The sequence below is a fragment of the Triticum aestivum genome, chromosome 5A, assembly GCF_018294505.1.
Source record: "Triticum aestivum cultivar Chinese Spring chromosome 5A, IWGSC CS RefSeq v2.1, whole genome shotgun sequence".
NCBI lineage: Eukaryota > Viridiplantae > Streptophyta > Magnoliopsida > Poales > Poaceae > Triticum > Triticum aestivum.
In genome coordinates, this window is record NC_057806.1 from 32461599 (window position 1) to 32533687 (window position 72089).

At 46.2% G+C, this 72089-nt stretch overlaps 11 non-coding genes and 2 pseudogenes across 11 annotated transcripts; all 13 read right to left on the minus strand.

Annotated features, from left to right (window-relative positions):
• Positions 1–22922: 22922 nt before the first annotated feature.
• On the minus strand, positions 22923–23018 carry LOC123109205 (uncharacterized; annotated as a pseudogene).
• Positions 23019–23222: 204 nt separating this feature from the next.
• Positions 23223–23297, minus strand: LOC123109208 (uncharacterized; annotated as a pseudogene).
• Positions 23298–23347: 50 nt separating this feature from the next.
• Positions 23348–23419, minus strand: LOC123109213 (small nucleolar RNA R66). Its single transcript, XR_006452507.1, has one exon. It is a non-coding gene; the product is annotated as a small nucleolar RNA R66 (small nucleolar RNA).
• Positions 23420–23652: 233 nt separating this feature from the next.
• Positions 23653–23743, minus strand: LOC123109154 (small nucleolar RNA SNORD96 family). Its single transcript, XR_006452446.1, has one exon. It is a non-coding gene; the product is annotated as a small nucleolar RNA SNORD96 family (small nucleolar RNA).
• A 1218-nt stretch (positions 23744–24961) lies between these two features.
• On the minus strand, positions 24962–25050 carry LOC123109376 (small nucleolar RNA snoR14). Its single transcript, XR_006452610.1, has one exon. It is a non-coding gene; the product is annotated as a small nucleolar RNA snoR14 (small nucleolar RNA).
• An 89-nt stretch (positions 25051–25139) lies between these two features.
• Positions 25140–25218, minus strand: LOC123109354 (small nucleolar RNA U61). Its single transcript, XR_006452588.1, has one exon. It is a non-coding gene; the product is annotated as a small nucleolar RNA U61 (small nucleolar RNA).
• Positions 25219–25402: 184 nt separating this feature from the next.
• On the minus strand, positions 25403–25491 carry LOC123109359 (small nucleolar RNA snoR20a). Its single transcript, XR_006452594.1, has one exon. It is a non-coding gene; the product is annotated as a small nucleolar RNA snoR20a (small nucleolar RNA).
• Positions 25492–25539: 48 nt separating this feature from the next.
• On the minus strand, positions 25540–25628 carry LOC123109229 (small nucleolar RNA R38). Its single transcript, XR_006452513.1, has one exon. It is a non-coding gene; the product is annotated as a small nucleolar RNA R38 (small nucleolar RNA).
• A 496-nt stretch (positions 25629–26124) lies between these two features.
• On the minus strand, positions 26125–26213 carry LOC123109378 (small nucleolar RNA snoR14). The gene has a single exon (XR_006452612.1). It is a non-coding gene; the product is annotated as a small nucleolar RNA snoR14 (small nucleolar RNA).
• A 7432-nt stretch (positions 26214–33645) lies between these two features.
• On the minus strand, positions 33646–33727 carry LOC123109355 (small nucleolar RNA U61). The gene has a single exon (XR_006452589.1). It is a non-coding gene; the product is annotated as a small nucleolar RNA U61 (small nucleolar RNA).
• A 175-nt stretch (positions 33728–33902) lies between these two features.
• LOC123109361 (small nucleolar RNA snoR20a) lies at positions 33903–33992 on the minus strand. Its single transcript, XR_006452596.1, has one exon. It is a non-coding gene; the product is annotated as a small nucleolar RNA snoR20a (small nucleolar RNA).
• A 52-nt stretch (positions 33993–34044) lies between these two features.
• LOC123109227 (small nucleolar RNA R38) lies at positions 34045–34137 on the minus strand. The gene has a single exon (XR_006452511.1). It is a non-coding gene; the product is annotated as a small nucleolar RNA R38 (small nucleolar RNA).
• A 321-nt stretch (positions 34138–34458) lies between these two features.
• On the minus strand, positions 34459–34593 carry LOC123109371 (small nucleolar RNA snoR80). The gene has a single exon (XR_006452605.1). It is a non-coding gene; the product is annotated as a small nucleolar RNA snoR80 (small nucleolar RNA).
• Between the last annotated feature and the right edge of the window lie 37496 nt (positions 34594–72089).

Here is a 72089-nt window from a genome sequence, read left to right on the forward strand (position 1 = left end):
AAACGCACATGAAATGGAGTCCTTCCCAAGGACCTAAAGAGTGAAAACAAGGGACAAGTGGGGCCCCATGGATGAGCTGCTCCCATGAATGTCCCACCCCTTGTGGGCCCCCCCAAAAGGAGTTTCCCACCCTTCCATGTCATCCCTAGATCTTTTGGGCAAGGCCCCAAAAGGTGGCTTTCCATAAAATATCCCAAAAAGCATTTTCACTATTCACGACGACATTTTTCAGCGTCCGTTCGAACTAAAAATATTTATATGGGCTTAGAACATTTCCAGTACCCACCATAATAATTTTCAACGTGTTCTGGAACAACTCCAGTTTAGTGATTTTGATCTGCGAAAAGCATCCGAACCGGTTCCGGCAGCTCCGGAACATTTTCGGTTTTTATTTCTGAAAATTCCAAAAAGTTTCCAGAATGATTCTAGCACCCTCCAAGAATTATCAGGCATGTGCCGAAACCATTTTGACTTAATGGCATACCCCGAAAAAACTTTTTCGGTTTCACCGAAACTCATCCGGTGACCTCTCTCTGCGGAACTTTTCCGCTGTCCAAAACTTTTCGGTGTCCGAAACTTTTTCGATGATTTTCTCTCAGACTCCCTGTCTAGTATTCAGCAGATAGATGACCCTTAAGCGTGTGACCCTATAGGTTCGATGAAGTATAGACATGACTCGGAACCCCTTCCGATCAATGATCAACATCGGAGCCATGGACACCCATATTGACCCCTATACCCACACGAATAAATATTCGAGTGAACCTCCAGTTGTAGTGAGCTATTCTTGTTGCTTCACGATATGTCACAAACACCCGAGGTGAGATTTATTGCATCCCCATGGACGAACAATTTGTCCACCATGCAAGTTACCTTGTTACCGGTTTTGTTCTCTTTTCTCGTTTCCGTGTTCTGGCATCCCAGTGATCAAATCACAAGGAGGCTGGCTAGACGATTATGGATACCGTAACACCAAGAGGGCCCGAGAATATCTCTCCATCATCGGAGGAGCAAATTCCAATCTTGATCTATCAAGTTACTTGACATACTTTTCCATGAACCCGTAAGCCGCCGTAATAGCCATCCATTTATGGATGACGTTTAACAAACCCCAAAGTTCATGAAGCAAGCATGAAGAAACTCGATACTCTCATGGTTTAAGGAATCATGCAAACGTTAACCATCTCTATGTTATTTACCATTAAACTTGTGATGAATGTATCTGATAGCATAACATCAATTCGGGTCTATTCAACACAAATGTTCCTCTAACATTGTGCCCTCAAAGTTGCTGGCATAGACATGCCCATGATCAGGAAAACATAACCATCATGCAACACTTGAGCTAGTCTTAGAGGCCAGACTAGGAATACATTTTATCGTTTATTATTCCACACGTGCATATGAGTCTTCCTCCGAGCCTCATTTTATTTGCAGACTCGAGAACCATAGAAGTTATAGCATGGAACATAAACCTAATTATGAACAGGGAGATAATCAATAACATTTATTATTGCCTCTAGGGCATATCTCCTACACGTGACTGCACCAATGATGTCCGGTGCAGGCGGTGTCTTGTTTCTGGCCACGAATCTCGCGGATGCGACGAGTACCACCGGCGCTCCGGCCGCACCCCGCCCGCCGTCCCCGGGTACGCCGCTCCCCACGAAGCACAACGCTCCCCGCCTCCAACTCTGGCAGTGCCTGTGTGCGCAGCTGAGCCAGCGCGCATCATCACATCGCACTCCATCGAGATGGAGGAGATGAAAGAGGTGCTGAGCCGTGCGATGGTGGCCACCATCACGGGAACGCGGCCCCAAGTGATCGCCGATGAGGTTGCCCAGCTCATGTACTCCACGTTCGGCTTTGAAGACGGAGACTTCACCACCCACCTGCACAAGCCTAAGGATTTCCTCATCATCTTCGGCTCCCGCGCCTCCAAGGACCGCATGAACGGCGGCCACTACATCCGTAGCCCGCGCTTCTCCCTGTCGTTACACCCATGGTGCAAGCTTGCCCATGCCGGCTCCAGCGGGTTTGAATACTGCGTTGAGCTCGAGCTCCGCGGTATCCCCGCTCATGCCTGGCATCTCGCGACGGCGGAGCACATCCTTGGAGCTAGCGTTTGGATTGAGCGCCTCCACCCCCTGACGCGCTCCCATGCAGACCTCGCCACCTTCCACCTCTTCGGTCGAACTCACGACCTGGCCGCTATCCGTCGCGCCGCAATACTGGAGATCGTCTAGGTTACTCCGGGCCACTCTGCCTTATCCCCCCGACTGTCACCACCCTCACATACCCGATTGCCATCGCCCTCGCCCGCTCGGACGTCGACCTCGCCCACGCCCGCATCAACGCTCCACCCGCTAGTGACGAGGGTGGCGATGATGCCGATGCCGACGCCGACCCCGGCCCGGGTCGCGGCCGCCATCGCCGCCGCACTACTGCCGCACCGTACGACGCGCTGACGGCATGGCTATGGACACCGCTGGCTGGACGCGCTCCCGTGGCCAACAGCATGCTGATGGCGTGGCCGTCGCCATTGCCTGGTCCGGAGCCTGCGCCGCCGCGCGTACTCTACTGTCGCCGGCGACTATGCCCCCCTCGGACCTGTGCATGGACGCCTGGCCCGCCAACCGCACTGAGGGCCACCCCCTCGTCAAAAAGACAAAAGAGGAAAGAGGGAAGGAAAGGGAAAGCACGAAAGAAAGGAGGTTGCGCTCGCCAAGGCTGTGGCGACAGTAGATCCTAGGCCGACAAGATCGCCCCAGCGGGTGGCCGTGCATGTCGCTGCCCCAGCCGGCCCCCAGCCGCTGGTGCCAACTCCCCCGACAGGGTCGCCTCAGCGGGTGGACGTGCATGCCGCTGCGCCAGCTGACCCCCAACTGCTAGCGCCAATCCCCACCCTCCCCCTCTGACACCGGGCCCGACGCGACCCCGTCACATGTGTCGCCTAGCGACCTAGAGGGCGCGACTACTGCTAACGAGCCCACCTGCAGCGAGGTCCCAGACTCCCAGCCAATGGTGCCACCCATCACTGCTGTGGATGCTGACCCTTTGTCGGGACAAAGCGTCGCTTTGTCCGCGTCTGCGCCTGCCGCCGCTGCACTACACACTGGCCAACCCGCCCGGATGGACGCGCGCGATCTCCAATCTGATGTCGCCTTGCCGCCACCCCATGACTTGCGGGTTACTTCCTCCACTTCTGCTGAGTCTATTTGCCAGCCCGCAAGCCCTTCGGCGGCCCAAACCCAGGTGCAGATCCTCCAAAGGCCCCAAAGCCAGGCCTCTCCCAGGCCGTCACCCTCTGGCCCTATGGCTGACGGCCCTTCCGATGAGGAAGTGATTCAGACGCCAACACCCACCATCAGAAGTGTGACATGCTTTGCACCCCCCTGTCACGCTCTGCCGCAGCCGCCTGCTTGCTCCCTCGACAAGCTCCTGGACCCTTGGCGACTTCCTTGCCGCGGCCACCAGATAGCTCAACTCGGTCCTCCCCACTCCTAGCCATAAGCAGAGAAGACAGCCGTTGAACTTTGCCCAACCTCGGCATGGGCGCTTGGCCACCGCGGCCAAGACGAAGACCGAGGCACCACCCACGGCCGAACGCCGCGTGATAACCCACAAGTATAGGGGATCGCAACGGTTTTCGAGGGTAAAGTATTCAACCCAAATTTATTGATTCGACACAAGGGGAGCCAAAGAATACTCCCAAGTATTAGCAGCTGAGTTGTCAATTAAACCACACCTGGAAACTTAATATCTGCAGCAAAGTGTTTAGTAGCAAAGTAATATCATAGTAGTGGTAATGGTAGCAAAAGGTAACAATAGTAAAAGTAATGTTTTTTGGTATTTTGTAGTGATGATATCAATAGCAACGGGAAAGTAAATAAGCGAAGAACAATATATGGAAAGCTCGTAGGCAATGGATCAGTGATGGAGAATTATGCCGGATGCGGTTCATCATGTAACAGTCATAACCTAGGGTGACATAAAACTAGCTCCAGTTCATTGATATAATGTAGGCATGTATTCCGAATATAGTCATAACTTGCATCACATCTTTTGTCCTACCCTCCCATGGCAGCGGGGTCCTTATGGAAACTAAGGGATATTAAGGCCTCCTTTTAATAAAGAACAGGAACAAAGCATTAACACATAGTGAATACATGAACTCCTCAAACTACGGTCATCACCAGTAAGTATCCCGATTATTATCACTTCGGGGTTAACGGATCATAACACATAATAGGTGACTATAAACTTGCAAAGGATCAAGAACACTCATATATTGATGAAAACATAATAGGTTCAGATCTGAAATCATGCCACTCGGGCCCTAGTGACAAGCATTAAGCATAGCAAAGTCATAGCAACATCAATCTCAGAACATAGTGGACACTAGGGATCAAACCCTAACAAAACAAACTCGATTACATGATAGATCCCATCCAACCCATCACCGCCCAGCAAGCCTACGATGGAATTACTCACGCATGGCGGTGAGAATCATGAAATTGGTGATGGAGGATGGTTGATGATGACGATGGCGACGGATTCCCCTCTCTGGAGCCCCGAGCGAACTCCAGATCAGCCCTCCCGGGAAGTTTTAGGGCTTGGCGGCGGCTCCGTATCGTAAAATGCGATGATTTCTTCTCTCTGGTTTTTTTCTCCCCGAAACAAACTCAACAGTAGGTTCAATTTCTACATCATTATCATTACTAGGTTGAGCATCATTATGAACATTATCATTAACATTACCACTAGTTTCAGGTTCATTACTAGATTGTGTTTCAACATCAGAAATAGAAATATCATTTGGATTCTCAGGTGTTTCAACAATAGGATCACTAGAAGCATGCAAAGTCCTATCATTTTTCTTTTTCTTCTTTTTAGAAGAACTAGGTACATCTATATTATTTCTCCGAGAATCTTGCGCAATTCTCTTACGGTGGCCTTCACGATACAAAGGTTCCTGAGTCATTCTACCCGTTCTAGTAGCCACTCTAACAACATTATCATTATTCTTACTATTCAATTCATTGAGCAAATCATTTTGAACTTTAAGTACTTGTGCTACTTGAGTGGTAACCATAGAAGCATGTTTACTAATAAGTTTAAGTTCACCTTTGACATTAGCCATATAATCACCCAAGTGTTCAAGCATATTTGAATTGTATTTCAATTGTCTACCAAAATAAGCATTAAAGTCTTCTTGCTTAGCCATAAATTTATCAAACTCATCTAAGCATGGGCTAGCAAATTTAGTAAATGGGATTTTAGCTTTATCATATCTATAAAGAGAATTTACCTTTACTACATGTGTCGGGTTATCAAGACCATGAGTTTCTTCAATAGGTAAAGGATTAAGATCATATGTTTCTTCAACAAGCAGTAAATTAAGACCATGTATTTCTTCAATAGGAGGTAAATTCTTAACATCTTCAGCTTTAATATCTTTTCTTTCATAGATTTCTTTGCCTCTCGCATATCTTCAGGACTGAGAAATAGAATACCCCTCTTCTTCGGAGTTGGTTTAGGAATAGGCTCAGGAATTGGCTCCGGTGGTGTCCAATTATTTTCATTTGCCAACATATTGTTCAATAAAATTTCAGCTTCATCTGGTGTTCTTTCCTTGAAAACAAAACCAGCACAACTATCCAGGTAATCTCTGGAGGCATCGGTTAGTCCATTATAAAAGATATCAAGTATTTCATTTTTCTTAAGAGGATGATCACACAAAGCATTAAGTAATTGGAGAAGTCTCCCCAAGCTTGTGGGAGACTCTCTTCTTTAATTTGCACAAAATTATATATATATCCCTTAAAGCAGCTTGTTTCTTATGAGCAGGGAAATATTTAGCAGAGAAGTAATAAATCATATCCTGGGGATTATGCACACAACCAGGATCAAGAGAATTAAACCATATCTTAGCATCACCCTTTAATGAGAACGGAAATATTTTAAGGATATAAAAGTAGCTAGTTCTCTCATCTTTAATAAACAGGGTAGCTATATCATTCAACTTAGTAAGATGTGCCACAACAGTTTCAGATTCATAACAATGAAAAGGATCAGATTCTACCAAAGTAATTATATCAGGATCAATAGAGAATTCATAATTCTTATCGGTAACACAGATAGGTGAAGTAGCGAAAGCAGGGTCAGGTTTCATTCTAGCACTTAGAGATTGCTTACTCCATTTAGCTAATAACCTTTTTAGTTCAATTCTATTTTTGCAAGCTAGAATAGCGAAAGAAGCTTCTTGATCAAAAACATAACCCTTAGGAATAACACGTGATTCTTAATCATCACTTTCATCAGTATCATCAGATTCAATATTTTCAATTTCTCTAGCCCTAGCAAGTTGTTCATCCATAAATTCACCAAGTGGCACAGTAGTATCAAGCATAGAAGTAGTTTCATCATAAGTATCATGTATAGCAGAAGTGGCATCATCAATAACATGCGACATATCAGAACGAATAGCAGAAGCAGGTTTAGGTGTCGGAAGCTTACTCAAAACAGAAGGTGAATCAAGTGCAGAGCTAGATGGCAGTTCCTTACCTCCCCTCGTAGTTGAGGGATAAATCTTGGTTCTTGGATCTTTCAAGTTCTTCATAATGATAAGCAGATATATATCCCAAGTGACTCAAAGAATAGAGCTATGCTCCCCGGCAATGGCGCCAGAAAATAGTCTTGATAACCCACAAGTATAGGGGATCGCAACAGTTTTCGAGGGTAAAGTATTCAACCCAAATTTATTGATTCGACACAAGGGGAGCCAAAGAATACTCCCAAGTATTAGCAGCTGAGTTGTCAATTCAACCACACCTGGAAACTTAATATCTGCAGCAAAGTGATTAGTAGCAAAGTAATATGATAGTAGTAGTAATGGTAGCAAAAGGTAACAGTAGTGAAAGTAATGTTTTTGGTATTTTGTAGTGATGATATCAATAGCAACGTGAAAGTAAATAAGCGAAGAACAATATATAGAAAGCTCGTAGGCAATGGATCAGTGATGGAGAATTATGTCGGATGTGGTTCATCATGTAACAGTCATAACCTAGGGTGACACAGAACTAGCTCCAGTTCATTGATATAGTGTAGGCATGTATTCCGAATATAGTCATACGTGCTTATGGAAAAGAACTTGCATGGCATCTTTTGTCCTACCCTCCCGTGGCAGGGAGGTCCTTACGGAAACTAAGGGATATTACGGCCTCCTTTTAATAGAGAAGGGGAACAAAGCATTAACACATAGTGAATACATGAACTCCTCAAACTACGATCATTACCGGTAAGTATCCCGATTATTGTCACTTCGGGGTTAATGGATCATAACACATAATAGGTGACTATAGACTTGCAAGATAGGATCAAGAACACTCATATATTGATGAAAACATAATAGGTTCAGATCTGAAATCATGGCACTCGGGCCCTAGTGACAAGCATTAAGCATAGCAAAGTCATAGCAACATCAATCTCAGAACATAGTGGGCACTAGGGATCAAACCATAACAAAACTAACTCGATTACATGATAGATCCCATCCAACTCATCACCGCCCAGCAAGCCTACGATGGAATTACTCACGCACGGCGGTGAGCATCATGAAATTGGTGATGAAGGATGGTTGATGATGACGATGGCGACGGCTTCCCCTCTTTGGAGCCCCGAACGGACTCCGGATCAGCCCTCCCGAGAGGTTTTAGGGCTTGGCGGCGGCTCCGTATCGTAAAACGCGATGATTTCTTTTCTCTGATTTTTTTCTCCCCAAAACTCAATATATGGAGTTGGAGTTGGAGTCGGAGAGGCAACAGGGGCCCACGAGGTAGGGGGCGCGCCCTAGGGGGGCAGGCGTGCCCCCCACCCTCGTGGAGAGGTGGTGGGCCCCCTGGCCTTCATCTTTTGCAGGTATTTTTCTTATTTTTTGAAAAGTGGCTCCGTGAAGTTTCAGGTCATTCCGAGAACGTTTGCTCCTGCACATAAATAACACCATGGTAATTCTGCTGAAAACAGCGTCAGTCCGGGTTAGTTTCATTCAAATCATGCAAGTTAGAGTCCAAAACAAGGGCAAAAGTGGTTGGAGAAGTAGATACGTTGGAGACGTATCACCGCGCGCAGGTGCGGATACTACGCACGCTCGGCATCGTCTGTGTGGATCAGGTGATCACCCCGGAAGCCATGAAAGCATACGATGATGTGTTTGCTACACCGATCCCCAAGACCGTCCTTGCGGCCATTGCGGCGCTGGTTGGATGCGAGCTCCCCGCTGACCCCTCTGTCGCACCGGTTACTACGGTCATCGCTGGTAGGCCGATCGAGGCCTAGCCACGCGGGTGGGCCCCATGTGTCGATCATGCTTCTATGGATCATGGCTTGAAAATTATCGTTTGGAATGTGCGCGGATTGAACACTCGCGCTTGGCGCACCGCCATTCGCTCGTTGATTGTTTCTACGACGCGTCGATCGTTTGCTTCCAAGAAACCAAGATGGAGTTCATCCACATGTATCCTCGAAACACTTGGTTCGGACTTTGATGACTACGTTTACCTGCCGGTGACCGGCACTCGCGGCGGTATACTACTGGCCTGGAAGAGCAGGATGGTGACTGTTGACAATCACATGTTCAGCCCCAACACGCTCACTACCCAGGTCTCGACTCCATCCAACGCTGATGCCCCTTGGTGGCTGACCATTGTATATGGGTCGCAGCAGGATCATGAGAAGATCGCGTTCCTTTAGGAAATACGCGGCGTCCGCGCCAATTGCACCAGTCCATGGATGTTGTGCGGGGACTTCAACTTGATCTATCAAGATGAAGACAAGAACAACGGGAACATCAATAGACGCGTGATGGGGCACTTCCGCCGTGTTATCAATGACCTCGCGCTTAAGGAGGTTTACCTCAATGGTCGGTGATACACATGGTCGAACGAGCAGACCCCGCCCATGCTGGTTCACCTCGACCGTGTCCTATGCACCGCGGATTGGGAGGAGCGGCGCGGAGAATGCCACCTTCGCTGCCTCGCCTCGGTCGTCTCCGATCATAGCCCGCTCTTGCTGGACTGCTAGCCTTTGCCCCCGGTGCACCGGCGCTTTCATTTTGAGGAGTACTGGACGCGCATTACGAGCTTCCAGGACGTGGTTGCGGCTACTTGGATTTCGGTGGACGACCCAAGCCTGTTCCGTTGCATCATGCGGCACATGCATGTTGGAAATATGCCCTAGAGGCAATAATAAAAGTATTATTATATTTCATTGTTCATGATAATTGTCTTTTATTCATGCTATAACTGTATTATCCGGAAATCCTAATACACGTGTGAATACATAGACCACAATATGTCCCTAGTGAGCCTCTAGTTGACTAGCTCGTTGTGATCAACAGATAGTCATGGTTTCCTGGCTATGGACATTGGATGTCGTTGATAACGGGATCACATCATTAGGAGAATGATGTGATGGACAAGACCCAATCCTAAGCATAGCACAAAGATCGTGTAGTTCGTTTGCTAGAGCTTTGCCAATGTCAAGTATCTCTTCCTTCGACCATGAGATCATGTAACTCCTGGATACCGTAGGAGTGCTTTGGGTGTATCAAACGTCACAACGTAACTGGGTGACTATAAAGGTGCACTACAGGTATCTCCGAAAGTGTCTATTGGGTTGACATGGATCGAGACTGGGATTTGTCACTCCGTGTTTTCGGAGAGGTATCACTGGGCCCACTCGGTAGTGCATCATCATAATGAGCTCAAGGTGGCCAAGTGTCTGGTCACGAGATCATGCATTACGGTACGAGTAAAGTGACTTGCCGGTAACGAGACTGAACGAGGTATTGGGATACCGACGATCGAGTCTCGGGCAAGTAACATACCGTCTGACAAAGGGAATTGTATATGGGGTTTGATCGAATCCTCGACATCGTGGTTCAACCGATGAAATCATCGAGGAGCATGTGGGAGCCAACAAGGGTATCCAGACCCCGCTGTTGGTTATTGCCCGAGAGTCGTCTCGGTCATGTCTGCGTGTCTCCCGAACCCGTAGGGTCTACACACTTAAGGTTCGGTGACGCTAGGGTTATTAGGAAGACTTGTATGTGATTACCGAATGTTGTTCGGAGTCCCGGATGAGATCCCGGACGTCACGAGGAGTTCCGAAATAGTCCGGAGGTAAAGATTTATATATGGAAAGTGGTTAAACGGACACCGGAAAGTTTCGGGGGCATTCCGGTATTGTACCGGGGCCACCGGAAGGTTTCCGGGGGTCCACCGGGAGGGGCCACCCCTCCCGGGGGGCCACATGGGCTGCGTGGGAGAGGGAGCGAGCCCCTAGTGGGCTGGGCGCGCCTCCCCACCTATGGCCCATGCGGCTAGGGCTTGGGAGGGGGAAACCCTAAAGGGGGCGCCCCCCTAGCTTGGGGGCAAGCCTCCCTCCCTTGGCCGCCGCCCCCCTAGGGTTTTCCCTAGAGGGCCGGCCCCCCTTGCCCCTTCCTCCTATAAATAGAGGGGTGAGGGGAGGGCTGCAGCACCACAATCCAAGGCGCAGCCCCTCCCCTCCCCAACACCTCTCCTCCTCCGTACGTGCTTGGCGAAGCCCTGTCGGAGTACTGCTGCACCAACTACACCACGCCGTCGTGCTGCCGTTGGAGCAATCTTCCTCAACCTCTCCTTCCCCCTTGCTGGATCAAGAAGGAGGAGACGTCTCTCGTCCCGTACGTGTGTTGAACGCGGAGGTGATGTCCGTTTAGCACTTGGACATCGGTGATCTGAATCACGTCGAGTACGACTCCATCATCACCATCCCCTTGCAAGCTTCCGCACGCGATCTACAAGTGGTATATAGATGAAAACTCTCTCCCTTGACTCGTTGCTTAGATGAACTCATAGATGGATCTTAGTGAAACCGTAGGAAAAATTTTAATTTTCTGCAACGTTCCCCAACAGTGGCATCATGAGCTAGGTCTATGCGTAGTTCTCTTTGCACGAGTAGAACACAATTTTGTTGTGGGCGTAGATCTTGTCAACTTGCTTGCCGCTACTAGTCTTATCTTGCTTCAGCGGTATTGTGGGATGAAGCGGCCCGGACCAACCTTACACGTACGCTTACGTGAGACCGGTTCTACCGACTAACATGCACTAGTTGCATAAGGTGGCTGGCGGGTGTCTGTCTCTCCCACTTTAGTTGGAGCGGATTCGATGAAAAGGGTCCTTATGAAGGGTAAATAGAAGTTGACAAAATCACGTTGTGGTTATTCGTAGGTAAGAAAATGTTCTTGCTAGAACCCAATTGCAGCCACGTAAAAGATGCAACAACAATTAGAGGACGTCTAACTTGTTTTTGCAGCGATTGATCATGTGATGTGATATGGCCAGAAGTTGTGATGAATGATGAATTGTGATGTATGAGATCATGTTCTTTGTAATAGGATTCACGACTTGCATGTCGATGAGTATGACAACCGGCAGGAGCCATAGGAGTTGTCTTTATTTTTTGTATGACCTGCGTGTCATTGAAGAACGCCATGTAACTTACTTTACTTTATTGCTAAACGCGTTAGTCATAGAAGTAGAAGTAGTCGTTGGCGTGACAACTTCATGAAGACACGATGATGGAGATCATGATGATGGAGATCATGGTGTCAAGCCGGTGACAAGATGATCATGGAGCCTCGAAGATGGAGATCAATGGAGCTATATGATATTGGCCATATCATGTCACAACTATATAATTGCATGTGATGTTTATTATGTTTATGCATCTTGTTTACTTAGGACGACGTTAGTAAATAAGATGATCCCTTACAAAAATTTCAAGAAGTGTTCTCCCCTAATTGTGCACTGTTGCTACAGTTCGTCGCTTCTAAGCACCACGTGATGATCGGGTGTGATGGATTCTTACGTTCACATACAACGGGTGTAAGATAGTTTTACACAGCGAAAACACTTAGGGTTAACTTGACGAGCCTAGCATGTGCAGACATGGCCTCGGAACACGGAGACCGAAAGGTCGAACACGAGTCGTATGGAAGATACGATCAACATGAAGATGTTCACCGACGATGACTAGTCCGTCTCACGTGATGATCGGACACGGGCTAGTCGACTCGAATCGTGTAACACTTAGATGACTAGAGGGATGTCTAATCTGAGTGGGAGTTCATAATTTGATTAGAACTTAATTATCATGAACTTAGTCTAAAAACCTTTGCAAATATGTCTTGTAGATCAAATGGCCAACGCTCATGTCAACATGAACTTCAATGCGTTCCTAGAGAAAACCAAGCTGAAAGATGATGGCAGCAACTATACGGACTGGGTCCGGAACCTGAGGATCATCCTCATAGCTGCCAGGAAACAATATGTCCTAGAAGGACCGCTAGGTGACGCTCCCGTCCCAGAGAACCAAGACATTATGAATTCTTGGCAAACTCGTGCTGATGATTACTCCCTCGTTCAGTGCGGCATACTTTACAGCTTAGAACCGGGGCTCCAAAAGCGTTTTGAGCATCACGGAGCATATGAGATGTTCGAAGAGCTAAAACTACTTTTCCAAGCTCATGCCCGGGTCGAGAGATATGACGTCTCCGACAAGTTCTACAGTTGTAAGATGGAGGAAAATAGTTCTGTCAGTGAGCACATACTCAAGATGTCTGGGTTGCACAACCGTATGACCCAGCTGAATATTAACCTCCCTGATGAGGCGGTCATTGACAGAATCCTCCAGTCGCTCCCACCAAGCTACAAGAGCTTTGTGATGAACTACAACATGCAGGGGATGGAAAAGACCATTCATGAAGTGTTTTCTATGCTGAAGTCAGCAGAGGCTGAAATCAAGAAAGAACATCAAGTGTTGATGATCAATAAGACCACTAAGTTCAAGAAGGGCAAGGGCTAGAAGAACTTCAAGAAGGACGGCAAGGATGTTGCCGCGCCCGGTAAGCCAGTTGCCGGGAAGAAGTCAAAGAATGGACCCAAGCCTGAGACTGAGTGCTTTTATTGCAAGGGGAAGGGTCACTGGAAGCGGAACTGCCCCAAATACTTAGCGGATAAGAAGGCCGGCAACACCAAAGGTATATTTGATATACATGTAATTGATGTGTACCTTACCAGTACTCGTAGTAACTCCTGGGTATTTGATACCGGTGCCGTTGCTCATATTTGTAACTCACAGCAGGAGCTGCGGAATAAACGGAGACTGGCGAAGGACGAGGTGACGATGCGCGTCGGGAATGGTTCCAGAGTCGATGTGATCGCCGTCGGCACGCTGCCTCTACATTTACCTACGGGATTAGTTTTGAACCTTAATAATTGTTATTTAGTGCCAAGTTTGAGCATGAACATTGTATCTGGATCTCGTTTAATACGAGATGGCTACTCATTTAAGTCCGAGAATAATGGTTGTTCGATTTATATGAGAGATATGTTTTATGGTCATGCTCCGATGGTCAATGGTTTATTCTTAATGAATCTCGAGCGTAATATTACACATGTTCATAGTGTGGATGCCAAAAGATGTAAAGTTGATAACGATAGTCCCACATACTTGTGGCACTGCCGCCTTGGTCACATTGGTGTCAAGCGCATGAAGAAGCTCCATGCTGATGGACTTTTAGAGTCTCTTGATTATGAATCGTTTGACACATGCGAACCATGCCTCATGGGAAAAATGACCAAGACTCCGTTCTCTGGAACAATGGAGCGAGAAACCAACTTGTTGGAAATCATACATACCGATGTGTGCGGTCCAATGAGCGTTGAGGCTCGCGGAGGATATCGTTATGTTCTCACTCTCACTGATGACTTAAGTAGATATGGGTATGTCTACTTAATGAAACACAAGTCTGAGACTTTTGAAAAGTTCAAGGAATTTCAGAATGAGGTGGAGAATCAACGTGACCGAAAGATTAAGTTCCTACGATCAGATCGTGGAGGAGAATACTTAAGTCACGAATTTGGTACACACTTAAGGAAATGTGGATCATTTCACAACTCACGCCGCCTGGAACACCTCAGTGAAACGGTGTGTCCGAACATCGTAATCGCACTCTATTGGATATGGTGCGGTCTATGATGTCTCTTACCAATTTACCGCTATCATTTATTGGGATACGCTCTAGAGACAGCTACATTCACTTTAAATAGGGCACCGTCTAAATCCGTTGAGACGACACCGTATGAATTATGGTTTGGAAAGAAACCTAAGCTGTCGTTTCTAAAAGTTTGGGGATGCAATGCTTATGTCAAGAAACTTCAACCTGAAAAGCTCGAACCCAAGTCGGAAAAATGCGTCTTCATAGGATACCCTAAGGAAACTGTCGGGTATACCTTCTACTTAAGATCCGAGGGCAAGATCTTTGTTTCCAAGAACAGATGCTTTCTGGAAAAAGAGTTTCTCTCGAAAGAAGTAAGTGGGAGGAAAGTAGAACTCGATGAAGTACTACCTCTCGAACGGGAAAGTGGTGCAGCTCAGGAAAATGTTCCTGTGATGCCCACACCAACCGAAGAGGAAAACAATGATGATGATCAAGGTACTTCGGATCAAGTTGCTACTGAACTTCGTAGGTCCACAAGGACACGTTCCGCACCGGAGTGGTACAGCAACCCTGTCCTGGAAATCATGTTGTTAGACAACGGTGAACCTTCGAACTATGAAGAAGCGATGGCGGGCCCAGATTCCAACAAATGGCTTGAAGCCATGAAATCCGAGATAGAATCCATGTATGAAAACAAAGTATGGACTTTGACAGACTTGCCCGATGATCGGCGAGCGATAGAAAACAAATGGCTCTTTAAGAAGAAGACGGACGCGGATGGCAATGTTAGCATCTATAAAGCTCGACTTGTCGCTAAGGGTTATCGACAAGTTCAAGGGATTGACTACGACGAGACATTCTCTCCCGTAGCGAAGCTAAAGTCCGTCCGAATCATGTTAGCAATTGCCGCATACTATGATTATGAGATATGGCAGATGGACGTCAAAACAGCATTCCTTAACGGGCATCTTAAGGAAGAACTGTATATGATGCAGCCGGAAGGTTTTGTCGATCCTAAGAACGCTAACAAAGTATGCAAGCTCCAGCGATCCATTTATGGACTGGTGCAAGCATCTCGGAGTTGGAATATTCGCTTTGATGAGATGATCAAAGCGTTTGGGTTTATGCAGACTTATGGAGAAGCCTGCGTTTACAAGAAAGTGAGTGGGAGCTCTGTAGCATTTCTCATATTATATGTAGATGATATACTCTTGATGGGAAATGATATAGAATTCTTGGACAGCATTAAGGCCTACTTGAATAAGTGTTTTTCAATGAAGGACCTTGGAGAAGCTGCTTATATATTAGGCATCAAGATCTATAGAGATAGATCGAGACGCCTCATAGGTCTTTCACAAAGCACATACCTTGATAAGATTTTGAAAAGGTTCAAAATGGATCAGTCCAAGAAAGGGTTCTTGCCTATGTTACAAGGTGTGAGATTGAGCTCGGCTCAGTCACCGACCACGGCAAAAGATAAAGAAGAGATGAGTATCATCCCCTATGCTTCAGCCATAGGATCTATTATATATGCCATGCTATGTACCAGACCTGATGTAAACCTTGCCGTGAGTTTGGTAGCAAGATACCAAAGTAATCCCGGCAAGGAACACTGGACAGCGGTCAAGAATATCCTGAAGTACCTGAAAAGGACAAAGGACATGTTTCTCGTTTATGGAGGAGACGAAGAGCTCATCATAAAGGGTTACGTCGACGCTAGCTTTGACTTAGATCCGGATGACTCTAAGTCACAAACCGGATACGTGTATATGTTGAATGGTGGAGCAGTAAGCTGGTGCAGCTGCAAGCAGAGCGTCGTGGCAGGATCTACGTGTGAAGCGGAGTACATGGCAGCCTCGGAGGCAGCGCATGAAGCGATTTGGGTGAAGGAGTTCATCACCGACCTAGGAGTCATACCCAATGCGTCGGGGCCGATCAAACTCTTCTGTGACAACACTGGAGCTATTGCCCTTGCCAAGGAGCCCAGGTTTCACAAGAAGACCAGGCACATCAAGCGTCGTTTCAACTCCATCCGTGAAAATGTTCAACATGGAGACATAGAAATTTGCAAAGTACATACGGATCTGAATGTCGCAGATCCGTTGACTAAACCTCTCTCGCGAGCAAAACATGATCAACACCAGAACTCTATGGGTGTTCAATTCATCACAATGTAACTAGATTGGTGACTCTAGTGCAAGTGGGAGACTGTTGGAAATATGCCCTAGAGGCAATAATAAAAGTATTATTATATTTTATTGTTCATGATAATTGTCTTTTATTCATGCTATAACTGTATTATCCGGAAATCGTAATACACGTGTGAATACATAGACCACAATATGTCCCTAGTGAGCCTCTAGTTGACTAGCTCGTTGTGATCAACAGATAGTCATGGTTTCCTGGCTATGGACATTGGATGTCGTTGATAACGGGATCACATCATTAGGAGAATGATGTGATGGACAAGACCCAATCCTAAGCATAGCACAAAGATCGTGTAGTTCGTTTGCTAGAGCTTTGCCAATGTCAAGTATCTCTTCCTTCGACCATGAGATCATGTAACTCCTGGATACCGTAGGAGTGCTTTGGGTGTATCAAATGTCACAACGTAACTGGGTGACTATAAAGGTGCACTACAGGTATCTCCGAAAGTGTCTATTGGGTTGACATGGATCGAGACTGGGATTTGTCACTCCGTGTTTTCGGAGAGGTATCACTGGGCCCACTTGGTAGTGCATCATCATAATGAGCTCAAGGTGGCCAAGTGTCTGGTCACGGGATCATGCATTACGGTACGAGTAAAGTGACTTGCCGGTAATGAGACTGAACGAGGTATTGGGATACCGACGATCGAGTCTTGGGCAAGTAACATACCGTCTGACAAAGGGAATTGTATATGGGGTTTGATCGAATCCTCGACATCGTGGTTTAACCGATGAAATCATCGAGGAGCATGTGGGAGCCAACAAGGGTATCCAGACCCCGCTGTTGGTTATTGCCCGAGAGTCGTCTCGGTCATGTCTGCGTGTCTCCCGAACCCGTAGGGTCTACACACTTAAGGTTCGGTGACGCTAGGGTTATTAGGAAGACTTGTATGTGATTACCGAATGTTGTTCGGAGTCCCGGATGAGATCCCGGACGTCACGAGGAGTTCCGAAATAGTCCGGAGGTAAAGATTTATATATGGAAAGTGGTTAAACGGACACCGGAAAGTTTCGGGGGCATTCCGGTATTGTACCGGGGCCACCGGAAGGTTTCCGGGGGTCCACCGGGAGGGGCCACCCCTCCCGGGGGCCACATGGGCTGCGTGGGAGAGGGAGCGAGCCCCTAGTGGGCTGGGCGCGCCTCCCCACCTATGGCCCATGCGGCTAGGGCTTGGGAGGGGGAAACCCTAAAGGGGGCGCCCCCCTAGCTTGGGGGCAAGCCTCCCTCCCTTGGCCGCCGCCCCCCTAGGGTTTTCCCTAGAGGGCCGGCCCCCCTTGCCCCTTCCTCCTATAAATAGAGGGGTGAGGGGAGGGCTGCAGCACCACAATCCAAGGCGCAGCCCCTCCCCTCCCCAACACCTCTCCTCCTCCATACGTGCTTGGCGAAGCCCTGTCGGAGTACTGCTGCACCAACTACACCACGCCGTCCTGCTGCCGTTGGAGCAATCTTCTTCAACCTCTCCTTCCCCCTTGCTGGATCAAGAAGGAGGAGACCTCTCCCGTCCCGTACGTGTGTTGAACGCGGAGGTGCTGTCCGTTCAGCACTTGGACATCGGTGATCTGAATCACGTCGAGTACGACTCCATCATCACCATCCCCTTGCAAGCTTCCGCACGCGATCTACAAGTGGTATGTAGATGCAAACTCTCTCCCTTGACTCGTTGCTTAGATGAACTCATAGATGGATCTTGGTGAAACCGTAGGAAAATTTTTAATTTTCTGCAACGTTCCCCAACAGTGGCATCATGAGCTAGGTCTATGCGTAGTTCTCTTTGCACGAGTAGAACACAATTTTGTTGTGGGCGTAGATCTTGTCAACTTGCTTGCCGCTACTAGTCTTATCTTGCTTCAGCGGTATTGTGGGATGAAGCGGCCCGGACCAACCTTACACGTACGCTTACGTGAGACCGGTTCCACCGACTAACATGCACTAGTTGCATAAGGTGGCTGGCGGGTGTCTGTCTCTCCCACTTTAGTTGGAGCGGATTCGATGAAAAGGGTCCTTATGAAGGGTAAATAGAAGTTGACAAAATCACGTTGTGGTTATTCGTAGGTAAGAAAATGTTCTTGCTAGAACCCAATTGCAGCCACGTAAAAGATGCAACAACAATTAGAGGACGTCTAACTTGTTTTTGCAGCGATTGATCATGTGATGTGATATGGCCAGAAGTTGTGATGAATGATGAATTGTGATGTATGAGATCATGTTCTTTGTAATAGGATTCACGACTTGCATGTCGATGAGTATGACAACCGACAGGAGCCATAGGAGTTGTCTTTATTTTTTGTATGACCTGCGTGTCATTGAAGAACGCCATGTAACTTACTTTACTTTATTGCTAAACGCGTTAGTCATAGAAGTAGAAGTAGTCGTTGGCGTGACAACTTCATGAAGACACGATGATGGAGATCATGATGATGGAGATCATGGTGTCAAGCCGGTGACAAGATGATCATGGAGCCTCGAAGATGGAGATCAATGGAGCTATATGATATTGGCCATATCATGTCACAACTATATAATTGCATGTGATGTTTATTATGTTTATGCATCTTGTTTACTTAGGACGACGGTAGTAAATAAGATGATCCCTTACAAAAATTTCAAGAAGTGTTCTCCCCTAACTGTGCACCGTTGCTACAGTTCGTCGCTTCTAAGCACCACGTGATGATCGGGTGTGATGGATTCTTACGTTCACATACAACGGGTGTAAGACAGTTTTACATAGCGAAAACACTTAGGGTTAACTTGACGAGCCTAGCATGTGCAGACATGGCCTCGGAACACGGAGACCGAAAGGTCGAACACGAGTCGTATGGAAGATACGATCAACATGAAGATGTTCACCGACGATGACTAGTCCGTCTCACATGATGATCGGACACGGGCTAGTCGACTTGGATCGTGTAACACTTAGATGACTAGAGGGATGTCTAATCTGAATGGGAGTTCATAATTTGATTAGAACTTAATTATCATGAACTTATTCTAAAAACCTTTGCAAATATGTCTTGTAGATCAAATGGCCAACGCTCAGGTCAACATGAACTTCAACGCGTTCCTAGAGAAAACCAAGCTAAAAGATGATGGCAGCAACTATACGGACTGGGTCCGGAACCTGAGGATCATCCTCATAGCTGCCAGGAAACAATATGTCCTAGAAGGACCGCTAGGTGACGCTCCCGTCCCAGAGAACCAAGACATTATGAATGCTTGGCAAACTCGTGCTGATGATTACTCCCTCGTTCAGTGCGGCATGCTTTACAGCTTAGAACCGGGGCTCCAAAAGCGTTTTGAGCATCACGGAGCATATGAGATGTTCGAAGAGCTGAAACTAGTTTTCCAAGCTCATGCCCGGGTCGAGAGATATGACGTCTCCGACAAGTTCTACAGTTGTAAGATGGAGGAAAATAGTTCTGTCAGTGCTCGCGCCGTGGGCAACATCCGCGACCAGCTCGCGATCTCGCATGAACTGCTCCTGTGTCTTGACTCGGCCCAGGAACTCCGCCAGCTAACACCCCACGAGGATTGGCTCCCTTCGCTGGAGCGAACTTCGAAGCGACAGCGCACGCGCATCTCTTCTCTCAAAGATGGCGACACCAACACATCCTTCTTCCATTGCCAATGCACATATCGCAAGCAAAAGAACATGATCCACTCCCGGACGGTTAATGGCGCCATGCTCACGGATCATGCTGACATGGCCGCGACGGCCCTTGCGCACTTTGACTTCCTGCTCGGGACTGATCGACCTCGAGACTGCGCCCTTGACCTGCAGCACATCATAGAGTCGGCCGCCCTTGACGACCTGGAGGCCCCATTCAGTGGACGAGATTTGGCAAGCCATTGAGCACTTGCCAGCGCGAAGGCGCCCGGCCCAGACGGATCCACCGCAGAGTTCCTTCGATCTTGCTAGCCCGTCGTCAAGCATGACTTCGTCTGCGCCTGCCAGCAGCTCCACGCGCTCCGGGGACAAGGGTTCAACTGCGTGAACCAAGCGCTGATAACACTGATCCCAAAGCGCGCCGACGCTGCCAGCCTGTTCGACTACAGGCCCATCTGCCTAATCCACCTCGTCGTCAAGATCTTCGCAAAGATGTTATCCCCGTGCCTTGCGCCCAAGCTGAACGACTTGATCAGTCCCATCCAGAACGCCTTCATCCCCGGACGCAGCCTCCACGACAACTTCTTGATCGTGCGACAGTCCGCGCGCCTCCTCCACCATCTAGGAGCCCCCCGCATCCTCCTCAAGCTTGACCTCACCCGCGCCTTCGACTCCGTCTTGTGACCCTTTCTCTTCGAGGCCCTGCGTCGATACGGATTCAGCGACCGCTTCCTCGGTTGGATCGCTATCCTGCTATCGTCAGCCAGCACCCGAGTCCTCCTGAATGGCGCGCTTGGACCTGCGATCTGGCACCGATGTGGACTCCGCTAGGGCAACCCGGTGTCACCGCAGCTCTTTGTGCTTGATGTTGATGCGTTGGGGCGCTTGTTTCACCGCGCTGCCGAGCTCAACGTCCTACAACAGCTACACCCTCGTCGTGCAATCCCCATCATCTCGCTTTATGCCGACGACGTCATTCTCTTCTGCCACCCCTCTCCTAGCAACACGATGGCGGTCAGAGAGATCCTGCATCTTTTCGGCCGTGCGTCTGGCCTGCGAGTCAATTTCCAGAAGAGCACGGCCACAATGATCCGTTGCGCGGACGACGAGGTCGCCCCGGCCGTCGCGACCCTAGGATGCCCCCTCGCGGAGTTCCCCATCACCTATATGAGCATCCCCCTCACCTTGCGACGCCCGACGGCCGCTTAGCTACAACCCGTCATCGACAAGACCGCCGGAAAGCTGCCCACTTGGAAGGCGCACCTCATGAACAAGGTTGGACGCCTCGCCTTTTTGTCAAGTCCATGCTCAATGCAATTCCCCTGCATCAGCTCCTTGTGCTCGAAAGTCCTCAAACTCCTTGAGAAGATCCAGAGAGGATTCCTTTGGGTCGGCCGTGGCGATACTCAAGGCGGCAATTGCCACGTGAATTGGCGCCACGTTTGCTGCCCTACCAGCATGGGCGGCCTTGGCATCCACGACCTGGAGCGCGCGGGCCTCTCCTGTTGCGCACCAGATGGCTCTGGTTTGCACGCACTGATGGAAACAGAGCATGGGCTGCCTCAACCTTCAGTTCTCAAGTGAGGAACGTGCATTCTTCTTCGCGTCCACCGTCATGATTCTTGGTGATGGTCAGCGGGCATTGTTCTGGGAAGACCGCTGGATCAACGGGCGATCCATCTCTGAGATCGCTCCTCAGCTGTACGCCCTCATCTCCAAGCGCAGACGCAAAAGCAGAACGGTGGCCGACGGTCTTCAGGCGCACATGTGGGCTTCAGACATTCACGACACCCTTGGCATCTATTCCCTCCGTTCCGAATTACTTGTCTTGAATTTGTCTAGATACGGATATATCTAGACTTATTTTAGTGCTAGATACCTCCGTATCTAGACAAATATAAGACAAGTAATTCGAAACGGAGGGAGTAGGAGATTGGCCAATACTTGCTAACCTGGGGAGCCATCGAACATACCACCCTCTCCGCTGAACCGGACCACCTCCATTGGACGTGGAATGCTTCAGGCACATACACCGCCCAGTCCGCGTACCTCACCACCTTCCACGGCTCTACATCCTGCCCGACATGGAAGCTACCTGGAAGGGCTGGGCCCCCCGCGAGTGAAGTTCTTCCACTGGCTTGCTAGCTTGGGACGTTGCTGGACAGCCAATCGTCTCGCCCACCGCGGACTGCCGCACCCTCCCCGCTACCCGCTTTGTGATCAGGTGCCGGAATCGATGAACCACCTGATCCTGGACTGCCCCTTCACCAAGCAGGTTTGGCATGACGTCCTGTCTTGGCTGCGCCTACCATGCAGCGCCTAATGGTGAAGGCTCCATGTCGGTCTGGTGGCGCACGGTGCGGCAGGCCACGCCCAAGCTGATGCACAAAGGACTCACAACCACAACGTTGCTGATCCCCTGGATGACCTGGAAACACCGCAACGACTGCGTCTTCAATGCTGCAACCCATCGACTAGCGTCTTGGTAGCAAGGATCAAAGAAGAAGCTACGCTTTGGGCAACCGCGGGTGCCCGAGGCCTGCGTGTCATCCTGCCACAGACCTGGGACGTCCACTGATGTTTTCTTGTGTTTTGTCTGTACCGGTGCCTCCTAGGAGGATGTAACAAACTATCTCTCTTTTCAATATAATGAAATGCAAAAGCCTTTCTGCGTTTTCTTGAAAAAAGAACAAACAGAAAATTAGACTAGATATCTAAAGAATTTTGGAAGTGTTACAAAATACATACTTAAGAGATGGTCAAACAATGTTCTGAGTATAAGAGTTCTATAACTCACAAACAATTGAGGGTTTGCTTCCATGGACCAAATGAATGCGGGAATAGGCAACAAAATCAGAAACAAAACAAAAACCTAAAGAAATAAAATCATACACTAGTAAAAATATGGACCTATTCTTATTCTTATGTTAATAAATGTGCCAGAAGACAGGTAACAACACGATTTGATATAATAAACACAGAACATTTTCGCGTTGCCAACTACAAGAGGAAAACATGATATAAACAACATTGTTTTGGGCGGACAGGAGACATTCATAATAAATAATTTCCTCGGTTCTGGTCTCCAAATTGCTTCCACACCACGCCATGAGATGGCGCATCAGAAGAACGGAAGTATTTAGTTTGATCATCATTATAAAGTATTTAGGTTGCCCTCCAGAGAACAAGATAGTAAAAAACAAATAAATTTCCCAAGGGCAACCTTAGAACATTTGTATAATTATCAACAGCTTAGTTTTTTCAGACAAGGCTGCCAAATAGCAAAAACAAATAGACAAGAAAAAATAGATCACTCTTGGATCCATATGAAAGAAAACACACTAGGAAAAAAAAATAAAATGCAGTATCCTCAGTTCAAGTCTCCACTTCTTCCCCATAGAGAATTTCAGAACAAGGAAAGTACCATGGTGAATGATGGTCGAGCTGTCAGATAATGCATTCTAGGCAAATACATCTCCATCAAGCAAAAGGAGCATAGGGATTATGCTTATGATGTTCATCAACAAAGTAAACTCAGGTCTCAAACATGTGCCATCACTGGACTCACAGAACTGACTGAACTGAAGAGAAAAGAAACTTAAAACCATCAAACATACAACGATAAGCAGGGGCAATTAGCAGTAGGCGAAGCAGATCCCATAAAGTATTTCCCTTTTGGAAAATTCAAGCCTGGTGAAATATAACAGAGGGTTTGAATCATCAAGGAGCTCAAGTCACATGATTCCGAACAAAAAGTGTTGTTCAACATGAACTAACACTCAAAACCTGATAAATTTGTCCTCAGAAATACGGAATGCAGCATGGACGCATAGCGACCGATCAGTCCCGAAAGATGGTATGATTAACAAGTTTTTCATCACCGGACAAACATTAACAAAAACACAAACATACAGGTTACATAGATCAAATCTAAACTTTTTTGGGGGTTGGACGTCAGAATTGCAGTCAGACATCCAAGGACAAGACATTGTATCAAGAGCAAAAAGGGAAGGATGAGAAAAGATCTAACAACATTAGCTCACAAGCCTGGCTGTGCAAAAGCACTTTTAGCAGCAACTGAAAATGTTTTGAGAATATATCATCATTGCCATAAATTTCCTAGCAGCAAAACATCTACAAATATATCAGAGAGGCATGAAGTCCCAGGATCTGATCAGTGCCTGAAACTGATCACTGGCCCAATATGCTTGTAGCTACCAGAGAAGGACCATTAGGCCCAAGTTATATCAATTTTAATAAATACTACAAGAACAAGCTAGGTCAGAGAGAATCCCTCAAGGACCCACAGAAAATCACACACACTGTAGGAAGGGACTGACATTTCCAGCCAATACAACAAAATTAAGGACACTTGTTAAAACCTCATAAAGCCGCATAAATTTTCGTCACTTCAAAATCTGACAGCAATTCCAACATGTAAGATAGGCATAACCATGTACTCCACAGATAGCACAAACAAGACTAATAATGGATCATTGACAAGTAGGCCATACCAGACGAAGCAATTATACTACTCAAAAACAGAGTACTCGCAGTGCGTCTGAGCCAGTTGGGCTTTTCTTGGCTTAAGAGAAAGCTAAGAGTATTGAAGCCATGAGTTGAAACAGCCAATTTTACATGTGATTCGGTATGATGTTTTCAAAGACAAAAAGGCACACCAGACGATTCATTGGAGACAAGCATGGGTCACGTTCAACATGGCAACCAATATAATAGATAAAACTATCGTACTAATTTCGTTAATCAGAGCGCACTTTCACAACAACTAAAGAAACAAAAACCAGTCTGTACCCACAAACATCAATTATATCTCAAATGAATGAGCATTGACAGTAATTCTTGTGATACTGTAATGCAAGCTGTTCAGTTTGGTTCAAACCAAACAATATATTGACAGTCCCAAGATTTATTTATTGAACGTGTTCAAAACATTATTTCATCCTTGGCCAAGCCTTAGCCACCTGAAACACCATCGAGCATCTTTTGTTGGATTGATGAAAGACCCTAAAAATCATATTTAAAACCAACCAAAAGTGTAGGGATCACAAAAAGAACAGAAAGGAATTGGGGAGTGGAACTCAGATGCGATCAGAGCCTGTCGGGATGTATGCGTGTCTTCACATTGTGACATCAGGGGATTGACAGACTATCATACATAACATCATCACCTCGCATCAAAATCAATAGATCCTTGAAACAAATCAACATGTCAATACTCAGAGAAATAAACATCCAGAAAACAACGTAAAACTGGATCAAAGGGGGCTCAGAAGTTCTTAGAGGGTTGTGTTACCAACATCGGCGCATCCGCCTACAGCACAGGTTTCGTTCCTCATTGCTGGCGATAGCTTGGCACAAAAACCAATCATCTCCAACAGGAAAAAGACTCATGGGATACGAATAAGTAAAAAACACAGATGCTACAGATACCGTCTGATAAGAATCACTAATTTAAGTAACCGTATCGGTGCAATTTAGACAAATAACTGCTAGTTGTGGCAACCTTATGTGTGGTGATGAACGCAGCCTCAGACCGTCCTAGTTCATGCGAAATGTCGACAGAGTCCAGGCAATCAATGTGCCTGTTCAGCAACCAATACAAGTCATCACCGGCCAGCATCTTACACGATTAAAAGAAGATGGGAAAATAATAGTGCAACGTAATGGTGTCAGATTCAAAGTATTCTCAGCACCCTTCCGAGGAAGTAAGACAGGGATAACTGTACTTTTACTTGTGATCTCATCACAATGCCCATACTAATCAGTTCAAGAAATCAATAAAAAATCAAATGGTTGTACAGTCCATCAGATCTTCCTATCAAACTAGCAAGAAATAACACAAAGAAAAGAAGAGAAGAGAAAACAGAGAGTAGGGCACGTGAATATATGCGGATCCAGGATAAGCTGGCACAGAGAACGCCACCAATTCATAACAACAAAAAAGACGCCTAAGCCAATTTGTACCCACAAAAACTTGACGAATGAGCATTGTCAGTAATCCTTGTGATACTGGAATGCAAGCTGTTCAGTTTGGTTCAAACAAAACAATATTTTGACAGTCCCAAGATTTGTTTATCAAACATGTTCAAAACATTATTTCATTCTCGGCCAAGCCTTTATCTGCCTGAAACGCCATGGAGCATCTTTTATTGGATTGATGAAAGACGCAATAAAAAGCATATTTAAAACCAAACAAAATTGTAGGGGTAACGAAAATAAGAGAAGGGAATCAGGGAGCGGGAGAGATGCGATCAGAGCCTGTCAGGATGTATGTGTGTCTTCATATTGTGACATCAGGGGATTGACAGACTATCATACATAACATCATAACCTCGCATCGAAAATAAATCCATCGTCGAAAGAAATCCAACATGTCAATACTCGGAGGAATAAACATCCAGAAAACAACGGGAAACTTGATCGAAGGTGATGTCCCGATCAAAGCTTCCCGTTGATCAATAAAACTTTCATCTTATATTCGCAATATCCCGATTGCAATCTCAGTTTCTTGCTTGTTCTTCGTTTTCTCGCAGGAAACAGACCCTCGTGGTCAAGTTGATCGTGCTCCGGCGTGGTCAATAACCCTCGAAAGTTGGTTTAGCGATTGCTAAGGCGCGACGTCTCGCACGTTCGTAGTCGGATCGTCAAGGTCGACTCCCACAGAAAACGATAGCCACCATCTCATCGAAACATCGGGACACCTTAGCCTCTATCAAGTGGTATCAGATTTCCAGGTTGCTCGGTGAGATTTTTACAGTTTTTCGTAGATTAGATCGAGTCTGTTCTTCATACCTACAGTCCACGAAAAAAAGCCACAAAAAAAAAATAGGGTTAGTTCATCATATCCGAACCAATCTGAGCCTTTGCATAATCTTTTTAGGGTTTTTGCTTTGTTGAATTTGCGGTTGCATCGTCGTGTCAAGTTGCTGGTCTTAGAGTCTAGTCTTTTAGAGTTTCGAGTTCTGGTCATAAGTTGTCACGCCGCCGCCGCACCATCATCATCGCCCATCTACCACTTTTGCTTATCCGCCACCGCTCTGAATCCATATCCATATACCACTACCAATCTGTATCCATATACCACCACCAATATCTATCCATATACCACCACCGCTACCATATACCACCACCGCTGCCATATACCACAACCATATATCCACCACCAATCCGAGTTCTTCTCATATTAGGTTTGTTCTTGAGATCAATCTAAATTCCGAGTCGTGTTTCCTTGCCTGCGTAGGTCTCGGAAAAAAAAAGAGTCTCGAGACCCCCGGGCAGTTTTTAGGCCAAAATTTTCACGGGCAAATTTTTTTTCCCTATCCTATTTTTAGGCTTTTCTGAGTCTTTTGAGCGACGTACCATCATAGTGATTTTTTGTCGCACTTTTTCGTCGTCGCTGCCCTGATTTCCGAAAAAAAAAGTGAAAAAAAAATTTCGTGCCCATCCTATCAGTTTGACGAGGGAAGAGTTTTGAGACACTCACCATTATAGTGATTTTTCGCAAAAAAAAGAGGAGCGCAAAAAAAAAGAGCGAAAAAAAAGGAAAAAAAAGTTCCAGAGTGTGCTTTTCCCTTATTTACGTGTAGCGCCGTGATTTTGTTAGTGTTCTAGGCTCGCGTCTCTAGCACGGTCTAGCCTAGGACCAGCATAGTACCGTCGTTGAGCGTTTATTCAACTTTGCATCTCTGAATTGATTATTGCTGACCCTTTTTGCTACCATACTATAAGCCTTCCCAGCTCCACATACATCTACGTCGTGCGTTTGACTCTCCCTGGCAATCGCTCTATCCAAGCTTTTGAGAGTTTTTGACTACAACGGTTGCCAATCACCGCCTGCTGCTGGGTAAGAACTGGTAAGAATTTGAGATTTGCTTGACGGATTTGTGACACCCGCCACCACCACCACTTGTTAGTAGTCTGTAGGATCATATTCTTGTGTGTTTCTATTGCTGCTAACCATTCCAGGATCACAAGCCGACGAGACTGACTGGGAGAACTTGACGAACAAGGAGCTTCATGATACGTTTTAGCAAATGATGAATGGACAGGTGCAAGATGTGATAAACAGATTTGAAGAGGCCATGGAGAAGATAGATGGCATGGAGAAGACGTTTGAAACAAAGCTCGATAACAAGTTTGCTGAATTGCTTTCGCGTTTTCCACCACCACCACCGGCTGCTCCTGCCGCACCTCTGCAACAACAGCAACAACACCGACTACCTCCACGTCGGGAAACAGCCCTCCGCCGAGCGAGCCGTGTCCCTCTTCAGTCGGGCCAAACTGCTGGTGCTGCTGTTGATACTTCTGTGGCTCCTACTGCTGATGTGGAGGAGGATGCTTATGTGGGAGATTATGAGGATGAGGTTGATCAAAATCAGAACTACGTGCCACCAACAGCACAGCAACCACCAGGTCGTCCACATGCAAATAATGGCAATGGTAGGGCTCACCCTCAGGTACGAGATCATGACCATCTCCCTAAACTAAAATTGAATATTCCACCATTTGAGGGTAGATATGTTCCTGATATATATCTTACTTGGGAGTTAGAAACTGAACAACGATTTACATGTTTACAATATCCCGAGGAGAGACGTGTTCCTGCTGCTGTTTGTGCTTTCACTAGTTTTGCATGTGTTTGGTGGTCTGAGCATTGTAGATTATATCCTATTCCGGCTACTTAGGCTGCTTTGAAAACTGCTATGCGTACTCGTTGGGTTCCACCATATTATCAACATGAATTACTTCAAAAATTGCAGCGCTTAAGACAGGGGAAAATTCTGTAGAAGAATATTATCAGGAATTACAAACTAGCATGATTAGATGTGGTATTGTTGAGGAGAATGAAGCTATGCTTGCACGTTTTATGGGTGGATTAAATAGAGAGATTCAGACGATTCTAGAGTATAAGAAGTATACTAATATCACTCGTTTATTCCATCTTGCTTGTAAAGCTGAACGTGAAGTGCAGGATCGACAGGCATTGGCGCGGACTAACTTTTCTGCAGGTCGACCTTCATCATGGACACCATGTGTATCATCTACTTCCACACGTTCTGCTACACCAGCGCCTCCGTCGGCTACCACCTCCAACCGTGATACAATAAAGCAGGCACAATCACCACTATCTGCCAAGAGCACACCTTCTGGGCCTGCAAAGAGCTCTTCTTCATCCATGGCATCAACAGGGCAAACACATGATATTATTTGTCGACGTTGCAAGGGTGGAGGTCATTATGCGAGAGAATGCCCATCTAAGCATGTGATGATTGTTACTGAGGATGGTGGGTATGAGTCCGCTAGTGACTATGATGAGGACACTTTGGCTCTTATTACACGTGACGAACACGGTGGAGACGATTCTGATCATGAGACGCAATACATGGCTCCTGAAGATGCTGACAGGTATGAATGTTTAGTTGCTCAACGTGTTTTGAGTGTGCAGGTTACACAAGCTGAGCAAAATCAGAGGCATAATTTGTTCCATACAAAGGAAGTTGTGAAGGAACGTTCTGTTTGTGTGATCATAGATGGAGGGAGCTGCAATAACTTGGCTAGCATGAAGATGGTGGAGAAGCTATCTCTCACCATAAGACCACATCCACATCCTTACTACATCCAATGGTTCAACAACAGCGGCAAGGTTAAGGTAACACGTACTGTTCGTGTGCATTTTAGTATCTCTACATATGCTGATTATGTTGATTGTGATGTGGTACCTATGCAAGCATGTTCCTTATTACTTGGAAGACCATGGCAATTTGATAAAAATTCTGTACACCATGGTAGAAACAATCAGTATACTCTTGTTCATAACGATAAAAAATATTACTTTGCTTTCTATGACTCCTGATTCCATTTTGAAAGATGATATTAATAGAGCTAATAAAGCAAAATAGGAGACAAATAAGAGTGAAAATCAGATTGTGGCAAAAGAATTTGAGCACCAAATGAAGCCTAATAATAAACCATCTACTGTTGCTTCTGAAATTAAATTGAAAAGTGCATGTTTACTTGCCACCAAATCTGATATTGATGAGCTAGATTTCAGCAAATCTGTTTGCTATGCTTTTGTGTGCAAAGAGGCATTATTTTCATTCGAGGACGTGCCTTCCTCTTTGCCCCCTGCTGTCACTAACATTTTGCAGGAGTTCGCTGACGTCTTTCCACAAGACGTGCCACCGGGATTACCACCTATTCGAGGGATTGAGCATCAAATTGACTTAATTCCCGGTGCTTCGCTACCCAACCGTGCATCATACCGTACCAATCCAGAGGAGACGAAGGAGATTATGCGTCAAGTACAAGAACTGCTCGACAAAGGTTATATACGCGAATCCCTTAGTCCTTGTGTTGTTCCTATCATTTTAGTGCCGAAAAAGGATGGTACGTCGCGTATGTGCGTTGATTGTAGAGGCATTAATAATATTACTATTCGTTATCGTCATCCTATTCCTAGGCTAGATGATATGCTTGATGAATTGAGTGGCTCTACAATATTCTCCAAAGTTGATTTGCGTAGTGGATACCATCAAATTCGTATGAAATTGGGTGATGAATGGAAAACATCATTTAAAACTAAGTTTGGATTATATGAGTGGTTAGTCATGCCTTTTGGGTTAACTAATGCACCTAGTACTTTCATGAGGTTAATGAACGAAGTTTTACGTGCTTTCATTGGACGATTTGTGGTAGTTTACTTTGATGACATATTGATTTATAGCAAATCTTTGGAGGAACATTTGGAACATTTACGTGCTGTTTTTATTGCTCTACGTGATGCACGTTTGTTTGGAAACCTTGGAAAGTGCACCTTTTGCACCGACCGAGTATCTTTTCTTGGCTATGTTGTTACTCCACAGGGAATTGAAGTTGATAAAGCCAAGATTGAAGCTATTGAGAGTTGGCCGCAGCCCAAAACGGTCACACAAGTGAGGAGTTTCCTTGGCCTCGCTGGTTTCTATAGGCGTTTTGTGAGAGATTTCAGCACCATTGCTGCACCTCTCAACGAGCTTACAAAGAAGGATGTGCCTTTTGTTTGGGGAACCACACAGGATGAAGCCTTCACGGTTTTGAAAGATAAGTTGACACATGCTCCTTTACTCCAACTTCCTAATTTCAATAAGACTTTTGAGCTTGAATGTGATGCTAGTAGAATTGTATTAGGAGGTGTGTTATTACAAGATGGAAAACCTGTTGCATACTTTTCTGAAAAATTGAGTGGGCCTAGTCTGAACTATTCTACTTATGATAAAGAATTATATGCTCTTGTTCGGACCTTAGAAACATGGCAACATTATTTATGGCCCAAGGAATTTGTTATACATTCTGATCATGAATCTTTGAAACACATTAAAAGTCAAGCAAAACTGAACCGTAGACATGCTAAGTGGGTTGAATTCATTGAGACTTTCCCTTATGTCATTAAACACAAGAAGGGTAAAGAAAATGTTATTGCTGATGCCTTGTCTCGTCGTTATACTATGCTTTCACAACTTGACTTTAAAATATTTGGTTTGGAGACCATCAAAGATCAATATGTTCATGATGCTGAATTTAAAGATGTATTGCAGAATTGTAAGGAAGGGAGAACTTGGAACAAGTTCGTTCTTAACAACGGATTTGTGTTTCATGCTAACAAGCTATGCATTCCAGCTAGCTCCGTTCGTCTTTTGTTGTTGCAAGAGGCGCATGGAGGAGGATTAATGGGACACTTTGGCGTCAAGAAGACAGAGGATATACTTGCTACACATTTCTTTTGGCCAAAGATGAGACGGGATGTTGAGCGTTTTGTTGCTCGCTGCACTACATGTCAAAGAGCTAAGTCACGACTCAATCCTCATGGTTTATATATGCCTTTGCCAGTACCTAGTGTTCCTTGGGAGGATATATCTATGGACTTTGTTTTAGGTTTACCTCAAACAAAGAAGGGGAGGGATAGCATATTTGTTGTCGTGGATAGGTTCTCAAAAATGGCACACTTTATACCATGTCATAAAAGTGATGATGCTGTTAATGTTGCTGATTTGTTCTTTCGTGAAATTATTCGCTTACATGGTGTGCCAAATACTATTGTTTCAGATCGTGATACTAAATTTCTTAGCCACTTTTGGAGATGTTTATGGGCTAAGTTGGGGACTAAGCTGCTTTTTTAGTACTACTTGTCACCCCCAAACTGATGGACAAACTGAAGTAGTCAATAGAACATTGTCTACTATGCTTAGGGCTGTTTTGAAGAATAACAAGAAAATGTGGGAAGAATGCTTGCCTCATATTGAATTTGCTTATAATCGCTCATTGCATTCTACTACTAAGATGTGCCCTTTTGAAATTGTGTATGGTTTCCTACCTTGTGCACCTATTGATTTGTTGCCTCTTCCATCTTCAGAGAAGGTTAATTTTGATGCTAAAGAATGTTCTGAATTGATTTTAAAAATGCATGAGTTAACTAAGGAAAACATTGAGCGTATGAATGCTAAATATAAACTTGCTGGAGATAAGGGTAGAAAACATGTTGTGTTTGCGCCTGGAGATCTTGTTTGGTTACATTTGCTTAAAGATAGATTTCCTAATCTGCGCAAATCAAAGCTAATGCACGCGCTGATAGTCCTTTTAAGGTGTTAGAGAAAATAAATGATAATGCATATAAACTTGAGCTACCTGTAGATTTTGGGGTTAGTCCCACTTTTAACATTGCAGATTTGAAGCCTTATTTGGGTGAGGAAGATGCGCTTCCGTCGAGGATGACTTCATTTCAAGAAGGGGAGGATGATGAGGACATCAATACCATTGTTACACCCACAGCCCCTACTGTTACATATACTGGACCAATTACTAGAGCTCACGCACGCCAATTAAATTACCAGGTACTTTCGTTTCTTGGTAATGATTCTAATGTTCATGAGATTATGATGCTGCCTAAATTGGATACATTTGTTTTGCTTACAAATGAAGGGCCTAGCTTGGAGAAGGATGAACATTGGAGCAAGAACACGCATGGAGTTGATTGCATGCGCAAGGGGATCAAGAACGGAGTTACAAGTGATGATTTCAGGACTTTGAAGCCGCCATAAGGAGTGCATGAAGCCTTGGACGAAATATACAAGATGCCACTTCATAATATTCGTCCATAGGCTATTCTAGGTGCTGCGTCACCTTATTAATGGGCCAGGCCCATGTAATTTCGAAATACTTAAGTATAGGCTATTTTTAGAGTCCGTATGTGTGGGGAAACAAGAGTTAGGGTTGGTTTCGGACCCCACCCTCAAGGGCCACGAAATTCCCCCCTCTTCCTCCATATATACAGCCCTTAGGGCGTCGTTTAGACTTTGGGATTTGTTTAGTTAAAAGTTAGCCATTGCAACTTCGTGTAGTTCGTTTGTGTCCAACGACCAGACCAAGACCACTTACGGATCCCCACCATTATCAATACCTCATATATATTTGCGATATTCAGATTGCTTTATCATATTCTTGCTCGTTCTTCGATTGCTTGCAGGAATAGACCTTCGTCAACGGGAAGCTTTCATCTTATATTCGATTGCAATCTTAGTTTCTTGCTTGTTCTTCGTTTGCTCGCAGGAAACAGACCCTCGTGGTCAGGTTGATCGTGCTCCGGCGTGGTCAATAACCCTCGGAAGTTGGTTTAGCGAATGCTAAGGCGCGACGTCTCGCACGTTCGTAGTCGGATCGTCAATGTCGACTCCCACAGAAAACGATAGCCACCATCTCATTAAAACATCGGGACACCTTAGCCTCTATCAGAAGGGGGCTCAGAACTTCTTGGAGGGTTGTGTTACCGACATCGGCACATCCGCCTCCGGCACAGGTTTCGTCGTTCCTTATTGCCGGCGATTGCTTAGCACAAAAACCAATAATCTCCAACAGGAAAAAGACTCATGGGATACGAATAAGTCAAAAAAAACACAGATGCTGCAGATACCGTCCAATAAAAATGATTTATTTAACCATATCGGTGCAATTTAGACAAATAACCGCTAGTTGTGACAACCTTTGATGAATGCAGCCTCAGACCGTCCTAGTTCATGCAAAATGTCTGACAGAGTCCAGGCAATCAATGTGCCTGTTCAGCAACCAATACAAGTAATCACCGGCCAACATCTTATATAGACGATCAAAATAAGATAGGAAAAGAATAGTGCATAGTAATCGTGTCAGATTCTCAGTATTCTCAGCACCCTTCAGAGAAAGTAAGACAGGGATAACTGTATTTTCACTTGTGATCTCATCATCCACATCCATATTAATCAGTTTGACAAAAAAATAAAAATAGGATGTGTCTAGGGCACATCTAGATGTGCTCTAGTTATTGCACATCTAAGTGAGTGAATCAAACATAAAAGAGAAAAAGAAAAAAGAAAATCGAAATATCCACACGAATCTCAATGTAAGATCAATGACATAGAACTTAGATGTGCAATACTTATGGCACATCTAGATGTGCATTAGCAAAACTGAAAAAATAAATGATTTACAATCCATCAGATCTTCCTATCAAACATGAAAAAACTACAAGTCTATAACACAAAGAAAAGAAAAGGAAACAAAGAGGACGGCACGTGAATATATGTGGCGTTTCCAGGATAAGCTGGCACGGAGGACGCCACCAATCAGGATATAACCACACATCAGAGAATGGTGTGTAGCGTCCGAGACTAATTACCGTGAGTTACGCAAATCATCCTCAGGAATTGGTAATGAACGCGCATCAGACCAAACCAAACAAAAAGAGAAGAACGGCCGAGTGATGGGGATGGATGAGATCTGGGAGCTCAGACAGCCAAGGGGTTGTCTGCAGACGCTGCTCAAGAGGCAGCAATGGCATCAGAAACTCTAGTCCACAAATCTGTCATCACTGCTACAATCTCTCATCGACCATCGAAAGGAACAAGACACGAACCGTACCATTGAACGAGCGACGCGGATGGAGGGAGAAGGGGGAGAGAGCCGCAGCCCGCAGGCGCAGGGGATGAACTTTGAGGTTGTGGGTACGGAGACGGCGTTGGTGGGGATTAATAGTTTTTCTCGAGGAGGTGGGGATTTATCTAGAGTTTTCGTCGGGTGCAGCAGATTGGGGCGGGCGCACGCATCGGCCTGCTGGGCTACCGGGCCAGATGCTAATCAGATAGATTTCAGGAGTCCACATTGGGCCGGCTGAGGATTAGACGCGTCTCTCGGCTCGACCCACTCCTTCACCGTAGGACAGCCCGCACTCTCTAAATTCTCTCAAAAAGAAGACTTACTTGCACTCTCTAATTTTTGTTAACTGTCGAAGTAAATGACCACGGGTAGTCTAGCCGACTTCCCCTGGTTCTTCAGAAAAATTATAGGCCGATTGAGCCTCCAAGCGTCCAAGATGTGGGGCCGCCTTCCCCCAGCTGGCTACCTCTCAGGCCGACTGCGCAAAGGCGGCCCTGCCCTGAAATCCTTGAGAAACAAGACCATGAGAAGGCCGACTCCAAAAAGCCGGCCATGAGGCAGCCAAGATCGAGCCCTCAGAGTCTGCGCCCACCTAACGGCGACGAGATGGGGCGTGGCTATAGTGAAGCCTGCCACCTTCGAATCCCAGGGCACGCACGGCCACAGTACGTCGAACAGGGAGGCCATCACCCATTCGGCGCGGCACTGTTGCCATGTTGATTATGACGTCACCCATGGCAAGCAGTCAGTACGACCCATGGGTGGCGGGCCCCCTCAGTCAAGAAGACATCCAAAGGCGGCCAGGCCTCCCAAAGTCGGCCTGGGGTATGGCCGGCTCCCAATAGCCGGCCAGCTCTCTCCCTTGAAGGAGGACCTCATTAAGGAGATACGATGAGGTAAGGCTACAGTGATGCGCCGCCCAGCGGCGGCACTGTAGCCACGCTTACCACGAGAAAGCCCTCGTCACCAGAGGCGAGGCAACAGTAACCAGCCTCCGACAAGACCCCCGAGCGGTGGGACCGGCCTGTCGACCAGAAGGCCGGCAGCCGGCGGGGCCCGCTAGTCGGTGGGCCCATCGATCGGCGAAGAAGCCGGACAGCCTAGACACAGACGGCTGGGGCCCGCACCCAGCCGGATTATCATTGTACCCCCGGGGGGTAGGCCTATATAAACCCCCCGGGGCACCCATGCAGGGAGATCCCCTTTTCGATAGTTCCAGACACCTCGTCAATAGGAGAGACGGGCTAGCCTTGCCCTTCCTCATCCTTTCACCAAACAACTCAAGGAGCCTCTTGTAGCTACTTGTCAATCTAGTGACCATGCGGAGACCCCGCAGAGCAGCAGTAGGGGTGTTATCTGTTGGGGAACGTAGTAATTTCAAAATTTTCCTACGCACACGCAAGATCATGGTGATGCATAGCAACGAGAGAGGAGAGTGTTGTCTACGTACCCTCGTAGACCGAAAGCGGAAGCGTTAGCACAACGCGGTTGATGTAGTCGTATGTCTTCACGGCCCGACCGATCAAGCACCGAAACTACGGCACCTCCGAGTTCTAGCACACGTTCAGCTCGATGACGATCCCCGGACTCCGATGCAGCAGAATGTCGGGGAAGAGTTCCGTCAGCACGACGGCGTGGTGACGATTTTGATGTTCTACTGTCGCAGGGCTTCGCCTAAGCACCGCTACAATATTATCGAGGATTATGGTGGAAGGGGGCACCGCACACGGCTAAGAGATCAATGATCAATTGTTGTCTTTGGGGTTCCCCCTTGCACCCGTATATAAAGGAGCAAGGGAGGAGGAGGCCGGCCCTAGGAGGGGGCGCGCCAAGTGTGGAGTCCTACTAGGACTCCCTAGTCCTAGTAGGATTCCACCTCGCATATGAAATAGGAAAAGAGGAAGGGAAAAGGAGAAGGAAGGAAGGGGGCGCCCCCCTTCCCTAGTCCAATTCGGACCAGACCAAGGGGAGGGGTGCGGCCACCCTTGAGGCCCTTTTTCTTCTTTCCCGTATGGCCCAATAAGGCCCAATATGTATTCCCGTAACTCTCTGGTACTCCGAAAAATACCCGAATCACTCGGAACCTTTCCGATGTCCGAATATAGTCGTCCAATATATTGATCTTTACGTCTTGACCATTTCGAGACTCCTCGTCATGTCCCCGATCTCATCCGGGACTCCGAACTCCTTCGGTACATCAAAACTCATAAACTCATAATATAACTGTCATCGAAACCTTAAGCGTGCGGACCCTATGGGTTCGAGAACAATGTAGACATGACCGAGACACATCTCCGGTCAATAACCAATAGCAGAACCTGGATGCTCATATTGGCTCCCACATATTCTACGAAGATCTTTATCGGTCAGACCGCATAACAACATACGTTGTTCCCTTTGTCATCGGTATGTTACTTGCCCGAGATTCGATCATCGATATCTCAATACCTAGTTCAATCTCGTTACCGGCAAGTCTCTTTACTCGTTCCGTAATACATCATCCTGCAACTAACTCATTAGTTGCAATGCTTGCAAGGCTTAAGTGATGTGCATTACCGAGAGGGCCCAGGGATACCTCTCCGACAATCAGAGTGACAAATCCTAATCTCGAAATACGCCAACCCAACAAGTACCTTCAGAGACACCTGTAGAGCACCTTTATAATCACCCAGTTACATTGTGACATTTGGTGGCACACAAATCGTTCCTCAGGTAAACGAGAGTTGCATAATCTCATAGTCATAGGAACATGTATAAGTCATGAAGAAAGCAATAGCAACAAACTAAACGATCAAGTGCTATGCTAACGGAATGGGTCAAGTCAATCACATCAGTCTCCTAATGATGTGATCCCGTTAATCAAATGACAACTCATGTCTATGGTTAGGAAACATAACCGTCTTTGATCAACGAGCTAGTCAAGTAGAGGCATACTAGTGACACTCTGTTTGTCTATGTATTCACATATGTAATATGTTTCCGGTTAATACAATTCTAGCATGAACAATAAACATTTATCATGATATAAGGAAATAAATAATAGCTTTATTATTGCCTCTAGGGCATATTTCCTTCAGTCTCCCACTTGCACTAGAGTCAATAATCTAGTTCACATCGCCATGTGATTTAACATCAATAGTTCACATCACCATGTGATTAACACCCATAGTTCACATCGACATGTGACCAACACCCAAAGGGTTTACTAGAGTCAATAATCTAGTTCACATCGCTATGTGATTAACACCCAAAGAGTACTGAGGTGTGATCATGTTTTGCTTGTGAGAGAAGTTTAGTCAACAATGCTCTGCATGGAGCTATTCTAGCTAATTGCTCCCACTTTCAATATGTATCCAGATTGAGACTTAGAGTCATCTGGATCAGTGTCAAAACTTGCATCTATGTATCCCTTTATGACAAACCTTTTGTCACCTCCATAATCGAGAAACATATCCTTATTCCACTAAGGATAATTTTGACCAATGTCCAGTGATCTACTCCTAGATCACTATTGTACTCCCTTTCCAAACTCAGGGTAGGGTATACAATAGGTCTGGTACACAGCATGGCATACTTTATAGAACCTATGGCTAAGGCATAGGGAATGACTTTCATTCTCTCTCTATCTTCTGTCATGGTCGGGTTTTGAGTCTTACTCAACTTCACACCTTGTAACACAGGCAAGAACTTCTTCTTTGACTGTTCCATTTTGAACTACTTCAAAATCTTGTCAAGGTATGTACTCATTGAAAAACTTATCAAGCATCTTGATCTATCTCTATAGATCTTGATTCTCAATATGTAAGCAGCTTCACCGAGGTCTTTCTTTGAAAAACTCCTTTCAAATATTCCTTTTATGCTTTGCAGAATAATTCTACATTATCTCCGATCAACAATATGTCTTTCACATATACTTATCAGAAATGTTGTAGTGCTCCCACTCACTTTCTTGTAAATACAGGCTTCACCGCAAGTCTGTATAAAACTATATGCTTTGATCAACTTATCAAAGCGTATATTCCAACTCCGAGATGCTTGCACCAGTCCATAGATGGATCGCTGGACCTTGCATATTTTGTTAGTACCTTTAGGATTGACAAAACCTTCCGGTTGCATCATATACAACTCTTCTTTAATAAATCCATTAAGGAATGCAGTTTTGTTTATCCATTTGCCAGATTTCATAAAATGCGGTAATTGCTAACATGATTCGGACAGACTTAAGAATAAATACGAGTGAGAAACTCTCATCGTAGTCAACACCTTGAACTTGTCGAAAAACTTTTTGCGACAATTCTAGCTTTGTAGATAGTAACACTACTATCAGCGTCCGTCTTCCTCTTGAAGATCCATTTAATCTCAATGGCTCACTGATCATTGGGCAAGTCAATCAAAGTCCATACTTTGTTCTCATACATGGATCTCATCTCAGATTTCATGGCCTCAAGCCATTTGGCGAAATCTGGGCTCATCGTCGCTTCCTCATAGTTCGTAGGCTCGTCATGGTCAAGTAACATGACCTCCAAAATAGGATTATCGTACCACTCTGGTGCGGATCTCACTCTGGTTTACCTACGAGGTTCGGTAGTAACTTGATCTGAAGTTACATGATCATCATCGTTAGCTTCCTCACTAATCGGTGTAGTAGTCACAGGAACAGATTTCTGTGATGAACTACTTTCCAATAAGGGAGCAGGTACAGTTACCTCATCAAGTTCAACTTTCCTCCCACTCACTTCTTTCGAGAGAAACTCCTTCTCTAGAAAGGATCCATTCTCAGCAATGAATAACTTGCCTTTGGATCTGTGATAGAAGGTGTACCCAACATTTTCTTTTGGGTATCCTATGAAGACGCACTTCTCCGATTTGGGTTTTAGCTTATCAAGTTGAAACTTTTTCACATAAGCATTGCAACCTCAAACTTTAAGAAACGACAGCTTTGGTTTCTTGCCAAACCATAGTTCATACGGTGTCGCCTCAACGGATTTAGATGGTGCCCTTTTTAACGTGAATGTAGCTGTCTCTAATGCATAACCCCAAAACAATAGTGGTAGATCTATAAGAGACATCATAGATCGCACCATATCAAGTAAAGTACGATTATGACGTTCGGACACACCATTACACTGTGGTGTTCCAGGTGGCGTGAGTAGTGAAACTATTTCACATTGTTTTAACTGAAGGCCAAACTCGTAACTCAAATATTTTACTTCTGTGATCATATCGTAGAAACTTTTGTTTTTGTTACGATGATTCTCCACATCACTATGAAATTCTTTGAACTTTTCAAATATTTCAGACTTGTGTTTCATCAAGTAGATATACTCATATTTGCTCAAATCATCTGTGAAGATCAGAAAATAATGATACCTGCCACAAGCCTCAATATTCATCGGACCACATACATCAATATGTATGATTTCCAACAAATCTGTTTCTCGCTCCATTGTTCCGGACAACGGAGTCTTAGTCATCTTGCCCATGAGGCATGGTTCACAAGCATCAACTGATTCATAATCAAGTGATTCCAAAAACCCATCAGCATGGATTTTCTTCATGCGCTTTACACCAATATGACCTAAACGGCAGTGTCACAAATAAGTTGCACTATCATTATTAACTTTGCATCTTTTGGCTTCAATATTATGAATATGTGTATCACCACGATCGAGATCCAACAAACCATTTTCATTGGGTGTATGACCATAGAAGGTTTTATTCATGTAAACAGAACAACAATTATTCTCTAACTTACATGAATAACCGTATTGCAATAAACATGATCCAATCATATTTATGCTCAACGCAAACACCAAATAACACTTATTTAGGTTCAACACTAATCCCGAAAGTATATGGAGTGTGCGATGATGATCATATCAATCTTGGAACCACTTCCAACACACATCGTCACTTCACCCTTAACTAGTCTCTCTTCATTCTGCAACTCCCGTTTCGAGTTACTACTCTTAGCAACTGAACTAGTATCAAATACTAAGGGGTTGCTATAAACACTAGTAAAGTACACATCAATAACATGTATATCAAATATACCTATGTTCACATTGCCATCCTTCTTATCTGCCAATTACTTGGGGTAGTTCCGCTTCCAGTGACCAGTCCCTTTGCAGTAGAAGCACTCAGTTTCAGGATTAGGTATAGACTTGGGTTTTTCACTTGAGCAGCAACTTGCTTGCCGTTCTTCTTGAAGTTCCCCTTTCTTCCCTTTGTCCCTTTACTTGAAACTAGTGGTTTTGTTTACCATCAACACTTGATGCTTTTCTTGATTTCTACCTTCGTTGATTTCAGCATCACGAAGAGCTTGGAATCATTTCCGCTATCCCTTGCATATTATAGTTCATCACGAAGTTCTACTAACTTGGTGATGGTGACTAGAGAATTCTATCAATCACTATTTTATCTGGAAGATTAACTCCCACTTGATTCAAGCGATTGTAGTGCCCAGACAATCTGAGCACATGCTCACTTCTTGAGCTATTCTCCTCCATCTTTTAGCTATAGAACTTGTTGGAGACTTCATATCTCTCAACTCGGGTATTTGCTTGAAATATTAACTTCAACTCCTGGAACATCTCATATGGTCCATGACGTTCAAAACGTCTTTGAAGTCCCGATTCTAAGCCGTTTAAGCATGATGCACTAAACTATCAAGTAGTCATCATATTGAGCTAGCAAATGTTTACAACATCTGCATCTGCTCCTGCAATAGGTTTGTCACCTAGCCACTAGTAGGGAAAATCCTAGCAGCAGCAAGGGTTTTGGCCCTCTCAGTAGCGCGGGTGCCGGCGCTACTAATAAGGCACTACAGCTAACGTATAGTAGTAGCGCTTGTTGTTCCACGCTACTGCTATACATGAATAGCTGTAGCGCTCTTTGGGAAAGGGCGCTACTGATATTATCTGCATCGCTGTTTGCTGGCACGCGCTACTGGTAAGGAGGCGCTACTGCTAAATTTCCCCCTCGCTACTACTAGTTTATTTATTAGTTTTTTTCCTGCATATTTGTTTTGTATTTGTTTTGTATTTGAATAGGCTTTATACAATAATCTTTAGCATATCATACACATACAAATGTAATCATAGCATATACATACAATTAGTCTCATCAAATCATGTCATCATCATAATCATCATCCAACACAAAGTGGTCTCTCGTCATCATCTCGAAAATAGCGATACAAGTCTCGATTACTTGCAAATACATCGTCATCCATCTAAACAATGATATACGCGAGAAGAGCTATCACTTTGAGAACATGAGTTCGTATCCCTCTCTCGCATTAGCGTGAACCTAAACTAACTACTGCCTGTCGCTCGGAAACCAGAAACCGGTACACCTGGGCGGCCTGACACTCCGGCCACTTGTCGTATATATACTCCTGGCGTAGCACTTCTTCGCCATCTATGATCTATGCACCTGCATCATCACATGAGTCGATGATATGCAACATATATAGTTGAGCAACAGAAAGAGACAGACTTGGCAAAAATAGAAACAACATATCATAAGCATAAATAACAAAGTTCATCGTACCCCAAAATGCCCTAACTAGAGTGATTTTCGCTAGTCGAGGAGGAGGACGGTTTAATTACATCACAAATAAAGTTTCACCGTGCATAACTCAAAGTTTTGTCATACAGAAAGTATGGACTAAACGGACACATTGTCATATATCGACAATCACTCCAACATGTCGTTCCATCCATCCAAGTCAGGGAGATAGTCCCCGAGCCTAGTGAAAGGCTTCAGGTCGAGACGCTGAGAGGCTATCCATGTTCGGACGTCTTCCCGTGACATTTGTCCTTCTCCGTAGAACATCCCTGTTTTTCCGAGGACCTCCTTCATGATGATTTGGGCAAGTTCGTGCTGGATGTTATAGAACTCAGCTCGAAGTCGATGATCCTCGATATCTCCTATGTCCTTTGCCCATTGCAGAATATGGGCATCGCCGGAAGAAGGTGCCATGCGAAGGTTTTGGTGATCCCGTCTATACTCCAGCATGTGGTGTAGGACATAGAATCCATCATTAAGAGAATCATTCGGTTGCTGGATGCAGCAGGAGTCGTTCTTATGGCCGAAGGCGACCCTGTCGCCCCTTATCTTCTTGTCCCTGACCTCTCCATCCATTGATTGGTAGTAATACATAGCACTGTCGAGAACATCCTTGATGTGGGTGTAATCCTTTTTGTGGATGTTCTTCGACGAGTCCAAGTATAGAGCGTGGGAGAATCGGGGGTAGAGGATGATGAGGACGGCGCGCCCGCCGCTGCGCAAAATAAGTCCTCAAATTAATTAGCCTCCACCGTGCAAATGAATGATTGAAATCGAAGGAAGGATAGCAGCGTGGATGACTTACACGGGATGATAAGGCACGAGAATCGCCCCCTTGTACTTATTGGCGAGCATGAAACTGGCGATGTAATCCCTCGCGTATTCACGGTGCTTTGTGCAGACTCCCAAGAAGCCCTCGTGCATGTAGTACGGGTCAGCGACACAGATATGAGATATCTGCTCAACCCCGATGATGTAGTTCATGTGCAAGGCATAAAGGCGGACAAACGTAAAATCCATCTTCTTCACGTGAAACATGTCGAAATGTAATCGAATCGGAGGAAGAACTTATCCACGGGGAAGCTGTCGACGTATGACATTTGCTGCGGAACGTTAACCACGTAGAGTGGGTATCCTGGATCTTTCGAGGCGATGGGGTCTTTCTCTACCCGCAGCACATCGTCATGAAGTCTCTTTAGATCGCCGAATCTGGCCCGTAGCGCTGTTGCAGGTAGGATTGGTTGACCGGGGATATGCCATTTATCCGCAATGGGGATATCTATACGGTCCTAAAGCCGAGGCTGCTGAGGCGGCTGGATCATAGAAACAACTTTTTTGCCTTTCCTCGCTCGCTTACTAAACTTCTTTACTACCGGAGGGTCGTCCATAATACGTTGAGACGGCAATTCAGGCACCGACTCATGACGCTCAAACCCTGAGGAGGCGCCAGTATAGACATACTGTTCAGTAGCGCCATCGTCGTCCTCATCCTCATCCATGGCGACGTCATCAGCGACTAATGGAGCCTCCTCCTTACCCCGTCCGCTATCACCCAAACCGACATCCGACGCTAATTGGGTAGGTGGGGTGTTGATGTTCATACCTTGCTAAGGCTGCGTGCTCGTGGGTGCGCTCCCGGCCGCCTCCAGACGAAGCAGACTCTTTGGCCACCACAGGACCCACCCAGCATTGCAACAATCACCAAGCCACCGCGGTGTCTCGTCGTTATCCCCCAATAGTACTGGAGGAGGCAAATTCTCGTGGCCCGGTTTGACACTGGCCACAGAAACCTTGAATACATTCGGGGGGATCGGCCAGTTGTGGAACAATGGTTCCTTTCGCTCCATTATCGTCGCCTTCCCCACGTCCACCTTCTGTTCGCCGATGGTGTACAATATGGTGCATGGGGTTTCGTCGGCCTGCAAATAAAAGTCTGCGACATGAGACATCCGAAAGGCAACGAAAACGGGAGATTATACATTTATATTGAAGGGGGCCGGTGTGACAGATATCGTGAGGGCGTCGAGCTCAGCCAAAGATGAAGCACCGCCTAGCACGTCCGATGCGGGAGCCGGTGCGGGAGCAGGTGCAGCTGCAGGTGCTAGTGCAACACTAGTGGAGCTGCTCCCCACCAAGAAGTCGACAAGGGGAAAGTCCGCTGCATTTTTTTATGGATTTTGCCTGGTCCAATTGAAAACGGCCGGAACCAAGGTAGTAGAAATATCTACAGCCACCTGTTTTGCGGCAGCTACCGCTGTTGCGGCTGTCTGCATTGATTTCTTCTCAACCGCAATCTCAACCCTCTTGTCGATGTTTTCTTCATTTAACCTCTGTCTTTCCTTTCTCTCCTCCGTGGTCTCACGGTAGTACTTCTTCCACGTGGCGCCGTCTCCGACACCGTGCACGCGTCCATACGACGGTCGAGTATCCACCGGTTGTTGTTTCAATATGTTCAACGCCCGGTTGAATGGAGTGTCCCACTTGGGCCTCGCCAATGCCTCAGACGGCAAGTCGCTTTCGGCCGCAATCCTGTGCTGCTCTCTCTGCAAAAGGCACAAGGATCGTTTACAAATATGACTAACGTGTGCAGTCGAATTGATCAGAAACTAAAATTACCAGTAGTCTCATGAACTCCGTAATGACCGGTGTTGTCTCGTAAACCTTCTTCACTGGGTCCCAACGGTGCCGGGCCCTGAGGACGTCACGCTCCTGCAGGGCGGTGAACTCCTCCAAGGGGTCTGGGATGCCCAGACTCGCGGCTTCCGCGTCCTCCTTGGCCCATTTGGACCTCTTTCCGCCGTAACCACGGCTTCCGAGGTGGTGGCTCCCAAAGTTCCTCTCTTGAAGCCCCTTCATGTACTTAGACTTTTTTTGGCATCTTCGGCCTCGCAACCCTCCTTGAATATTTGAAACTGCTCTTCCGTGATTGTGGGATTATCTTTTACAATCTCGGAGTAGGGTTCCTTCTTGTCGATGATCCTTGATTTCACTCAATTTTTCCAGGCGGCCAACGCGTCGCTAAACTTGGTCATGGCGTGTTTGTTTATCTTCTTCATTGCCGGGTCCTCATCTGGATCTTTATAATCCTTCGCATTCCGGCCCGGGAACAAGAATATCTGGTGAAACTTCTTTAGGAGGGAGCTCCTCATATTTTCTATCTTCTGTAGTTTCTCAACATTGATGGTGGCGGTTGTCTGTACGATGCAGCCTATTTGATTGCCGTAGCATTGACGCGCTTCCTCGGGCGCCGTTGGCTCAAAATTCCCGTCGTCCACCTCCGTGACCACCACTCTAGTAGTCCTGAGTTTGTTAGGAACCCGTTGCCTCTTTGCTTTCGGTTCTACACCGGCTCCGCTCCCGGAGGCAGCGCCGGTCTCGATGTCAGTCTGAGCGCCGGTCTCAGTCTCAGCACCGGTTTGCGTGTCGGTCTCAGTCCCTGATGCCACCGGTGGGCCTAGTAATAACATCGATTGATCGTCGGTAAGGCTAAAAAATTCGTCTGTCGCTTGGTAGGCGTCGTCGCAATCACCAGAACCCTGTCCTTCATCGTTGCTAGCCATGTTTCCTATGATTAAATCTAGTCAATTAATTCTAGACCTAATAAAATGAATAATGACATAAAAAAGGCCTATTGTTTTGCAGGAATGTTGACTCCTTCCTGGTGCGGCAAATCACGGGCACTCGATATGTCCTAGTTTGTAGCACAAGTCATGCCGAAATTCATGGAAAATTTCGGCATGACCTTTGCTAAAAAGTGGACAAATCGAGAACCTGAAATTTGCCGGAACAGAAATGAATCAACATTCCGGCAAAACATAGGCCACTCAGCATCATTCCCTGGAAACAGTGTTCAAATATCCCTCTTCGACACCGCAACACATGTCCAAATATACACGAGCAACCACATGTCCAAATTTCACAAGCTAATTCAAAAACAAAGTGTAGAAGAAAATTCATTTAACTACTAATAGAACAAAGTTCAGTTAACTTTAGTGCTCTATAATGATGAAAGGAAAAAAATCAGTTAACTACTAATTTCATTCATTTAGGTTATTCATTTAACATCACCTAATTAACCTACTGTACCACTACTACTAGCAGCACTACTAACCTAATTAACCTAGCAAAACTCTAGTGCCCTAACTGAAAAACATCTAATTAACATCTACTAGTACCACTATTGCCCTAACCTAATTAACATCTACTAGTATCACTATATACTATACAAGCAGCATCTACCCTAATTAAACCCTACTGCCCTAACTAACTTTTGGTGTAAACCAAATTTTTTGCTCTAAACTAATTTTTGCTCTAACATCTACTACTTAACATCCTTTGCTCTAAACTAAATTTTTTGCTATAAACAAACTTTTGCTCTACTAATTTTTTCTCTAAAATGCAGAGAGAGATGAGTGGGGGAGGGGTGGGGGACTTACAGAGAGGGGAGAGACGGTGGCGGGGAGGTGCTCGGTGACGGAGGCAGGGGCGGAGAGGGCGGGCTCGGGCACGGGCAACGATGGTCATGGGCGGGCTCGGGTGGCGGTGAGGTGGAGGGCGCCGACGGTGACGTCAAGGGAGGTCTCGGGCGGCGGCGGTGAGGCTGAGGGCGGCCTCGGGCGCCGGTGGTGAGGATGACAGCGGCCTCGGGGGGAGACGGTGAGGTTGCGGGCGTCCACGCCGGCAGGAGACGGCGGCGAAGTGGGGCGACGGCGAATTGGGGAGACGGCGGCGAGGGCGAGGGATTTGGGGAAGAAGTGGTGGCCGGGGGGGGGGGACCGCTGTTTAAGTGAAACGTAACGGCAGCGCGTTTCCGAAAACGCGCTATACCTAAGTTAGCTATAGCGCGTTTCCTGAAACCCGCTACTGTTATTCCTTTCTCATTTTTTCCCTTTTTTCTTTTATTTTTCTTTACATTTTATTTTTTCCCTTACTCCTTTTTCTATTTCTTTCATTTTCATTTACTTTTCTACTTATTTTTCACTTTATTTTATTTCTGGTAGCAGCAGCGCCTTACACGTAAGGGCGCTACAGCTAAGGAGAGTAGCAGTAGCGCTAGGCCAGTATACGCGCTACTGCTAGGTTGCGCTAGCCATGCGCGCCCAGTTCAAACATAGCAGCAGCGCTTTTCGCTAGTACGCGCTACTGCAAAAGTCATAGCACTAGCGCGGTTTATTTACGCGCGCTGCTACTAAGTAGCAGTAGCGTTTGATTTTGTACAGCGCTACTGGTAAGATTTGTTGGGGAATGTAGTAATTTCAAAAAATTGCCTACGCACACACAAGATCATGGTGATGCATAGCAACGAGAGGGGAGAGTGTTGTCTACGTACCCTCGTAGACCGATAGCGGAAGCGTTATGACAACGCGGTTGATGTAGTCGTACGTCTTCACGGCCCGACCGATCAAGCACCGAAACTACGGCACCTCCGAGTTCTAGCACACGTTCAGCTCGATCACGATCCCCAGACTCCGATCCAGCAAAGTGTCGGGGAAGAGTTCCGTCAGCAGGACGGTGTAGTGACGATCTTGATGTTCTACCGTCGCAGGGCTTCGCCTAAGCACCGCTACAATATTATCGAGGAGTATGGTGGAGGGGGGCACCGCACACGGCTAAGAGAACGATCATGAAGATCAACTTGTGTGTCTAGAGGTGCCCCCTTACCCCCGTATATAAAGGAGCAAGGGGGAGGAGGCCGGCCCTAGGAGGGGCGTGCCAGGGAGTAGGATTCCTACTCCTAGTTGGAGTAGGTTTCCTCCTTTCCTAGTCCAACTAGGAGAAGGGGGAAAAGGGGGGAAGAGGGGAAGGAAGGGAGAGAGGGGCCGCGCCCCAAACCCCTTGTGCAATTCGAACTGGGCTTGGGAGGGGCGCGCGCCACCTCCTGGTCCTTCCCACTAAGGCCCATTAAGGCCCATTGCTTCTTCCTCGTATTCCCGTAACTCCCCGGTACCTCCGAAAATACCGGAATCACTCGGAACCTTTCTGATGTCCGAATATAGTCGTCCAATATATCGATCTTTACGTCTCAACCATTTCGAGACTCCTCGTCATGTCCCCGATCTCATTCGGGACTCCGAACTCCTTCGGTACATCAAAACTCATAAACTCATAATATAACTGTCATCGAAACCTTAAGCGTGCGGACCCTACGGGTTCGAGAACAATGTAGACATGACCGAGACACATCTCCGGTCAATAACCAATAGAGGAACCTGGATGCTCATATTGGCTCCCACATATTCTACGAAGATCTTTATCGATCAGACCGCATAACAACATACGTTGTTCCCTATGTCATCGGTATGTTACTTGCCCGAGATTCGATCGCCGGTATCTCAATACCTAGTTCAATCTCGTTACCGGCAAGTCTCTTTACTTGTTTCGTAATACATCATCTCGCAACTAACTCATTAGTTTCAATGCTTGCAAGGCTTATGTGATGTGCATTACCGTGAGGGCCCAGAGATACCTCTCCGACAATCGGAGTGACAAATCCTAATATCGAAATACGCCAACCCAACATGTACCTTTGGAGACACCTATAGAGCTCCTTTATAATCACCCAGTTACGTTGTGACATTTGGTAGCACACAAAGTGTTCCTCCGGCAAACGGGAGTTGCATAATCTCATAGTCATAGGAACATGTATAAGTCATGAAGAAAGCAATAGCAACATACTAAATGATCGAGTGCTAAGCTAACGGAATGGGTCAAGTCAATCACATCATTCTCCTAATGATGTGATCCCGTTAATCAAATAACAACTCTTTTTCTATGGTTAGGAAACATAACCATCTTTGATTAACGAGCTAGTCAAGTAGAGGCATACTAGTGACACTCTGTTTGTCTATGTATTCACACATGTATTATGTTTCCGGTCAATACAATTCTAGCATGAATAATAAACATTTATCATGAAATAAGGAAATAAATAATAACTTTATTATTGCCTCTAGGGCATATTTCCTTCAGTCTCCCACTTGCACTAGAGTCAATAATCTAGTTCACATTGCCATGTGATTTAACACTGATAGTTCACATCATCATGTGATTAACACCCATAGTTCACATCGTTATGTGACCGACACTCAAAGGGTTTACTAGAGTCAATAATCTAGTTCACATCGCTATGTGATTAACACCCAAAGAGTACTAAGGTGTGATCATGTTTTGCTTGTGAGAGAAGTTTAGTCAACGGGGCTGCCACATTCAGATCCGTATGTATTTTGCAAATTTCTATGTCAACAATGCTCTGCACGGAGCTACTCTAGCTAATTGCTCCCACTTTCAATATGTATCCAGATTAAGACTTAGAGTCATCTGGATCAGTGTCAAAATTTGCATCGACGTACCCCTTTACAACGAACCTTTTTGTCACCTCCATAATCAAGAAACATATCCTTATTCCACTAAGGATAATTTTGACCGCTGTCCAGTGATCTACTCCTCGATCACTATTGTACTCCCTTGCCAAAAGCAGTGTAGGGTATACGATAGATCTGGTACACAACATGGCATACTTTATAGAATCTATGGCTGAGGCATAGTGAATGACTTTCATTCTCTTTCTATCTTCTGCCGTGGTCGGGCTTTGAGTCTTACTCAATTTCACACCTTGTAACGCAGGCAAGAACTCTTTCTTTGACTGTTCCATTTTGAACTACTTCAAAATCTTGTCAAGGTATGTACTCATTGAAAAAACTTATCAAGCGTCTTGATCTATCTCTATAGATCTTGATGCTGAATATGTAAGCAGCTTTACCGAGGTCTTTCTTTGAAAAACTCTTATTCAAGTATCTCTTTATGCTATCCAGAAATTCTATATCATTTCCGATTAGTAATATGTCATCTACATATAATATCAGAAATGCTACAGAGCTCCCACTCACTTACTTGTAAATATAGGCTTCTCCAAAGGTCTGTACAAAACCAAATGCTTTGATCACATTATCAAAGCGTTTATTCCAACTCCGAGAGGCTTGCACCAGTCCATAAATGGATCGCTGGAGCTTGCACACTTTGTTAGCTCCCTTTGGATCTACAAAACCTTCCGGCTGCATCATATACAACTCTTCTTCCAGAAATCCATTCAGGAAAGCAGTTTTAACATCCATCTGCCAAATTTCATAATCATAAAATGCGGCAATTGCTAACATGATTCAGACAGACTTAAGCATCACTACGAGTGAGAAGGTCTCATCATAGTCAATCCCTTTAACTTGTCGAAAACCTTTTGTGACAAGTCGAGCTTTGTAGATAGTTGCATTACCATCAGCGTCAGTCTTCTTCTTAAAGATCCATTTATTCTCAATTGCTTGCCAATATTTGGGCAAGTCAACCAAAGTCCACACTTTGTTCTCATACATGGATCCCACCTCAGATTTCATGGTTTCAAGCCATTTTGTGGAATCTGGGCTCACCATCGCTTCTTCATAGTTCGTAGGTTCATCATGATCTAGTAGCATGACTTCCAGAACAGGATTACCGTACCACTCTGGTGCGGATCTTACTCTGGTTGATCTACGAGGTTCAATAGTAACTTGTTCTGAAGTTTCATGATCATCATCATTAGTTTCCTCACTAATTGGTGTAGTAGTCACAGGAACAGATTTCTGTGATGAACTACTTTCCAATAAGGGAGAAGGTACAATTACCTTATCAAGTTCTACTTTCCTCCCACTCACTTCTTTCAAGAGAAACTCCTTCTCTAGAAAGGATCCATTCTTAGCAACGAATGTCTTGCCTTCGGATCTGTGATAGAAGGTGTACCCAACATCTCCTTTGGGTATCCTATGAAGACATATTTATCCGATTTGGGTTTGAGCTTATCAGGATGAAACCTTTTCATATAAGCATCACAATCCCAAATTTTAAGAAACGACAACTTTGGTTTCTTGCCAAACCACAGTTCAGATTGTGTCATCTCAACGGACTTAGATGGTGCCCCTTTTTAACGTGAATGCAGCTATCTCTAATGCATGATCCCAAAACGCTATTGGTAAATCGGTAAGAAACATCATAGATTATACTATATCCAATAAAGTACGATTATGACGTTCGGACACACCATTATGCTGTGGTGTTCCAGGTGGCATGAGTTTCTGAAACTATTCCACATTGTTTTAATTGAAGACCAAACTCGTAACTCAAATATTCGTCTCTGCGATCAAATCGTAGAAACTTTATTTTCTTGTCACGATGATTTTCCACATCACTCTGAAATACTTTGAACTTTTCAGACTTATGTTTCATCAAGTAGATATACTCATATCTGCTTAAACCATCTGTGAAGGTCAGAAAATAATGATACTTGTCGCGAGCTTTAATATTCATCGGACCACATACATCACTATGTATGATTTCCAACAAATCTGTTGCTCGCTCCATTGCTCCAGAGAACGGAGTCTTTAGTCATCTTGCCCATAAGGCATGGTTCGTAAGCACCAAGTGATTCATAATCAAGTGATTCCAAAATCCCATCAGCATGGAGTTTCTTCATGCGCTTTACACCAATATGACCTAAACGGCAATGCCACAAATAAGTTGCACTATCATTATTAACTTTGCATCTTTTGGCTTTCAATATTATGAATATGTGTATCACTACGATCGAGATCCAACAAACCATTTTCGTTGGTGTGTATGACCATAGAAGGTTTTATTTATGTAAACAGAACAAAATTGTTCTCTAACTTAAATGAATAACCGTATTGCAATAAACATGATCAAATCATATTCATGCTGAATGCAAACACCAAATAACACTTATTTAGGTTCAACACTAATCCCGAAAGTATAGGGAGTCTGCGATGATGATCATATTAATCTTGGAACCACTTCCAACACACATCGTCACTTCACTCTTAACTAGTCTATGTTCATTCTGCAACTCCCATTTCGAGTTACTACTCTTAGCAACTGAACCAGTATCAAATACCGAGGGGTTGCTACGAACACTAGTAAAATACACATCAATAATCTGTATATCAAATATACCTTTGTTCACTTTGCCATCCTTCTTATCCGCCAAATACTTGGGGCAGTTCCGCTTCCAGTGACCAGTCCCTTTGCAGTAGAAGCACTTAGTCTCAGGCGTAGGACCAGACCTGGGCTTCTTCTCTTGGAGCAGCAACTTGCTTGCTGTTCTTCTTGAAGTTCCCTTTCTTTCCCTTTGCCCTTTTCTTGAAACTAGTGGTCTTGTTAATCATCAACACTTGATGCTCTTTCTTGATTTCTACCTTCATCGATTTCATCATCATGAAAAGCTGGGGAATCGTTTTCATCATCCCTTGCATACTATAGTTCATCACGAAGTTCTACTAACTTGGTGATGGTGACTAGAGAATTCTGTCAATCACTATTTTATCTAGAAGATTAACTCCCACTTGATTCAAGCGATTGTAGTACCCAGACAATCTGAGAACATGCTCACTAGTTGAGCGATTCTCCTCCATCTTTTAGCTATAGAACTTGTTGGAGACTTCATATCTCTCAACTCGGGTATTTGCTTGAAATATTAACTTCAATTCCTGGAACATCTCATATGGTCCATGACGTTCAAAACGTCTTTGAATTCCCGATTCTAAGCCGTTAAGCATGGTGCACTAAACTATCAAGTAGTCATCATATTGAGCTAGCCAAACGTTCATAACGTCTGCATCTGCTCCTGCAATAGGTATGTCACCTAGCGGTGCATCAAGGACATAATTCTTCTGTGCAGCAATGAGGATAAACCTCAGATCACGGATCCAATCCGCATCATTGCTGCTAACATCTTTCAACTTAGTTTTCTCTAGGAACATATCAAAATAAACATTTGAAAGCAACAACGCGAGCTATTGATCTACAACATAATTTGCAAATACTACCAGGACTAAGTTCATGATAAATTAAAGTTCAATTAATCATATTACTTAAGAACTCCCACTTAGATAGATATCCCTCTAATCTTCTAAGTGATCACGTGATCCATATCAACTAAACCATAACCGATCATCACGTGAAATGGAGTAGCTTTCAATGGTGAACATCATTATGTTGATCATATCTACTATATGATTCACGCTCGACCTTTCGGTCTCAGTGTTCCGAGGCCATATCTGCATATGCTAGGCTCGTCAAGTTTAACCCGAGTATTCTGCGTGTGCAAAACTGGCTTGCACCCGTTGTAGATGGACGTAGAGCTTATCACACCCGATCATCACGTGGTGTCTGGGCACGACGAACTTTGATAACGGTGCATACTCAGGGAGAACACTTATACCTTGAAATTTTAGTAAGGGATCATCTTATAAAGCTACCGTCGAACTAAGCGAAATAAGATGCATAAAAGATAAACATCATATGCAATCATAATATGTGACATGATATGGTCATGATCATCTTGCGCCTTTGATCTTCATCTCCAAAGTACTGTCATGATCTCCATCGTCACCGACATGACACCATGATCTCCATCATCTTCATCTATATCAATGTGTCGTCACATGGTCGTCTCGCCAACTATTGCTTTTGCAACTATTGCTATCGCATAGCGATAAAGTAAAGCAATTATTTGGCGCTTGCATCTTATGCAATAAAGAGACAACCATAAGGCTTCTGCCAGTTGTCGATAACTTCAACAAAACATGATCATCTTATACAACAACTTATATCTCATCACGTCTTGACCATATCATATCACAACATGCCCTGTAAAAACAAGTTAGACGTCCTCTACTTTGTTGTTGCAAGTTTTACGTGGCTGCTACGGGCTTAGCAAGAACCGTTCTTACCTACGCATCAAACCACAACGATAGTTTGTCAAGTTGGTGCTGTTTTAACCTTCGCAAGGACCGGGCGTAGCCATACTCGGTTCAACTAAAGTTGGAGAAACTGACACCCGCCAGCCACCTGTGTGCAAAGCACGTCGGTAGAACCAGTCTCGCGTAAGCATACGCGTAATGTCGGTCCGGGCCACTTCATCCAACAATACCGCCGAACCAAAGTATGACATGCTGGTAAGCAGTATGACTTATATTGCCCACAACTCACTTGTGTTCTACTCATGCATATAACATCAACATATAAAACCTAGGCTCTGGTACCACTGTTGGGGAACGTAGTAATTTCAAAAAAATTCCTACGCACACGCAAGATCATGGTGATGCATAGCAACGAGAGGGGAGAGTGTTGTCTACGTACCCTCGTAGACCGATAGCGGAAGCGTTATGATAACGCGGTTGATGTAGTCGTACGTCTTCACGGCCCGACCGATCAAGCACCGAAACTACGGCACCTCCGAGTTCTAGCACACGTTCAGCTCGATGACGATCCCCGGACTCCGATCCAGCAAAGTGTCGGGGAAGAGTTCCGTCAGCAGGACGGTGTAGTGACGATCTTGATGTTCTACCGTCACAGGGCTTCGCCTAAGCACCACTACAATATTATCGAGGAGTATGGTGGAGGGGGGCACCGCACACGGCTAAGAGAACGATCACGAAGATCAACTTGTGTGTCTAGAGGTGTCCCCCTACCCACGTATATAAAGGAGCAAGGGGGAGGAGGCCGGCCCTAGGAGGGGCGTGCCAGGGAGTAGGATTCCTACTCCTAGTTGGAGTAGTTTTCCTCCTTTCCTAGTCCAACTAGGAGAAGGGGGAAAAGGGGGGAAGAGGGGAAGGAAGGGAGAGAGGGGCCGCGCCCCAAACCCCTTGTCCAATTCGGACTGGGCTTGGGAGGGGCGCGCGCCACCTCCTGGTCCTTCCCACTAAGGCCCATTAAGGCCCATTGCTTCTTCCTCGTATTCCCGTAACTCCCCGGTACCTCCGAAAATACCCGAATCACTCGGAACCTTTCCGATGTCCAAATATAGTCGTCCCATATATGGATCTTTACGTCTCGACCATTTCGACACTCCTCGTCATGTCCCCGATCTCATCCGGGACTCCGAACTCCTTTCGTACATCAAAACTCATAAACTCATAATATAACTGTCATCGAAACCTTAAGCGTGCGGACCCTACGGGTTCGAGAACAATGTAGACATGACCGAGACACGTCTCCGGTCAATAACCAATAGCGGAACTTGGATGCTCATATTGGCTGTCACATATTCTACGAAGATCTTTATCGGTCAGACCGCATAACAACATACGTTGTTCCCTTTGTCATCGGTATGTTACTTGCCCGAGATTCGATCGTTGGTATCTCAATACCTAGTTCAATCTCGTTACCGGCAAGTCTCTTTACTCATTTCATAATACATCATCTCGCAGCTAACTCATTAGTTGCAATGCTTGCAAGGCTTATGTGATGTGCATTACCGAGAGGGCCCAGAGATTCCTCTTCGACAATCGGAGTGACAAATCCTAATCTCGAAATACGCCAACCCAACATGTACCTTTGGAGACACCTATAGAGCTCCTTTATAATCACCCAGTTACGTTGTGACGTTTGGTAGCACACAAAGTGTTCCTCCGGCAAACGGGAGTTGCATAATCTCATAGTCATAGGAACATGTATAAGTCATGAAGAAAGCAATAGCAACATACTAAATGATCGAGTGCTAAGCTAACGGAATGGGTCAAGTCAATCACATCATTCTCCTAATGATGTGATCCCGTTAATCAAATAACAACTCTTTGTCTATGGTTAGGAAACATAACCATCTTTGATTAACGAGCTAGTCAAGTAGAGGCATACTAGTGACACTCTGTTTGTCTATATATTCACACATGTATTATGTTTCCGGTTAATACAATTCTAGCATGAATAATAAACATTTATCGTGAAATGAGGAAATAAGTAATAACTTTATTATTGCCTATAGGGCTTATTTCCTTCAAGATTCTGTGTATAGGCTTTCCCCTAGTAGTGAGCGGTGCATCAAAGACATAATTCTTCTGTGCAGCAATGAGTATAAACCTCAGATCACGGATCCAATCCGCATCATTGCTACGAACATCTTTCAACTTAGTTTTCTCTAGGAACATATCAAAAATAAAACAGGGGAGCTAAACGCGAGCTATTGATCTACAACATAGATATGCTAATACTACCAGGACTAAGTTCATGATAAATTAAAGTTCAATTAATCATATTACTTAAGAACTCCCACTTAGATAGACATCCCTCTAATCCTCTAAGTGATCACGTGATCCAAATCAACTAAACCATGTCCGATCATCACGTGAGATGGAGTAGTTTCAATGGTGAACATCGCTATGTTGATCATATCTGCTATATGATTCACGCTCGACCTTTCGGTCTCCGTGTTCCGAGGCCATATCTGTTATATGCTAGGCTCGTCAAGTTTAACCTGAGTATTCCGCGTGTGCAACTGTTTTGCACCCGTTGTATTTGAACGTAGAGCCTATCACACCCGATCATCACGTGGTGTCTTGGCACGAAGAACTTTCGCAATGGTGCATACTCAGGGAGAACACTTATACTTTGGTAATTTTAGTGAGGGATCATCTTATAATACTACCGTCTATCAAAGCAAGATAAGATGCATAAAAGATAAACATCACATGCAATCAATATAAGTGATATGATATGGCCATTATCATCTTGTACTTGTGATCTCCATCTCCAAAGTACCGTCCTGATCACCATCGTCGCCGGCGTGACACCTTGATCTGCATTGTAGCATCGTTGTCGTCTCGCCAATCTTATGCTTCCACGACTATCGCTACCGCTTAGTGATAAAGTAAAGCATTATAGCGTGATTGCATTGCATACAATAAAGCGACAACCATATGGCTCCTGCCAGTTGCCGATAACCTGGTTATAAAACATGATCATCTCATACAATAAAATTTAGCATCATGTCTTGACCATATCACATCACAAAATGCCCTGCAAAAACAAGTTAGACATCCTCTACTTTGTTGTTGCAAGTTTTACGTGGCTGCTACGAGCTTAGCAAGAACCGTTCTTACCTACGCATCAAACCACAATGATAGTTTGTCAAGTTGGTGCTGTTTTAACCTTCGCAAGGACCGGGCGTACCCACACTCGGTTCAACTAAAGTTGGAGAACTGACACCCGCCAGCCACCTATGCGCAAAGCACATCGGTAGAACCAGTCTCGCGTAAGCGTACGTGTAATGTCGGTCCAGGCCGCTTCATCCAACAATACCGCCGAACCAAAGTATGACATGCTGGTAAGCAGTATGACTTATATCGCCCACAACTCACTTGTGTTCTACTCGTGCATAACATCAACGCATAAAACCTGGCTCTGATGCCACTGTTGGGGAACGTAGTAATTTCAAAATTTTCCTACGCACATGCAAGATCATGGTGACGCATAGCAATGAGAGAGGAGAGTGTTGTCTACGTACCCTCGTAGACCAAAAGCGGAAGCGTTAGCACAACGCGGTTGATGTAGTCGTACGTCTTCACGGCCCGACTGATCAAGCACCGAAACTACGGCACCTCCGAGTTCTAGCACACGTTCAGCTTGATGACGATCCCCGGAATCCGATCCAGCAGAATGTCGGGGAAGAGTTCCATCAGCACGACGGCGTCGTGACGATTTTGATGTTCTACTATCGCAGGGCTTCGCCAAACACCGCCACAATATTATCGAGGATTATGGTGGAAGGGGGCACCGCACACGGCTAAGATATCAATGATCAATTGTTGTCTTTGGGGTGCCCCCTTGCACCCGTATATAAAGGAGCAAGGGAGGAGGAGGCCGGCCCTAGGAGGGGGCGCGCCAAGTGTGGAGTCCTACTAGGACTCCCTAGTCCTAGTAGGATTCCACCTCCCATATGGAATAGGAAAAGAGGAAGGGAAAAGGAGAAGGAAGGAAGGGGGCGCCCCCCTTCCCTAGTCCAATTCGGACCAGACCAAGGGGAGGGGTGCGGCCACCCTTGAGGCCCTTTTCCTTCTTTCCCGTATGGCCCAATAAGGCCCAATACGTATTCCCGTAACTCTCCGGTACTCCGAAAAATACCCGAATCACTCGGAACCTTTCCGATGTCCAAATATAGTCGTCCAATATATCGATCTTTATGTCTCGACCATTTCGAGACTCCTCATCATGTCCCCGATCTCATCCGGGACTCCGAACTCCTTCGGTACATCAAAACTCATAAACTCATAATATAACTGTCACCGAAACCTTAAGCGTGCGGACCCTATGGGTTCGAGAACAATGTAGACATTACCGAGACATGTCTCCGGTCAATAACCAATAGCGGAACTTGGATTCTCATATTGGCTCCCACATATTCTACGAAGATCTTTATCGGTCAGACCACATAACAACATACGTTGTTCCCTTTGTCATCGGTATGTTACTTGCCCGAGATTCGATCGTCGGTATCTCAATACCTAGTTCAATCTCGTTACCGGCAAGTCTCTTTACTCGTTCCATAATACATCATCCTGCAACTAACTCATTAGTTGCAATGCTTGCAAGGCTTAAGTGATGTGCATTACCGAGAGGGCCCAGAGATACCTCTCCGACAATCGGAGTGACAAATCCTAATCTCGAAATACGCCAACCCAACAAGTACCTTCGGAGACACCTGTAGAGCACCATTATAATCACCAAGTTACGTTGTGACATTTTGTGGCACACAAAGTGTTCCTCCGGTAAATGGGAGTTGCATAATCTCATAGTCATAGGAACATGTATAAGTCATGAAGCAAGCAATAGCAACAAACTAAATGATCAAGTGCTATGCTAACGGAATGGGTCTAGTCAATCACATCATTCTCCTAATGATGTGATCCCGTTAATCAAATGACAACTCATATCTATGGTTAGGAAACATAACCATCTTTGATTAACGAGCTAGTCAAGTAGAGGCATACTAGTGACACTCTGTTTGTCTATGTATTCACACATGTATTATGTTTCCGGTTAATACAATTCTAGCATGAATAATAAACATTTATCATGATATAAGGAAATAAATAATAGCTTTATTATTGCCTCTAGGGCATATTTCCTTCAGTATCTCCACGGAGAGCCCTGAAGTTGGGTAAGATCTGCCGGCGTGCATGTCTTCGCCTTATCCCATTTCCAGGCACCGGCGATGTTTTATTGGCTCCCACAATGATAAGCCACCGGTTGGCATATGTCGCACCAACCACCCGACATTTGGCGCCCACCTTGGGGCCAAGTGCACCGTCGTTCGGAGACCTGCTCTGGATGGGAACCCTCTTCCTCCCCAGCGTGCGTAGCCAGCCCGGCTCACCCGATGGCGCTTGGCCCGACGCGCTGCAAGGCGTCGCTGACGCATGCGCGGCGAGCTTCCTCGCCGATCTTCTTGGTGAGGCTCGCATCTCTGACGAGCCCGCATCCGACGCGGGCACAGGCTTCCCCGAAAGCCACCTCGTCAGCCTCCTCGACCAACTCCACGTCTCCGGCGAGCTTGTTGCGGACTTGGAGTCGATTGGCTCCACCGACCCGATGCTTGTCGATTCCGACACGGCATCGCTTGACGCCTTCCCCTCCAACGTGGTAATCATCAACGACCCTCTTCCTCGAGCCGACAGCAGCGGCAGCGCCATCACCGAGGTATTGGTCATCAGCCACGGCGCCGCCTCTAGCGAAAACGCCCACGACGCCCTGCAGGCGGCGCTGCACGACTTATCCGCCCCTATCCCGGCTGACGCCGATGACTAGACATTGGAGGCGCGCCGCCTCGCCCTCGTTGCGGAGGGCCAGAAGCTAGCCTCCATGAGACGCCTCACCGAGGCTCACTAGTGCGAAGTCGACCGCGCCGCCCTCGGCACGCCTTCTCCCGACGGGCCGAGCCACGTCGGTATCATCAAGAAACGCGGTGCAGCTATCGCTGGCGTGCTGGGAGCAGATCGCCCAGTCTATGCCACGCCTCGATAATCTACGCGCCGCCCAGGCGGCCGTAGACGAGCTGGAGGACTGAGGGCCGACGAGCTCCCCTACATGACCAGACGCATCCAACAGCTTATCGACGCGGCCACAGAGCGGCATGAAGCCGGTGTCCGCGCCGAAAGTCCTCCCCCGCGCCGAGAGCATGGTGCGACGTCCCGAACGCCGACGGCGGGCAACACCCGCGCAAGGAAAGAAAAGGAGCCGGCTGCCAGCCGCAGCCGGACTCGAATCTCCATCGAGCGTGATGCAGAAGGCCGTCCCCGAGCTGTGGAATGGCGGGGTGATCCGCCTCCTCCTCCGCCTCGTGGGGAGAGATATCCTACTCCACCGCCTGTCACGCATCCGACTCTCAGCGGCCGACTGGGTCGCCGCGAAGGAGTCGGTGAGAATGACGCCCGCCACCGGATCGACCGCCTAGCGCGATCCCTGGCTCTGGAAGAAGAAGATGATGTCGGCCCGCCCTGCTTTGGCCCCCGCATCCGCGACGAACCCTTCCCTAAAGGGTTCTCTCTCCCAAGAGACACGCCCAAGTACAACGGCTCCGTGAAGTCGGAAGACTGGTGGATCGACTACTCCACTGTGGTTAGCATCGCGAACGGCAACAGGCGCGTTGCCGTGAAGTATGTTCCCCTCATGCTCCAAGGCACGACGCGCACCTGGCTCAATAGCCTCAAGCCTTACAGCGTCAACAGCTGGCTGGACTTCATAGAAGCCTTCATCCGCAACTTCACCAACACCTACAAGTGGGCTCCTAAGCCCCGACAACTCTCCTTGTGTGTGCAAGGGCCCAGTGAATCAACTCGTGACTACCTCACGCGTTGGGCCGAGCTCCGCAACTCCTGCGAAGGGGTGCACGAGGTTCAAGCTATAGAGTACTTCACCGCCGAGTGCCGAGAAGGCACCCTCCTCAAGCACCGACTCCTCTGCGACGAGCCGACTACCCTCGACGAGCTACTGATCATAGCTGATAAACACGCCATAGCCGATTCCTTAATGAAGACCGAGCTCTGAGTAGACGCCTCCGGGAAGGTACTCGCTCTGAGTCCCAAGACGCCGGCAGGAGACTCCAGCTGACGTCCGTACCAGAACGACCACAAGCGCAAGGCTCCCCCACCGCCTCCCACCAGTCGGCTAGTGGCCACCGTCGAAGACGAACAACCCGAAGGGCGGCCCACGCCCAAGAAGCAAAAGGGCAGCAGGCCGGCTTTCTCCTACGAGCAAGCACTTGATGCCCCCTGCAAGTTTCACAGCGGCGCAAAGCCTTCAAACCACACAACCCAAAAATGCCATTGGCTCACGCGGATCTCCAAGGGCGAGGGGATAGTGCCGCCTTCGCCTGCTGGTCAGCCGCCTCCGGCCCCTCCACAGCCGGCTGCTCGACCAACAGTCGGGGCTGTTCAAGACGAATTCCCTGACAAGTATGCCGCTTACGTCGTCTTTACGAGCCTACCAGAAGATCAGCGTAGCTGGCGCCGACAACATCAAGAAGTCAACGCAGTTGCCTCCAACAACCCCGAGTTCATGAACTGGTCAGAAAGGCCTATCAGCTGGAGTCGGACTGATCACCCAGAGGTGATGCCATCTCCCGGCTCTTACGCATTGGTTTTGGATGCCACCCTCGTAATAGAAAGGCGAGCCGCCCGTTTCTCCCGCGTGTTGATAGATGGTGGGAGGAGCATCAACATCCTATACCGTGACACCATGGAGAAGCTGAGCATCAAGACGAAGCAGCTCATGCCTAGTCAGACTGTGTTCCATGGCATCGTGCCCGGCCTGTCCTACTCCCCAATCGGCAAGATCAAGATAGATGTCCTCTTTGGGGACAAGGATCATTTCCGCCGAGAGGCGGTGTGGTTTGAGGTAGTGGATCTGGAGAGCCCTTACCACGCGTTGCTTGGCCGACCCGCCCTGGCCAAGTTCATGGCTGTACGCCACTATGCCTTGTTGGAAATATGCCCTAGAGGCAATAATAAATTAGTTATTATTATATTTCATTGTTCATGATAATCGTTTATTATCCATGCTAGAATTGTATTGATAGGAAACTCAGATACATGTGTGGATACATACACAACACCATGTCCCTAGTAAGCCTCTAGTTGACTAGCTCATCAATAGATGGTTACAGTTTCCTGACCATGGACATTGGATGTCATTGATACCGGGATCACATCATTAGGAGAATGATGTGATGGACAAGACCCAATCCTAAGCCTAGCACAAGATTGTGTAGTTCATATGCTAAAGCTTTTCTAATGTCAAGTATCATTTCCTTAGACCATGAGATTGTGCAACTCCCGGATACCGTAGGAGTGCTTTGGGTGTGCCAAACGTCACAACGTAACTGGGTGGCTATAAAGGTACACTACAGGTATCTCCGAAAGTGTCTGTTGGGTTGGCATGAATCGAGACTGGGATTTGTCACTCCGTGTAAATGGAGAGGTATCTCTGGGCCCACTCGGTAGGACATCATCATAATGTGCACAATGTGACCAAGGAGTTGATCACGGGATGATGTGTTACGGAACGAGTAAAGAGACTTGCCGGTAACGAGATTGAACAAGGTATCGGGATACCGACGATTGAATCTCGGGCAAGTATCGTACCGATAGACAAAGGGAATTGTATACGGGATTGATTGAATCCTTGACATCGTGGTTCATCCGATGAGATCATCGTGGAGCATGTGGGAGACAACATGGGTATCCAGATCCCGCTATTGGTTATTGACCAGAGAGTTGTCTCGGCCATGTCTGCATGACTCCCGAACCCGTAGGGTCTACACACTTAAGGTTCGATGACGCTAGGGTTATAGGGAAGGTATGTACGCAGTTACCGAATGTTGTTCGGAGTCCCGGAAGAGATCCCGGATGTCATGAGGAGTTCCGGAATGGTCCAGAGGTAAAGATTTATATATGGGAAGTCCCGTTTTGGTCACCGGAAAGGTTTTGGGTGCTATCGGTAATGTACAGGGACCACCGGGAGGGTCCCGGGGGTCCACCAGGTGGGACCACCAGCCCTAGAAGGCTGCATGGGCCAAGTGTGGGAGGGGACCAGCCCCAGGTGGGCTGGTGCCCCCCCCCCACCAAGGCCCAAGGTGCAAGGGAGAGTGGGAGGGGGCAAACCCTAGGTCCAGATGGGCCTTAAGGCCCACCCTAGGTGCGCCCCCTTCTCTCCCCCCTTGGCCGCAACCCTAGATGGGTTTTGGGGCTGCCGCCACCCCTAGGGAGGGAACCCTAGATGGGGGCACAGCCCCTCCCCTTCCCCTATATATACTTGAGGTATTGGGGGCTGCAAGACACACGATTCGATCTCCCTCTTGGCGCAGCCCTACCTCTCTCCCTCCTCGTCTCTCGTAGTGCTTGGTGAATCCCTGCTGGAGTTCCGCGCCCCTCCACCACCACCACGCCGTCGTGCTGCTGCTGGACGGAGTCTTCCCCAACCTCTCCTTCTCCCCTTGCTGGATCAAGGCGTAGGAGACGTCACCGGGCTGCATGTGTGTTGAACGTGGAGGCGCTGTGGTTCGGTGCTTAGATCGGAATCAACCGCGATCTGAATCGCTACGAGTACGACTCCTTCATCCGTGTTCTTGCAACGCTTCCGCTTAGCAATCTACAAGGGTATGTAGATGCACTCCCCTTCCCCTCGTTGCTAGATTACTCCATAGATTGATCTTGGTGATGCGTAGAAAATTTTAAATTTCTGCTACGATCCCCAACAGTGGCATCATGAGCTAGGTCTATGTGTAGTTTCTATGCACGAGTAGAACACAAAGCAGTTGTGGGCGTCGATTTTGTCAATCTTGATTCGGCGGCATCGTGGGATGAAGCGGCTCGGACCGACCTTACACGTACTCTTACGTGAGACTGGTTCCACCGACTGACATGCACTAGTTGCATAAGGTGGCTAGCGGGTGTCTGTCTCTCCCACTTTAGTCGGATCGGATTCGATGAAAAGGGTCCTTATGAAGGGTAAATAGAAATTGGCATATCACGTTGTGGTTTTCGCGTAGGTAAGAAACGTTCTTGCTCGAAACCTATAGCAGCCACGTAAAAACTTGCAACAACAATTAGAGGACGTCTAACTTGTTTTTGCAGCATATGCCTTGTGATGTGATATGGCCAAAAGGATGTGATGAATGATATATGTGATGTATGAGATTGATCATGTTCTTGTAATAGGAATCACGACTTGCATGTCGATGAGTATGACAACCGGCAGGAGCCATAGGAGTTGTCTTAATTTATTTATGACCTGCGTGTCAACATAAACGTCATGTAATTACTTTACTTTATTGCTAAAGCGTTAGCCATAGTAGTAGAAGTAATAGATGACGAGACAACTTCAAGAAGACACGATGATGGAGATCATGATGATGGAGATCATGGTGTCATGCCGGTGACAACGATGATCATGGAGCCCCGAAGATGGAGATCAAAAGGAGCAAAATGATATTGGCCATATCATGTCACTATTTGATTGCATGTGATGTTTATCATGTTTTACATCTTATTTGCTTAGAACGACGGTAGCTTAAATAAGATGATCCCTCACTAAAATTTCAAGAAAAGTGTTCCCCCTAACTGTGCACCGTTGCGAAGGTTCGTTGTTTCGAAGCACCACGTGATGATCGGGTGTGATAGATTCTAACATTCGAATACAACGGGTGTTGACGAGCCTAGCATGTACAGACATGGCCTCGGGACACATGCGAAACACTTAGGTTGACTTGACGAGCCTAGCATGTACAGACATGGCCTCGGAACACGGAAGACCGAAAGGTCGAACATGAGTCGTATAGAAGATACGATCAACATGAGATGTTCACCGTTGATGACTAGTCCGTCTCACGTGATGATCGGACACGGCCTAGTCGATTCGGATCATGTTTCACTTAGATGACTAGAGGGATGTCTATCTGAGTGGGAGTTCATTAAATAATTTGATTAGATGAACTCAATTATCATGAACATAGTCTAAATTGTCTTTGCAAATATGTTGTAGATAAATAGCTCACGTTGTAGCTCCCTGTTTCAATACGTTCCTAGAGAAAGATTAAGTTGAAAGATATTGTAAGCAATGATGCGGACTAGGTCCGTAGTCCGAGGAGTGTCCTCACTGCTACACAGAAGGCTTACGTCTTTGATGCACCGCTCGATGTGCAAACCCCTACAACGTCGTCTGTGGATGTTGTGAACACCTGACAGACACATCCTGATGACTACTTGATAGTTTAGTGCACCATACTTTACGGCTTAGAATCGGGATTCCAATGACGTTTTGAACGCCATAGAACATATGAGATGTTCCAAGAGCTGAAATTGGGATTTCAGGCTCATGCCCGTGTTGAGAGGTGTGAGACCTCTGACAAGTTCTTTTGCCAACAAGATGGAGGAGAATAGCTCAGCTAGTGAGCATGTGCTCAGAATGTCTGGGTGCTACAATCACTTAAATCAAGTGGGAGTTAAACTTCCAGATAAGATAGTGATTGATAGAGTTCTCTAGCCACTATCACTAAGCTACTAGATCTTCGTGATGAACTATGACATGCAAGGGATGGAGTTGATCCCGGAGCTGTTCGCGGTGCTTAAGACCGCAAAAGGTAGAAATCAAGAAGGAGCATCAAGTGTTGATGGTTTAACAAGACCACTGGTTTCAAGAAGGGCAAGGGCTAGAAGGGAAACTTCATGGATGGCAAACCAGTTGCCGCTCCAGTGAAGGAACCCAAGGTTGAACCCAAACCCGAGACTAAGTGCTTCTATTGTAAGGGGAACGGTCACTGGTAGCGGAATTACCCCAAATGCATGGTAGATAAGAAGGCTGGCAACTTCAACAAAGTATATACGTGTTATTAATGTGTACCTCACTAGTACTCCTGGTAGCACCTGGGTATTGGATACCGGTTCAGTTGCTATTATTGGTGACTTGAAGCAAAAGCTACGGACTAAACGGAGACTGGCTAAGGGCGAGGTGACGATGTGTGTTGGAAGTGTTTCCAAAGTTGATGAGATCACCATCGCACGCTCCATCTGCCTTCGGGATTAGTATTGAACCTAGATAAATGTTATCAAGTGTCTACGTTGAGCATAAATATGATTAGATCATGTTCATTGCAATATGGTTATTCATTTAAGTTAGAGAATAATGGTTATTCTGTTTACATGAATAATACCTTTCATGGTCATGCACCCTATGTGAATGGTTCATTGAATCCCGGTCGTGGTAATACACATGTTCACGCCAAAAGATGTAGAGTTAATAATGATAGTACCACTTTCTTGTGGCACTGCCGCTTAGGTCATATTGGCGTAAGATGCATGAAGAAACTCCATGTCGATGGATGTTTGGAGTCACTTGATTTTGAATCACTTGACACATGCGAGCCATGCCTCATGGGCAGGATGACTAAGACCCCGTTTTCAGGTACAATGAAACGGGCAAGTGACTTGTTGGAAATCATGCATGCTGATGCGTGTGATCCAATGAGAATTGAAGCGTGCGGTGGATATCGCTATTTTCTCATCTTCACTGACGATTTGGGTAGATATAGGTATATCTACTTAATGAAGCACAAGTCTGAAACGTTTGAAAAGTTCAAGCGATTTCAGAGTGAAGTTAAGAATCATCATAACAATAAGATCATGTTCCTACGATCTGATCAAAAGGGGATTTTCTGAGTTATGAGTTTGGCAATCACTTAAGACATTGTGGAATTGTTTCACAGTTGAAGCCACCTGGAACACCACAAGGTAATGGTGTGTCCGGACGTCGTAATCGAACCCTATGAGATATGGTGCGATCTATGATGTCTCTTACCGATCTACCGTTTTCATTTTGAGGTTATGCGTTAGAGACAGCTGCATTCACTTTAGATAGGACACCATCTAAGTCCGTTGAGACGACGTCGTATGAACATTGGTTTGGCAAGAAACCAAAGTTGTCGTTTCTTAATGTTTGGGGCTGCGATGCTTAAGGCTTCAGCCGGAGAAGCTCGAACCCAAAGCGGACAAACACATCTTCATAGGATACCCAAAGGTGACAGTTGGGTATACCTTCTATCTCAGATCCGAGGGCAAATTGTTTGTCGCTAAGAACGGGTCCTTTCTCGAGAAGGAGTTTCTCTCGAAAGAATTGAGTGGGAGGAAGATAGAACTTGATGAGGTTGTCGAACCTTTACTTCAACCAGAGAGTGATGCAACACAGAAAGATGTTTTCTGTGGCGCCTACGTCTGTTGAATAGGAAGTTAATGATAGTGATCATGAAGCTTCGGATCAAGTTGCTATCGAACCTCGTAGGTCGACAAGGATATGTACTACTCCTGAGTGGTACGGTAATCCTGTCTTAGATATCATGTTGTTAGACAACAATGAACCTACGAGCTATGGAGAAGCGATGGTGGGCCCGTATTCCGACAAATGGTTAGAAGCCATGAAATCCGAGATAGGATCCATGTATCAGAACAAAGTATGGACTTTGGTGGACTTGCCCGATGATCGGCAAGCCATTGAGATAAATGGATCTTTAAGAAGAAGACGGACGTGGGCGGTAATGTTACCGTCTATGAAGCTCGACTTGTGGGAAAGAGTCTTTTCACAAGTTCAAGGAGTTGACTACGATGAGAATTTCTCACCCGTAGCGATGCTTAAGTCCGTCGGAATCATGTTAGCATTAGCTGTATTTTTCGATTATGAAATCTGACAGATGGATGTCAAAACAAGTTTTCTTACCAGTTTTCGTAAGAAAAAATTGTGTGCGATACAATAAAAGGTTTTGTCGATCCTAAGGATGCTAAAAGTTATGCTGGCTCCAGCGATCCTTCTATGGACTAGAGCAAGCATCTCGGAGTCAGAATATATGCTTTGATGGAGTGATCAAAGCTTTTAGGTTTATACAATGTTTGCTAGAAACTTGTATTTACAAGAAAGTGAGTGGGAGCACTACAACATTTCTGATAAGTATATGTGGATGACATATTGTTGATCCGAAATAATGTAGAATTTCTGGAAAGCATAAACGGTTGTTTGAAGAGTGATTTTCAAAGGAAGACCTGGATAAAGCTTCTTACATATTGGGCATCAAGATCTATAGAGATAGATCAAGACGCCTGATGATACTTTCAAAGAACGCACACCTTGACATGTTTTTGAAGGAGTTCAAAATAGATCAGTCAAAGAAGGGGTTCTTACCTGAGTTGTAAGGTGTGAAGTTGAGTAAGACTCAAAGATTGACCACGGCAGAAGAAAGAGGAAGGACGAAGGTCGTCCCCTATGCTTTTGTCATAGGCTCTATACGGTATGCCATGCTGAGTACCGCACCTGATGTGTGCCTTGCCACATGTCTGGCAAGAGGGTACAAAGGTGATCTAGGAGTAGATCACCAGATAGCGGTCAAAATTATCCTTAGAGGAATAAGGAAATATTTCTCGGTTATGGAGGTGATAAAGAGTTCGACGTAAAGAGTTACGTCGATGCAAGCTTAACACCTATCCGGATAGCTCTGAGTAGAGATACCGGATACGTATAATGGAGCAACAATTTGGAATAGCTCCAAGTGGAACGTGGTAGCAGCATCTACGATATGACATAAAGTTTTGCGAAATACATAGGGATCTGAATATGGCAAGACCCGTTGACTACAACCTCTCTCACAAGCATAACATGATCAAACCCAGAACTCATTGAGTGTTAATCACATAGTGATGTGAACTAGGTTATTGACTCTAGTAAACTCTTTGGATGTTGGTCACATGGCGATGTGACCTGTGAGTGTTAATCACATGGCGATGTGAACTAGATTATTGACTCTAGTGCAAGTGGGAGACTGTTGGAAATATGCCCTAGAGGCAATAATAAATTAGTTATTATTATATTTCATTGTTCATGATAATCGTTTATTATCCATGCTAGAATTGTATTGATAGGAAACTCAGATACATGTGTGGATACATAGACAACACCATGTCCCTAGTAAGCCTCTAGTTGACTAGCTCGTTGATCAATAGATGGTTACGGTTTCCTGACCATGGACATTGGATGTCGTTGATAACGGGATCACATCATTAGGAGAATGATGTGATGGACAAGACCCAATCCTAAGCCTAGCACAAGATCGTGTAGTTCGTATGCTAAAGCTTTTCTAATGTCAAGTATCATTTCCTTAGACCATGAGATTGTGCAACTCCCGGATACCGTAGGAGTGCTTTGGGTGTGCCAAACGTCACAACGTAACTGGGTGGCTATAAAGGTACACTACAGGTATCTCCGAAAGTGTCTGTTGGGTTGGCACGAATCGAGACTGGGATTTGTCACTCCGTGTAAACGGAGAGGTATCTCTTGGCCCACTCGGTAGGACATCATCATAATGTGCACGGTGTGACCAAGGAGTTGATCACGGGATGATGTGTTACGGAACGAGTAAAGAGACTTGTCGGTAACGAGATTGAACAAGGTATCGGGATACTGACGATCGAATCTCGGGCAAGTATCGTACCGATAGACAAAGGGAATTGTATACGGGATTGATTGAATCCTTGACATCGTGGTTCATCCGATGAGATCATCGTGGAGCATGTGGGAGCCAACATGGGTATCCAGATCCCGCTGTTGGTTATTGACCAGAGAGTTGTCTCGGCCATGTCTGCATGACTCCCGAACCCGTAGGGTCTACACACTTAAGGTTCGATGATGCTAGGGTTATAGGGAAGGTATGTACGTGGTTACCGAATGTTGTTCGGAGTCCCGGATGAGATCCCGTACGTCATGAGGAGTTCCGGAATGGTCTGGAGGTAAAGATTTATATATGGGAATTCCCGTTTTGGTCACCGGAAAGGTTTCGGGTGCTATCGGTAACGTACCGGGACCACCGGGAGGGTCCCGGGGGTCCACCAGGTGGGGCCACCAGCCCTAGAAGGCTACGTGGGCCAAGTGTGGGAGGGGACCAGCCCCAGGTGGGCTGGTGCGCCCCCCCCCCCCCCCGCCACCAAGGCCCAAGGCGCAAAGGAGAGTCGGAGGGGGCAAACCCTAGGTTGAGATGGGCCTTAAGGCCCACCCCAGGTGCGCCCCCCTCTCTCCCCCTTGGCCGCAACCCTAGATGGGTTTTGGGGCTGCCGCCACCCCTAGGGAGGGAACCCTAGATGGGGGCACAGCCCCTCCCCTTCCCCTATATATACTTGAGGTATTGGGGGTTGCAAGACACACGATTCGATCTCCCTCTTGGCGCAGCCCTACCTCTCTCCCTCCTCGTCTCTCGTAGTGCTTGGCGAAGCCCTGCTGGAGTTCCGCGCTCCTCCACCACCACGCCATCGTGCTGCTGCTGGATGGAGTCTTCCCCAACCTCTCCTTCTCCCCTTGCTGGATCAAGGCGTAGGAGACGTCACCGGGCTGCATGTGTGTTGAACACAGACGCGCCATGGTTCGGCGCTTAGATCAGAATCAACCGCGATCTGAATCACTACGAGTATGACTCCTTCATCCACGTTCTTGCAACGCTTCCGCTTAGCGATCTACAAGGGTATGTAGATGCACTCCCCTTCCCCTCGTTGCTAGATTACTCCATAGATTGATCTTGGTGATGTGTAGCAAATTTTAAATTTCTGCTACGATCCCCAACATGCCTACCTCAAGATGAAGATACCGAGTTCCAAGGGCATCATCAGCATAGCCGGAGACTACAAGAAATCCTCCGAGTGTGCGGCAGCCAGCAGCCGGCTGGCCGAGTCCCTCGTGATTGCTGAAGAGAAGAAGATACTGGTCCGAGTCGTGGCCATGGCCGGCAAACAGCCGGCCCTGTCCCCCAACCCCAAGGAGTGTGATGCCCAAGGTTCTTTCCAGCCGGCCAAAGAAACAAAGAAGGTACCTCTGGACCCGGAGCACCCAAAAAGGTTTGCCACCATCGGGGCAAACCTGGACAACAAATAGGAAGGCGAGCTCACCGATTTCCTCCGTGAGAATCGGGACATCTTCGCATGGTCCCCCAAGGACATGCCGGGTGTTCCGAAGGAATTCGCCGAGCACAAGCTACATGTCTGAGAAGGTGCAAAACCACTCAAACAGCCTCTCCGCCGACTATCAGAAGAGAAGAGAAGGATTTTAGGAGAAGAGATAGCCCGGCTTCTGGCAGCTGGCTTCATTATGGAAGTTTTCTTTCCAGAGTGGCTTGCCAACCCGGTCCTCGTGCTGAAGAAAAATAACAAGTGGCGCATGTGTATAGACTACACTAGCCTCAACAAGGCCTGCCCCAAAGATGAAGGAAATATGCCCTAGAGGCAATAATAAAGTTATTATTTATTTCCTTATATCATGATAAATGTTTATTATTCATGCTAGAATTGTATTAACCGGAAACATAATACATGTGTGAATACATAGACAAAAACAGAGAGTCACTAGTATGCCTCTACTTGACTAGCACGTTAATCAAAGATGGTTATGTTTCCTAACCATAGACATGAGTTGTCATTTGATTAACGGGATCTCATCATTAGGAGAATGATGTGATTGACTTGACCCATTCCGTTAGCTTAGCACTTGATCGTTTAGTTTGTTGGTATTGCTTTCTTCATAACTTATACATGTTCCTATGACTATGAGATTATGCAACTCCCGTTTACCGGAGGAACACTTTGTGTGCTACCAAACGTCACAACGTAACTGGGTGATTATAAAGGTGCTCTACAGGTGTCTCCGAAGGTACTTGTTGGGTTGGCATATTTCGAGATTAGGATTTGTCACTTCGATTGTCGGAGATGTATCTTTGGGCCCTCTCGGTAATGCACATCACTCAAGCCTTGCAAGCATTGCAACTAATAAGTTAGTTGCAGGATGGTGTACTACGGAACGAGTAAAGAGACT